The sequence below is a fragment of the Rutidosis leptorrhynchoides genome, chromosome 4, assembly GCF_046630445.1.
Source record: "Rutidosis leptorrhynchoides isolate AG116_Rl617_1_P2 chromosome 4, CSIRO_AGI_Rlap_v1, whole genome shotgun sequence".
NCBI lineage: Eukaryota > Viridiplantae > Streptophyta > Magnoliopsida > Asterales > Asteraceae > Rutidosis > Rutidosis leptorrhynchoides.
Window position 1 is genome coordinate 569,367,250 of NC_092336.1, and position 72,089 is coordinate 569,439,338.

Here is a 72,089-nt window from a genome sequence, read left to right on the forward strand (position 1 = left end):
TTACCAGACTTAATAAAAAGGGGCATATTCGATTTTGATAATTCAACCATAGAATGTAGTTTCACGTACTTGTGTCTATTTTGTAAATTATTTATAAAACCTGCATGTATTCTCATCCCAAAAATATTAGATTTTAAAAGTGGGACTATAACTCACTTTCACAGATTTTTACTTCGTCGGGAAGTAAGACTTGGCCACTGGTTGATTCACTAACCTATAACAATATATACATATATATCAAAGTATGTTTAAAATATATTTACAACACTTTTAATATATTTTGATGTTTTAAGTTTATTAAGTCAGCTGTCCTCGTTAGTAACCTACAACTAGTTGTCCACAGTTAGATGTACAGAAATAAATCAATAAATATTATCTTGAATCAATCCACGACCCAGTGTATACGTATCTCAGTATTGATCACAACTCAAACTATATATATTTTGGAATCAACCTCAACCCTGTATAGCTAACTCCAACATTCACATATAGAGTGTCTATGGTTGTTCCGAAATATATATAGATGTGTCGACATGATAAGTCGAAACATTGTATACGTGTCTATGGTATCTCAAGATTACATAATATACAATACAAGTTGATTAAGTTATGGTTGGAATAGATTTGTTACCAATTTTCACGTAGCTAAAATGAGAAAAATTATCCAATATTGTTTTACCCATAACTTCTTCATTTTAAATCCGTTTTGAGTGAATAAAATTGCTATGGTTTCATATTGAACTCTATTTTATGAATCTAAACAGAAAAAGTATAGGTTTATAGTCGGAAAAATAAGTTACAAGTCGTTTTTGTAAAGGTAGTCATTTCAGTCGAAAGAACGACGTCTAGATGACCATTTTAGAAAACATACTTCCACTTTGAGTTTAACCATAATTTTTGGATATAGTTTCATGTTCATAATAAAAATCATTTTCTCAGAATAACAAATTTTAAATCAAAGTTTATCATAGTTTTTAATTAACTAACCCAAAACAGCCCGCGGTGTTACTACGACGGCGTAAATTCGGTTTTACGGTGTTTTTCGTGTTTCCAGGTTTTAAATCATTAAGTTAGCATATCATATAGATATAGAACATGTGTTTAGTTGATTTTAAAAGTCAAGTTAGAAGGATTAACTTTTGTTTGCGAACAAGTTTAGAATTAACTAAACTATGTTCTAGTGATTACAAGTTTAAACCTTCGAATAAGATAGCTTTATATGTATGAATCGAATGATGTTATGAACATCATTACTACCTTAAGTTCCTTGGATAAACCTACTGGAAAAGAGAAAAATGGATCTAGCTTCAACGGATCCTTGGATGGCTCAAAGTTCTTGAAGCAGAATCATGACACGAAAACAAGTTCAAGTAAGATCATCACTCGAAATAAGATTGTTATAGTTATAGAAATTGAACCAAAGTTTGAATATAATTATTACCTTGTATTAGAATGATAACCTACTGTAAGAAACAAAGATTTCTTGAGGTTGGATGATCACCTTACAAGATTGGAAGTGAGCTAGCAAACTTGAAAGTATTCTTGATTTTATGTAACTAGAACTTGTAGAATATATGAAGAACACTTAGAACTTGAAGATAGAACTTGAGAGAGATCAATTAGATGAAGATAATTGAAGAATGAAAGTGTTTGTAGGTGTTTTTGGTCGTTGGTTTATGGATTAGATATAAAGGATATGTAATTTTGTTTTCATGTAAATAAGTCATGAATGATTACTCATATTTTTGTAATTTTATGTGATATATCATGCTAGTTGCCAAATGATGGTTCCCACATGTGTTAGGTGACTCACATGGGCTGCTAAGAGCTGATCATTGGAGTGTATATACCAATAGTACATACATCTAAAAGCTGTGTATTGTACGAGTACGAATACGGGTGCATACGAGTAGAATTGTTGATGAAACTGAACGAGGATGTAATTGTAAGCATTTTTGTTAAGTAGAAGTATTTTGATAAGTGTATTGAAGTCTTTCAAAAGTGTATTAATACATATTAAAACACTACATGTATATACATTTTAACTGAGTCGTTAAGTCATCGTTAGTCGTTACATGTAAGTGTTGTTTTGAAACCTTTAGGTTAACGATCTTGTTAAATGTTGTTAACCCAATGTTTATAATATCAAATGAGATTTTAAATTATTATATTATCATGATATTATCATGTATGAATATCTCTTAATATGATATATATACATTAAATGTCTTTACAACGATAATCGTTACATATATGTCTCGTTTAAAAATCATTAAGTTAGTAGTCTTGTTTTTACATATGTAGTTCATTGTTAATATACTTAATGATATGTTTACTTATCATAGTATCATGTTAACTATATATATATCCATATATATGTCATCATATAGTTTTTACAAGTTTTAACGTTCGTGAATCACCGGTCAACTTGGGTGGTCAATTGTCTATATGAAACATATTTCAATTAATCAAGTCTTAACAAGTTTGATTGCTTAACATGTTGGAAACATTTAATCATGTAAATATCAATCTCAATTAATATATATAAACATGGAAAAGTTTGGGTCACTACAGTACCTACCCGTTAAATAAATTTCGTCCCGAAATTTTAAGCTGTTGAAGGTGTTGACGAATCTTCTGGAAATAGATGCGGGTATTTCTTCTTCATCTGATCTTCATGCTCCCAGGTGAACTCGAGTCCTCTACGAGCATTCCATCAAACCTTAACAATTGGTATCTTGTTTTGCTTAAGTCTTTTAACCTCACGATCCATTATTTCGACGGGTTCTTCGATGAATTGAAGTTTTTCGTTGATTTGGATTTCATCTAACGGAATAGTGAGATCTTCTTTAGCAAAACATTTCTTCAAATTCGAGACGTGGAAAGTGTTATGTACAGCCGCGAGTTGTTGAGGTAACTCAAGTCGGTAAGCTACTGGTCCGACATGATCAATAATCTTGAATGGTCCAATATACCTTGGATTTAATTTCCCTCGTTTACCAAATCGAACAACGCCTTTCCAAGGTGCAACTTTAAGCATGACCATCTCTCCAATTTCAAATTCTATATCTTTTCTTTTAATGTCAGCGTAGCTCTTTTGTCGACTTTGGGCGGTTTTCAACCGTTGTTGAATTTGGATGATCTTCTCGGTAGTTTCTTGTATAATCTCCGGACCCGTAATCTGTCTATCCCCCACTTCACTCCAACAAATCGGAGACCTGCACTTTCTACCATAAAGTGCTTCAAACGGCGCCATCTCAATGCTTGAATGGTAGCTGTTGTTGTAGGAAAATTCTGCTAACGGTAGATGTCGATCCCAACTGTTTCTGAAATCAATAACACATGCTCGTAGCATGTCTTCAAGCGTTTGTATCGTCCTTTCGCTCTGCCCATCAATTTGTGGATGATAGGCAGTACTCATGTCTAGACGAGTTCCTAATGCTTGCTGTAATGTCTGCCAGAATCTTGAAATAAATCTGCCATCCCTATCAGAGATAATAGAGATTGGTATTCCATGTCTGGAGACGACTTCCTTCAAATACAGTCGTGCTAACTTCTCCATCTTGTCATCTTCTCTTATTGGCAGGAAGTGTGCTGATTTGGTGAGACGATCAACTATTACCCAAATAGTATCAAAACCACTTGCAGTCCTTGGCAATTTAGTGATGAAATCCATGGTAATGTTTTCCCATTTCCATTCCGGGATTTCGGGTTGTTGAAGTAGACCTGATGGTTTCTGATGCTCAGCTTTAACCTTAGAACACGTCAAACATTCTCCTACGTATTTAGCAACATCAACTTTCATACCCGGCCACCAAAAATGTTTCTTGAGATCCTTGTACATCTTCCCCGTTCCAGGATGTATTGAGTATCTGGTTTTATGAGCTTCTCTAAGTACCATTTCTCTCATTTCTCCAAATTTTGGTACCCAAATCCTTTCAGCCCTATACCGGGTTCCGTCTTCCCGAATATTAAGATGCTTCTCCGATCCTTTGGGTATTTCATCCTTTAAATTTCCCTCTTTTAAAACTCCTTGTCGCGCCTCCTTTATTTGAGTAGTAAGGTTATTATGAATCATTATATTCATAGATTTTACTCGAATGGGTTCTCTGTCCTTCCTGCTCAAGGCATCGGCTACCACATTTGCCTTCCCCGGGTGGTAACGAATCGCAAAGTCGTAATCATTCAATAATTCAATCCACCTACGCTGCCTCATATTCAGTTGTTTCTGATTAAATATGTATTGAAGACTTTTGTGGTCGGTATATATAATACTTTTGACCCCATATAAGTAGTGCCTCCAAGTCTTTAATGCAAAAACAACCGCTCCTAATTCCAAATCATGCGTCGTATAATTTTGTTCGTGAATCTTCAATTGTCTAGACGCATAAGCAATCACCTTCGTTCGTTGCATTAATACACAACCGAGACCTTGCTTTGATGCGTCACAATAAATCACAAAATCATCATTCCCTTCAGGCAATGACAATATAGGTGCCGTAGTTAGCTTTTTCTTCAATAACTGAAACGCTTTCTCTTGTTCATCATTCCATTCAAATTTCTTCCCTTTATGCGTTAATGCAGTCAAGGGTTTTGTTATTCTGGAAAAGTCTTGGATGAACCTTCTGTAGTAACCAGCTAGTCCTAAAAACTGGCGTATGTGTTTCGGAGTTTTAGGGGTTTCCCACTTTTCAACAGTTTCTATCTTTGCCGGATCCACCTTAATACCTTCTGTGTTCACTATGTGACCGAGGAATTGAACTTCTTCCAACCAAAATGCACACTTTGAAAACTTAGCGTACAATTCTTCCTTCCTCAATACTTCTAATACCTTTCTCAAATGTTCGCCGTGTTCTTGGTCATTCTTTGAGTAAATAAGTATGTCATCAATGAAAACAATGACAAACTTGTCATGGTATGGTCCACACACTCGGTTCATAAGGTCCATGAACACAGCTGGTGCATTAGTTAAACCAAACGGCATGACCATAAACTCGTAATGACCGTAACGTGTTCTGAAAGCAGTCTTTGGAATATCATCTTCTTTCACCCGCATTTGATGATACCCGGAACGTAAGTCAATCTTTGAATAAACAGACGAGCCTTGTAGTTGATCAAATAAGTTGTCGATTCTCGGTAGTGGGTAGCGGTTCTTGATGGTAAGTTTGTTCAACTCTCGGTAGTCGATACACAACCTGAATGTACCATCTTTCTTCTTGACAAACAAAACAGGAGCTCCCCACGGTGATGTGCTTGGTCGAATGAAACCACGCTCTAAAAGTTCTTGTAATTGGCTTTGCAGTTCTTTCATCTCGCTGGGTGCGAGTCTGTAAGGAGCACGAGCTATTGGTGCAGCTCCTGGTACAAGATCTATTTGAAATTCAACGGATCGATGTGGGGGTAATCCCGGTAATTCTTTCAGAAATACATCGGGAAATTCTTTTGCAATGGGAACATCATTGATGCTCTTTTCTTCAGTTTGTACTTTCTCGACGTGTGCTAGAACAGCATAGCAACCTTTTCTTATTAGTTTTTGTGCCTTCAAATTACTAATAAGATGTAGCTTCGTGTTGCCCTTTTCTCCGTACACCATTAAGGGTTTTCCTTTTTCTCGTATAATGCGAATTGCATTTTTGTAACAAACGATCTCTGCTTTCACTTCTTTCAACCAGTCCATACCGATTATCACATCAAAACTCCCTAACTCTACTGGTATCAAATCAATCTTAAATATTTCGCTAACCAGTTTAATTTCTCGATTCTGACATATATTATCTGCTGAAATTAATTTACCATTTGCTAATTCGAGTAAAAATTTACTATCCAAAGGCGTCAATGGACAACTTAATTTAGCACAAAAATCTCTACTCATATAGCTTCTATCCGCACCCGAATCAAATAAAACGTAAGCAGATTTATTGTCAATAAGAAACGTACCCGTAACAAGCTCCGGGTCTTCCTGTGCCTCTGCCGCATTAATATTGAAAACTCTTCCGCGGCCTTGTCCATTCGTATTCTCCTGGTTCGGGCAATTTCTAATAATGTGGCCCGGTTTTCCACATTTATAACAAACTACATTGGCATAACTTGCTCCGACACTACTTGCTCTGCCATTACTCGTTCCGACACCATTTGTTCCTTTCGTTCTATTAACCCCTGGTCCGTAGACCTCACACTTCGCCGCGCTATGACCATTTCTTTTACACTTGTTGCAAAATTTGGTGCAGAACCCCGAGTGATACTTTTCACACCTTTGGCATAGCTGCTTCTGATTGTTGTTGTTGTTGCGGTTATTTGGGATGAGTGTTGTAGTTGCTGTTGTTGTTGTTGTTATTGTTGTTGTTGTTGGGCCGTTTGTTGTAGTTGCGATTGATGTTGCGATTGTTGGGATAATTGTTGCGATTATTGTTGTAATTGCTGTTGTTGTTGTATTGGTGATTCTTATCACCGTTTTCCTCCCACTTTCTTTTTACTTGCTTCACATTGGCCTCTTCAGCAGTCTGTTCTTTAATTCTTTCTTCAATCTGGTTCACTAGTTTGTGAGCCATTCTACATGCCTGTTGTATGGAGGCGGGCTGATGTGAACTTATATCTTCTTGGATTCTTTCCGGTAATCCTTTCACAAACGCGTCGATCTTCTCTTCCTCATCTTCGAATGCTCCCGGACACAATAGGCACAATTCTGTGAATCGTCTTTCGTACATGGTAATATCAAATCCTTGGGTTCGTAACCCTCTAAGTTCTGTCTTGAGCTTATTGACCTCGGTTCTGGGACGGTACTTCTCGTTCATCAAGTGCTTGAATGCTGACCACGGTAGTGCGTACGCATCGTCTTGTCCCACTTGCTCTAGATAGGTATTCCACCATGTTAATGCAGAACCTGTGAAGGTATGCGTAGCGTACTTCACTTTGTCCTCTTCAGTACACTTACTTATGGCAAACACCGATTCGACCTTCTCGGTCCACCTTTTCAATCCGATCGGTCCTTCGGTTCCATCAAATTCCAAAGATTTGCAGGCAGTGAATTCTTTGTAGGTGCATCCTACACAATTTCCTGTACTGCTAGATCCAAGGTTATTGTTGGTATGTAGCGCAGCCTGTACTGCGGCTATGTTTGAAGCTAGAAAAGTACGGAATTCCTCTTCATTCATATTCACGGTGTGTCGAGTAGTCGGTGCCATTTCCTTCAAAATAGTCAAATGGAACAAGTTAATCATACATAATATTAAGAGTAGTTAATAGTATTTCATAGCATAATATGAACTCATTTATAAAAGCTTTTTCTTCATATTAGCGTTTTATAAGTTTAAATTCGGGTAGTACCTACCCGTTAAGTTCATACTTAGTAGCTAATATACAATTCAACTACTACAATTCTATATGAAAAACTGATTATAATAATATTTCGCGTTCAAACTTTTACACAATATTTTACAAACTTACAATACTGCTTATTTTACATACAGCATGAAATATAGCACACAATAAATTTGATACAAGATGGTTGTGAAGATAATTCTAGCTAGTACACAAGTCGTTCAGCAAAGGCAATAAAGACACGTAATTCATACGTCCAGAAACAAGTCATGCATTCTGGTTTTACTAGGATTACTTCCCATCCTTGGTCTTGTGGAACATAACCGTTATGGCCGTTGATAAGACAGCGTGTTGTAACGTCGTCAAAGGGACGAGGGTTACGTAATGTCCAACAGTCCCGTAACAATCTAAAAACCTCATTTCTTACCCCAATTACCGACTCTGTCACTTGTGGGAACGTTTTGTTTAATAGTTGTAGCCCGATGTTCTTGTTCTCACTTTGGTGAGAAGCGAACATTACTAATCCGTAAGCATAACATGCTTCTTTATGTTGCATGTTAGCCGCTTTTTCTAAATCACTAAGTCCAATATTCGGATATATTGAGTCAAAATAATTTCTTAACCCATTGCGTAAAATAGCATTTGGGTTCCCCGCAATATATGCGTCAAAGTAAACACATCGTAACTTATGGATTTCCCAATGTGATATCCCCCATCTTTCAAACGAAAGCCTTTTATAAACCAAGGCATTCTTGGAACATTCTTCGAATGTCTTACAAACTGATCTCGCCTTAAATAGTTGTGCCGAAGAATTCTGACCGACTCTAGACAAGATTTCATCAATCATGTCTCCGGGTAGGTCTCTTAAAATATTGGGTTGTCTATCCATTTTGTGTTTTTATACTGTAAAATAGACAAGAGTTAGATTCATAAAAAAATACTTATTAATACAAGCAATTTTTACATATATCATAAAGCATAAGTACACTATATTACATATATTACACCACACGAATACAACTATCTTATTCCGACTCGCTTGTTTCTTCTTCTACGGTTTTGGTTCGTTTTGCCAAGTTTCTAGGGATATATGATGTTCCCCTAATACGAGCTCATTTTCCACATTGGTTTAGAAAAACCTGGTAGTTTAGAGGTTCCCGGGTCATTGTTACAACTTAAGGACTTCGGGGGTTGACGATACATATAAAGTTCATCGGGGTTGGAATTAGATTTCACTATTTTTATGCCCTTTCCCTTATTATTTTCTTTTGTCTTTTTAAATTCAGTTGGGGTAATTTCTATAACATCATCGGAATTCTCGTCGGAATCCGATTCATCGGAGAATTGGTAATCCTCCCAATATTTTGCTTCCTTGGTGGAAACACCATTGACCATAATTAACCTTGGTCGGTTGGTTGAGGATTTTCTTTTACTTAACCGTTTTATTATTTCCCCCACCGGTTCTATTTCTTCATCCGGTTCTGATTCTTCTTCCGGTTCCAATTCTTCTTCCGGTTCCGACTCTTCTTCCGGTTCCTCTTCGGGAACTTGTGAATCAGTCAACGAATCATTCCAATTTACATTTGACTCTTCATTATTATTAGGTGAGTCAATGGGACTTGTTCTAGAGGTAGACATCTATCACATAATATCAAACGCGTTAAGAGATTAATATATCACATAATATTCACTTGTTAAAAATATATAGTTTCCAACAAAATTTGTTAAGCAATCATTTTTCAAGTAAACACGGTCGAAGTCCAGACTCACTAATGCATCCTAACAAACTCGATAAGACACACTAATGCAAAATTCTGGTTCTCTAAGACCAACGCTCGGATACCAACTGAAATGTCCCGTTCTTATTGATTAAAAACATTCCATATTAATTGATTTCGTTGCGAGGTTTTGACCTCTATATGAGACGTTTTTCAAAGACTGCATTCATTTTAAAACAAACCATAATCTTTATTTCATCAATAAAGGTTTAAAAAGCTTTACGTAGATTATCAAATAATGATAATCTAAAATATCCTGTTTACACACGACCATTACATAATGGTTTACAATACAAATATGTTACAACAAAATAAGTTTCTTGAATGCAGTTTTTACACAATATCATACAAGCATGGACTTCAAATATCGTCCTTATTTAAGTATGCTACAGCGGAAGCTCTTAATAATCACCTGAGAATAAACATGCTTAAAACGTCAACAAAAATGTTGGTGAGTTATAGGTTTAACCTATATATATCAAATCATAATAATAGACCACAAGATTTCATATTTCAATACACATCCCATACATAGAGATAAAAATCATTCATATGGTGAACACCTGGTAACCGACTATAACAAGATGCATATATAAGAATATCCCCATCATTCCGGGACACCCTTCGGATATGATATAAATTTCGAAGTACTAAAGCATCCGGTACTTTGGATGGGGTTTGTTAGGCCCAATAGATCTATCTTTAGGATTCGCGTCAATTAGGGTGTCTGTTCCCTAATTCTTAGATTACCAGACTTAATAAAAAGGGGCATATTCGATTTCGATAATTCAACCATAGAATGTAGTTTCACGTACTTGTGTCTATTTTGTAAATCATTTATAAAACCTGCATGTATTCTCATCCCAAAAATATTAGATTTTAAAAGTGGGACTATAACTCACTTTCACAGATTTTTACTTCGTCGGGAAGTAAGACTTGGCCACTGGTTGATTCACTAACCTATAACAATATATACATATATATCAAAGTATGTTTAAAATATATTTACAACACTTTTAATATATTTTGATGTTTTAAGTTTATTAAGTCAGCTGTCCTCGTTAGTAACCTACAACTAGTTGTCCACAGTTAGATGTACAGAAATAAATCGATAAATATTATCTTGAATCAATCCACGACCCAGTGTATACGTATCTCAGTATTGATCACAACTCAAACTATATATATTTTGGAATCAACCTCAACCCTGTATAGCTAACTCCAACATTCACATATAGAGTGTCTATGGTTGTTCCGAAATATATATATAGATGTGTCGACATGATAAGTCGAAACATTGTATACGTGTCTATGGTATCTCAAGATTACATAATATACAATACAAGTTGATTAAGTTATGGTTGGAATAGATTTGTTACCAATTTTTACGTAGCTAAAATGAGAAAAATTATCCAATCTTGTTTTACCCATAACTTCTTCATTTTAAATCCGTTTTGAGTGAATAAAATTGCTATGGTTTCATATTGAACTCTATTTTATGAATCTAAACAGAAAAAGTATAGGTTTATAGTCAGAAAAATAAGTTACAAGTCATTTTTGTAAAGGTAGTCATTTCAGTCGAAAGAACGACGTCTAGATGACCATTTTAGAAAACATACTTCCACTTTGAGTTTAACCATAATTTTTGGATATAGTTTCATGTTCATAATAAAAATCATTTTCCCAGAATAACAACTTTTAAATCAAAGTTTATCATAGTTTTTAATTAACTAACCCAAAACAGCCCGCGGTGTTACTACGACGGCGTAAATCCGGTTTTACGGTGTTTTTCGTGTTTCCAGGTTTTAAATCATTAAGTTAGCATATCATATAGATATAGAACATGTGTTTAGTTGATTTTAAAAGTCAATTTAGAAGGATTAACTTTTGTTTGCGAACAAGTTTAGAATTAACTAAACTATGTTCTAGTGATTACAAGTTTAAACCTTCAAATAAGATAGCTTTATATGTATGAATCGAATGATTTTATGAACATCATTACTACCTTAAGTTCCTTGGATAAACCTAATGGAAAAGATAAAAATGTATCTAGCTTCAACGGATCCTTGGATGGCTCAAAGTTCTTAAAGCAGAATCATGACACGAAAACAAGTTCAAGTAAGATCATCACTTGAAATAAGATTGTTATAGTTATAGAAATTGAACCAAAGTTTGAATATAATTATTACCTTGTATTAGAATGATAACCTACTGTAAGAAACAAAGATTTCTTGAGGTTGGATGATCACCTTACAAGATTGGAAGTGAGCTAGCAAACTTGAAAGTATTCTTGATTTTATGTAACTAGAACTTGTAGAATATATGAAGAACACTTAGAACTTGAAGATAGAACTTGAGAGAGATCAATTAGATGAAGAAAATTGAAGAATGAAAGTGTTTGTAGGTGTTTTTGGTCGTTGGTGTATGGATTAGATATAAAGGATATGTAATTTTGTTTTCATGTAAATAAGTCATGAATGATTACTCATATTTTTGTAATTTTATGAGATATTTCATGCTAGTTGCCAAATGATGGTTCCCACATGTGTTAGGTGACTCACATGGGCTACTAAGAGCTGATCATTGGAGTGTATATACCAATAGTACATACATCTAAAAGCTGTGTATTGTACGAGTACGAATACGGGTGCATACGAGTAGAATTGTTGATGAAACTGAACGAGGATGTAATTGTAAGCATTTTTGTTAAGTAGAAGTATTTTGATAAGTGTATTGAAGTCTTTCAAAAATGTATTAATACATATTAAAACACTACATGTATATACATTTTAACTGAGTCGTTAAGTCATCGTTAGTCGTTACATGTAAGTGTTGTTTTGAAACCTTTAGGTTAACGATCTTGTTAAATGTTGTTAACCCAATGTTTATAATATCAAATGAGATTTTAAATTATTATATTATCATGATATTATCATGTATGAATATCTCTTAATATGATATATATACATTAAATGTCTTTACAACGATAATCGTTACATATATGTCTCGTTTAAAAATCATTAAGTTAGTAGTCTTGTTTTTACATATGTAGTTCATTGTTAATATACTTAATGATATGTTTACTTATCATAGTATCATGTTAACTATATATATATCCATATATATGTCATCATATAGTTTTTACAAGTTTTAACGTTCGTGAATCACCGGTCAACTTGGGTGGTCAATTGTCTATATGAAACATATTTCAATTAATCAAGTCTTAACAAGTTTGATTGCTTAACATGTTGGAAACATTTAATCATGTAAATATCAATCTCAATTAATATATATAAACATGGAAAAATTCGGGTCACTACATCTTAATATGATAAATATACATTAAATGTCGTTACAACGATAATCGTTACATATATGTCTCGTTTCAAAATCATTAAGTTAGTAGTCTTGCTTTTACATATGTAGTTCATTGTTAATATACTTAATGATATGTTTACTTATCATAATATCATGTTAACTATATATATATATCCATATATATGTCATCATATAGTTTTTACAAGTTTTAACGTTCGTGAATCACCAGTCAACTTGGGTGGTCAATTGTCTATATGAAACCTATTTCAATTAATCAAGTCTTAACAAGTTTGATTGCTTAACATATTGGAAATACTTAATCATGTAAATAACAATTTCATTTAATATATATATAAACATGGAAAAGTTCAGGTCACTACAGTACCTACCCGTTAAATAAATTTCGTCCCGAAATTTTAAGCAGTTGGAGGTGTTGACGTATCTTCTGGAAATAAATGCGGGTATTTCTTCTTCATCTGATCTTCACGCTCCCAGGTGAACTCAGGTCCTCTACGAGCATTCCATCGAACCTTAACAATCGGTATCTTGTTTTGTTTAAGTCTCTTAACATCACGATCCATTATTTCGACGGGTTCTTCAATGAATTGAAGTTTTTCATTGATTTGGATTTCGTCCAACGGAATAGTGAGATCTTCTTTAGCAAAACATTTCTTCAAATTCGAGACGTGGAAAGTGTTATGTACATTCGCAAGTTTTTGAGGTAACTCAAGTCGGTAAGCTACTGGTCCGACACGATCAATAATCTTGAATGGTCCAATATACCTTGGATTTAATTTTCCTCGTTTACCAAATCGAACAACACCTTTCCAAGGTGCAACCTTAAGCATGACCATCTCTCCAATTTCAAATTCTATGTCTTTTCTTTTAATGTCGGCGTAGCTCTTTTGTCGACTTTGGGCGATTTTCAACCGTTGTTGAATTTGGATGATCTTCTCGGTAGTTTCTTGTATTATCTCCGGACCCGTAATCTGTCTATCCCCCACTTCACTCCAAAAAATCGGAGACCTGCACTTTCTACCATAAAGTGCTTCAAACGGTGCCATCTCAATGCTTGAATGATAGCTGTTGTTGTAGGAAAATTCTGCTAACGGTAGATGTCGATCCCAACTGTTTCCGAAATCAATAACACGTGCTCGTAGCATGTCTTAAAGCGTTTGTATCATCCTTTCGCTCTGCCCATCAGTTTGTGGATGATAGGCAGTACTCATGTCTAGACGAGTTCCTAATGCTTGCTGTAATGTCTGCCAGAATCTTGAAATAAATCTGCCATCCCTATCTGAGATAATAGAGATTGGTATTCCATGTCTGGATACGACTTTCTTCAAATACAGTCGTGCTAGCTTCTCCATCTTGTCATCTTCTCTTATTGGCAGGAAGTGTGCTGACTTGGTGAGACGATCAACTATTACCCAAATAGTATCATAACCACTTGCAGTCCTTGGCAATTTAGTAATGAAATCCATGGTAATGTTTTCCCATTTCCATTCCGGGATTTCAGGTTGTTGTAGTAGACCTGATGGTTTTTGATGTTCAGCTTTGACCTTAGAACACGTCAAACATTCTCCTACAAATTTAGCAATATCGGCTTTCATACCTGGCCACCAAAAATATTTCTTAAGATCCTTGTACATCTTCCCCGTTCCAGGATGTATTGAGTATCTGGTTTTATGAGCTTCTCTAAGTACCATTTCTCTCATATCTCTAAATTTTGGTACCCAAATTCTTTCAGCCCTATACCGGGTTCCGTCTTCCCGAATATTAAGATGCTTCTTCGATCCTTTGGATATTTCATCCTTTAAATTTTCCTCTTTTAAAACTCCTTGTTGCGCCTCCTTTATTTGAGTAGTAAGGTTAGTGTGAATCATTATATTCATAGATTTTACTCGAATGGGTTCTCTGTCCTTTCAGCTCAAGGCGTCGGCTACCACATTTGCCTTCCCCAGGTGGTAACGAATCTCAAAGTCATAATCATTCAACAATTCAATCCACCTACGCTTCCTCATATTCAGTTGTTTCTGATTAAATATATGTTGGAGACTTTTGTGGTCGGTATATATAATACTTTTGACCCCATATAAGTAGTGCCTCCAAGTCTTTAATGCAAAAACAACCGCGCCTAATTCCAAATCATGTGTCGTATAATTTTGCTCGTGAATCTTCAATTGTCTAGATGCATAAGCAATCACCTTCGTTCGTTGCATTAATACACAACCGAGACCTTACTTTGATGCGTCACAATAAATCACAAAATCATCATTCCCTCAGGCAATGACAATATAGGTGCTGTAGTTAGCTTTTTCTTCAATAATTGAAACACCTTCTCTTGTTCATCCTTCCATTCAAATTTCTTCCCTTTATGCGTTAATGCAGTCAAGGGTTTTGCTATTTTGGAGAAATCTTGGATGAATCTTCTGTAGTAACCAGCCAATCCTAAAAATTAACGTATATGCTTCGGAGTTTTTGGGGTTTTCCACTGTTCAACGGTTTCGATCTTTGCCAGGTCCACCTGGATACCTTCTTTGTTCACTATGTGACCGAGGAATTGAACTTCTTCCAACCAAAATGCATACTTTGAAAATTTAGCGTACAGTTTTTCTTTCCTCAATACTTCTAGCACTTTTCTCAAATGTTCTTCGTGCTCTTGATCATTCTTTGAGTAAATAAGTATGTCATCGATGAAAACAATGACAAACTTGTCAAGATATGGCCCACACACTCGGTTCATAAGGTCCATGAACACAGCTGGTGCGTTAGTCAATCCAAACGGCATAACCATAAACTCGTAATGACCATAACGCGTCCTAAAAGCAGTTTTTGGAATATCATCCTCCTTTACTCGCATTTGATGATATCCAGAACGTAAATCGATCTTCGAATAAATCGACGAGCCTTGTAGTTGATCAAATAAGTCGTCAATTCTCGGTAGTGGATAACGGTTTTTGATGGTAAGTTTGTTCAATCTCTGTAGTCAATACACAACCTAAATGTACCATCCTTCTTCTTGACAAACAAAACAGGAGCTCCCCATGGTGATGTGCTTGGTCGAATGAAATCACGTTCTAATAGTTCTTGCAGTTGGCTTTGCAGTTCTTTCATCTCGCTGGGTGCGAGTCTATAAGGAGCACGAGCTATTGGTGCAGCTCCTGGTACAAGATCTATTTGAAATTCAACAGATCGATGTGGAGGTAGTCCCGGTAATTCTTTCGGAAATACATCGGGAAATTCTTTTGCCACGGGAACATCATTGATGCTCTTTTTTTAGTTTGTACTTTCTCGACGTGTGCTAGAACAGTATAGCAACCTTTTCTTATTAGTTTTTGTGTCTTCAAATTACTAATAAGATGTAGCTTCGTGTTTCCCTTTTCTCCGTACACCATTAAGGGTTCTCCTTCTTCTCGTACAATGCGAATTGCATTTTTATAACATACGATCTCTGCTTTCACCTTCTTCGGCCAGTCCTTGCCAACTATTACATCAAAACTCCCTAACTCTACTGGTATCAAATCAATCTTAAATATTTCACTACCCAGTTTAATTTCTCGATTCCGGCATATATAATCTGCTGAAATTAATTTACCGGTTGCTAATTCGAGTAAAAATTTACTATCCAATGGCGTCAATGGACAACTTAATTTAGCACAAAAATCTCTACTCATATAGCTTCTATCCGCACCCGAATCAAATAAAACGTAAGCAGATTTATTGTCAATAAGAAACGTACCCGTAACAAGCTCCGGGTCTTCATGTACCTCTGCCGCATTAATATTGAAAACTCTTCCGCGGCCTTGTCCATTCGTGTTCTCCTGGTTCGGGAAATTTCTAATAATGTGGCCCGGTTTTCCACATTTATAATAAACTACATTGGCATAACTTGCTCCGACACTACTTGCTCTGCCATTACTCATTCCGACACCATTTGTTCCTTTCGTTCTGTTAACCCCTGGTCCGTAGACCTTACACTTCGCCGCGCTATGACCATTTCTTTTACACTTGTTGTAAAATTTGGTGCAGAACCCCGAGTGATACTTTTCACACCTTTGGCATAGCTGCTTTTGATTGTTGTTGTTGTTGTGGTTGTAATTGTTGGTGGGATGATTGTTGTGGTTGCTGCTGTTGTTGTTGTTGTTGTTGTTGTTGTTGTAGTTGCTGTTTTTGTTGGGCCGTTTGTTGTAGTTGCGATTGATGTTGCGATTATTGGGATAGTTGTTGCGATTATTGTTGTAATTGCTGTTGTTTTTGTATTGGTGATTCTTATCACCGTTTTCCTCCCACTTTCTTTTGACTTGCTTCACATTGGCCTCTTCAGCCGCCTGTTCTTTAATTCTTTCCTCAATCTGGTTCACTAGTTTGTGAGCCATTCTACATGCATGTTGTATGGAGGCGGGCTCGTGTGAACTTATATCTTCTTGGATTCTTTCCAGTAATCCTTTCACAAACGCGTCGATCTTCTCTTCCTCATCTTCGAACGCACTCGGACACAATAGGCACAATTCTGTGAATCGTCTTTCGTACGCGGTAATATCAAATCCTTGGGTTCGTAACCCTCTAAGTTCTGTCTTGAGCTTATTGACCTCGGTTCTGGGACGGTACTTCTCGTTCATCAAGTGCTTGAATGCTGACCACGGTAGTGCGTAAGCATCATCTTGTCCCACTTGCTCTAGATAGGTATTCCACCATGTTAACGCAGTACCTGTGAAGGTATGCGTAGCGTACTTCACTTTGTCCTCTTCAGTACACTTACTTATGGCAAACACCGATTCAACCTTCTCGGTCCACCGTTTCAATCCGATCGGTCCTTCGGTTCCATCAAATTCCAAATGTTTGCAGGCAGTGAATTCTTCGTAGGTGCATCCTACACGATTTCTTGCGCCGTTAGCTGCATTGCTAGATTCGGAGTTATTGTTGGTATATAGCGCAGCCTGTACTGCGGCTATGTTTACAGCAAGAAAGGTACGAAATTCCTCTTCGCTCATATTCATGGTTTGTCGAGTAGTCGGTGCCATTTCCTTCAAATAGTCAAATGAAACAAGTTAATCATACAGAATATTAAGAGTAGTCAATAGTATCTCGTAGCATAATATGAACTCATTTATAAAAGCTTTTTCTTCATATTAGCGTTTTATAAGTTTAAATTCGGGTAGTACCTACCCGTTAAGTTCATACTTAGTAGCTAATATACAATTCAACTACTACAATTCTATATGAAAAACTGATTATAATAATATTTCGCGTTCAAACTTTTTCACAATATTTTACAAACTTACAATACCGCTTATTTTACATATAACATGAAATATAGCACACAATAACTTTGATACAAGATAGTTGTGAAGATAATTCTAGCTAGTACACAAGTCGTTCAGCAAAGGCAATAAAGACACGTAATTCATACGTCAGGAAACAAGTCATGCATTCGGGTTTTACTAGGACTACTTCCCATCCTTGGTCTTGTGGAACATAACCGTTATGGCCGTTGATAAGACAGCGTGTTGTAACGTCGTCAAAGGGACGAGGGTTACGTAATGTCCAACAGTCCCGTAACAATCTAAAAACCTTGTTTCTCACCCCAACTACTGAGTCCGTCACTTGTGGGAACGTTTTGTTTAATAGTTGTAGCCCGATGTTCTTGTTCTCACTTTGGTGAGAAGCAAACATTACTAACCCGTAAGCATAACATGCTTCTTTATGTTGCATGTTAGCCGCTTTTTCTAAATCACGAAGTCTTATATTCTGATATATTGAGTCAAAATAATTTCTTAACCCGTTGCGTAAAATAGCATTTGGGTTCCCCGCAATATATGCGTCAAAGTAAACACATCGTAACTTATGGATTTCCCAATGTGATATCCCCCATCTTTCGAACGAAAGCCTTTTATAAACCAAGGCATTCTTGGAACGTTCTTCGAATGTCTTACAAACTGATCTCACCTTAAATAGTTGTGCCGAGGAATTCTGACCGACTCTAGACAAGATTTCATCAATCATGTCTCCGGGTAGGTCTCTTAAAATATTGGGTTGTCTATCCATTTTGTGTTTTTATACTGTAAAATAGACAAGAGTTAGATTCATAAAAAAAATACTTATTAATACAAGCAATTTTTACATATATCATAAAGCATAAGCACACTATATTACATATATTACACCACACGAATACAACTATCTTATTCCGACTCGCTCGTTTCTTCTTCTTCGGTTTTGGTTCGTTTTGCCAAGTTTCTAGGGATATATGATATTCCCCTAATACGAGCCGTCGTTTTCCACATTGGTTTAGAAAAACCTGGTGGTTTAGAGGTTCCCGACTTATTGTCACAACTTAAGAAATACGGGTGTTGACGATACATATAAAGTTCATCGGGTTTGGAATCAAATTTTTCTATTTTTATGCCCTTTCCCTTATTGTTCTCTTTTGCCTTATTAAATTGTGTTGGGGTAATTTCTATAACATCATCGAAATCCTTGTCGGGATCCGATTCATCTGAGAATTGGTAATCCTCCCAATACTTTGCTTCCTTGGCGGAAACACCATTGACTATAATTAACTTTGGTCGGTTGGTTGAGGATTTTCTTCTACTTAACCATTTTATTATTTCCCCCACTGGTTCTATTTCTTCTTCCGGTTCCGATTCTTCTTCCAGTTCCGACTCTTCTTCCGGTTCCTCTTCGGGAACTTGTGAATCAGTCCACGAATCATTCCAATTTACATTTGACTATTCATTATTATTAGGTGAGTCAATGGGACTTGTTCTAGAGGTAGACATCTATCACATAATATCAAACACGTTAAGAGATTAATATATCACATAATATTCACATGTTAAAAATATATAGTTTCCAACAAAATTTGTTAAGCAATCATTTTTCAAGTAAACAAGGTCGAAGTCCAGACTCACTAATGCATCCTAACAAACTCGATAAGACACACTAATGCAAAATTCTGGTTCTCTAAGACCAACGCTCGGATACCAACTGAAATGTCCCGTTCATATTGATTATAAACGTTCCATATTAATTGATTTCGTTGCGAGGTTTTGACCTCTATATGAGACGTTTTTCAAAGACTGCATTCATTTTTAAAACAACCATAACCTTTATTTTATTAATAAAGGTTTCAAAAGCATTACGTAGATTATCAAATAATGATAATCTAAAATATACTGTTTACACACGACCATTACATAATGGTTTACAATAGAAATATATTACATCGACATATGTTTCTTGAATGCAGTTTTTACACAATATCATACAAACATGGACTCCAAATCTTATCCTTATTTTAGTATGCAACAGCGGAAGCTCTTAGTATTCACCTGAGAATAAACATGCTTTAAACGTCAAAAAAAATGTTGGTGAGTTATAGGTTTAACCTATATATATATATATATATATATATATATATATATATATATATATATATATATATATATATATATATATATATATATATATATATATATATATATATCAAATCGTAACAATAGACCACAAGATTTTATATTTCAATACGCATCCCATACATAGAGATAAAAATCATTCATATGGTGAACACCTGGTAACCGACATTAACAAGATGCATATATAAGAATATCCCCATCATTCTGGGACACCCTTCGTATATGATATAAATTTCGAAGTACTAAAGCATCCGGTACTTTGGATGGGGTTTGTTAGGTCCAATAGATCTATCTTTAGGATTCGCGTCAATTAGGGTGTCTGTTCCCTAATTCTTAGATTACCAGACTTAATAAAAAGGGGTATATTCAATTTCGATAATTCAACCATAGAATGTAGTTTCACGTACTTATGTCTATTTTGTAAATCATTTATAAAACCTGCATGTATTCTCATCCCAAAAATATTAGATTTTAAAAGTGGGACTATAACTCACTTTCACATATTTTTACTTCGTCAGAAAGTAAGACTTGGCCACTGGTCGATTCACGAAGCTATAACAAATATGTACATATATATCAAAGTATATTCAAAATATATTTACAACACTTTTAATACATTTTGATGTTTTAAGTTTATTAAGTCAGCTGTCCTCGTTAGTAACCTACAACTATTTATCCAACGTTAGATGTACAGAAAAAAAATTGATATATATTATCTTGAATCAATCCACGACCCAGTGTATACACGTCTCAGGCTAGATCACAACTCAAAGTATATATATTTTTGGAATCAACCTCAACCCTGTATAGCTAACTCCCTCATTACTGCTATAAAGAGTGTCTATGGTTGTTCCAAATAATATATACACATGGGTCGATATGATATGTTAAAACATTTGCATACGTGTCTATGGTATCCCAAGATTACATAATATATTAGAATACATGTATAATACAATATAAGTTAGCTAGGATATGATTAATATAGATTTGTTACCAATTTTTACGTTGCTGCAACAAGAAAAATTATCCAATCTTGTTTTACCCATAACTTCTTCATTTTAAATCCGTTTTGAGTGAATCAAATTGCTATGGTTTTATATTGAACTCTATTTTATGAATCTAAACAGAAAAAGTATAGGTTTTGTGATGACCCGAAAAATTTCGACTAATTTAAACCAATTCTCTTTATGATTTAATATTATGTAAATATACATATATGTATGTATATATATATATATATATATATATATATATATATATATATATATATATATATATATATTATAAGATGTACAAGTAAAAACGACTTTCCTATAGTAAAACATTAATTGCTACAGTAAAAATGACTTTGCTACAGTAAAACACTATTTGCTACAGTGAAACCGTATTTTGCTACAGCGCTACAGTGAAAACGACTTTGCTACAGTGATTTGCTACAGTAAACACTATTTGCTACAGTAAAATACTATTTGATGTCGACGAACTAGCAAACAAAAACAGAAAAGGCGGCCATGCGATCGCATGGCAAAAACACTGAAAACTCATGCGATCGCATGAGCTACAGTAAATCGAAAAGTACTATAAAAAGGCCAGTTTGTTCGACGAAATACTTCACAATATATTTTCTTATGTAATATAAATTTTAATTTATAATTATAATTATAATTTTAATTTAAGTTAATAATAATAAAGTATATTCGAGGGTGTTTTAATTCGGGTTTCAAACCGCTTTAAGCTAAGGAAATATTGGGTATTGTTTGGGGTATTGTTCTTGAATCCAAGGCCAACCATACAGTCATCTACCGTCATTACGTCTACGCAATTTGCCTACAATATTGAGTCTCAATATTGAACTGTGAGTTTATAGTCTCCCTTTTTAAATACTTTAAATATTTTTGGGCTGAGAATGCATGCAATTTATTTTAAACGCGATAAGACACAAGTACATACTAAATTCTACACTGAGTTAAACCGGAAATCCCTTAGCTTTGGTAACTAGTAGCTGCCAGTACATAGGATATGGACTGGTGGGCGCGAATAATTGTATATGGATCCATAGGGCTTGACATCCCCGTCCGAGCTAGAGCGCTAGCCTTTTAACGGACGTATGTTATTTGAGTTTAAGACACGTTGGTTTGCGTGTATTAAAACGAATGGGGTAATTATCACTATAGCGTTAAGTTTAGTTACCAGGGTGCTCTGTTACGTAGAATCTATTGATAAACTTTTGATGAAATCTTGTGGTCTATCTTTATACATGTTTATGACTCGAGCAATTAAACCTATAACTCACCAACATTCGTGTTGACTTTTTTAGCATGTTTTATTCTCAGGTCCTTAGAATGCTTCCGCTGTGATGTGCTTGTTACCTGCATGGAGTCTCTCATGCTTTGTACAAAGTTTATTGCATTCAAAATAAAACTGCGTTGTGTAATAAATAATTGGACTGTGATGTCAACCTGTAAATTAAAGACTTATGTATTTCGGGGTTTTGCTTATACCTAAGCACTCACCCACATGTTTATAACTTTCTATGTTTAGAAAGTCACTTATTTTAATGAATGCAATATTTTATCAAAACGTATCATATAGAGGTCGAAACCTCACTGTGGAATCAATGATTAACGTGCCGCGTCAATAGCGATTTTGACGGGTCGTTACAGTTGGTATCAGAGCTTGAGGTCATAGGGAACCAGAAATTACGTTAGTGTATTTAACTGGTAATTGTTAGGATGCATTAGTGAGTCTGGACTATGACCATATTTGTTTTTACTGATTTTTGCTTATCATTTGGTCAAAAACATTATATGTAATATATTTATATGCTAACGTAATTGTTGTTTCAATTATGTGATAGATGACTTCTTCTAATCCTATCATTTTGTACGACTCGGAATCGGACACTGAATCTATTCTATCCACAACTGAAAAGGGCGTTCAAATACCTATTAAAGAAGAAATTGTGTTAGCAGGGGAATCTCAACTCCCGGTAAACCCAGAGGAGGTTCCAGCTCCACCCAGCTTTAGTTTTCCGGAGCCACAGTATCGTTGGCATGGACCCATGATCCCTGGAGTAAAAGAGGATCGTCCATTTTTAAACAAATATGGACATTGGTCCAGATATACCGCCGACGGGCGGGTTGTGCCGATTACGCCTGGCAGATTTCGGTTCATGACCACCGGTACATATTCTTGCAGTTCGTCGTCATATTCTCCTACACATGACTCAGACAGTTCGTCATCAGACGAGATCAGTAAGGAGGAGGATTTCGCTAATGAAATAAAAGAGATCACTAAGGAGAAATTCCAACTTGCAATAGATAATAAAAACAACCACAATAATAAAATGTCCTTAATTATTAAAAAAGAACAGGACCATTCGATCCGTAACCACCCTTATTGTATTAAACCCACTGAGGCAACGGGTACCTCAAAACCCCAACTAAAAATAAAATACACTGCCAGAATGTCTGTCGGACCATGTGCACACAAACAATTGGCAGAGAGAACCAAATGGGAAGAAGTTTCTGATAGTTCTGAATAAACGACCTCGCAACCATAAATCTTCCATGCGCTATTTTATTGCTTATGTGTGCTACTCTATCTTGTTATGTAAAATAAGCATATGTAAAATATCAGTATTGTATGGTATTGTATTATTTTGGTTTATTAATAATAAATGCATGGAATGATTATTTGTATTATTACTACTTCTTATTATTATCATTACATAATAATGTAGTAACTCGCTATAATTTTTCATAGTGGAATATTATTAGGATTTTAGTAGTTAATTCCTTGTACTAGCTATTATGTATGAACTTAACGGGTAGGTAATACCCTAGAAATAATTATAAAATGCTAATAAGAAGAAAAGGCTTTTATAATAATCGGTTCATATTATTAATATGCTACGATTAACTATTGACAACTCATTTTACCTATAATATTCTATATGATTAAATTATATCTGTTGTGTTTATTGAAGAAACATGTCTCAAATGTCGGATGCTGAGTTTGAGCAACTAGTCGAGAAACGTGTGAATGAAAGAATTGCTGCAGCCGAGGCAGCAAAAGCAACAGCCGAAGCAGCAGCCAAAGCAGCAGCCGTAAACACAAACTCACGAAACGGATGCTCATACAAAACTTTTCAAGGATGCAAACCACAGACGTTTAGTGGAACCGAGGGACCAGTCGGTCTAACCCGATGGTTTGAAAAGATGGAGTCCGTTTTCAAAATCAGTAATTGTGCGAACGGAGACAAGTCAAAGTATGCTTCGTGCACATTGCAAGATGATGCACTTACTTGGTGGAACAATTATGCTAAAGCAGAAGGAATAGATACGGCATATGATATCTCTTGGGAAGAACTGAAAAAGATGCTAATCGAGGAGTACTGTCCTCGAAACGAGATCAGAAAAATGGAATCTGAGTTACGTAATCTGAAGGTTATCGGCGCGAATCTCAATAACTATGAAAAGCGTTTCATGGAACTAGCCTTGTTGTGTCCCGAATTGGTGCCAAACGAGAAGCGAAAGATAGAAATGTATATTGACGGTTTATCGATCAATATCAAAGGAAATGTTACATCGTCCAAACCAAATACGATGCAGGAAGCCATGACAATGGCACACCAACTCATGGACCAGATCACAGAGAGTTCGATTAAGGCACCAATTACCGAAGTCAAGACAACTGAAGGAAAGAGGAAATGGGAAGACTATAAGGGCAAAAGTACTCATCTGAAGAAACAAGAAACTTTTAAAGGTAAACAAGATGGGGCAACTGCAAGTCCAAACTATAAGGGACCTCATCTGTTCTGCAAAAGATGTTACACACATCATGCAGGCTATTGCCAAGTGGTCTGTGATAAGTGCAACAAGAAAGGACATGTGGCGAAAGATTGTTATGCCACCGTTTCTGAAGTAAAGACAACATCGACCGATGTCAAGAAATGTTATGGATGCGGGAAGTCTGGTCACTTTATAAATCAATGCCCTGATAAGGAGAAGAACAAAGAACCCGCACGTGGGAGGGCATTTAATGTTAGTGCCAGTAAAGCACGTGAGGATCCTAATCTTGTCACGGGTACGTTTACCGTTAATAATCAACTAGCTTCTATTATGTTTGATACGGGTGCTGATAGAAGTTATATGTGTAAAGACTTTAGTTTTAAACTAAAATGTGCATCATTACCTCTAGACGATAAATATACTATTGAATTAGCTAATGGTAAACTGATAAAAGCCGATAAAATTTGCCATGGTTGCGAAATGAATCTCGCTGGTGAAACCTTCAAAATTGATTTGATACCCGTAGAATTAGGAAGTTTTGATGTAATCGTTGGCATGGACTGGATGTACAAAACAAGAGCGGAAGTTGTTTGCGCTGAGAAAGCAATCCGCATCCCTCGTAAGGATGAAACGTCATTAATGATTTATGGGGAGAAGAACAACTCAAAACTGAACTTTATCAGCTGCATGAAGGCCCAGAAACTTATAAGAAAAGGTTGTTATGCTATTCCGGCACACGTAAAGAAGATCGATACTGAAGAAAGAAGCATTGATGACATGCCGGTTGTAAGAGAATATCCCGGAGTATTTCCAAAAGAATTACCGGGGCTACCTCCACTCAGATGTGTAGAATTCCAGATTGATCTCATACCAGGAGCTGCACCTGTAGCCCAATCTCCATATAGACTTGCACCTTCAGAAATGCAAGAATTACAAGACCAGTTGCAAGAATTATCGGACCGTGGATTTATTCGTCCTAGTTTTTCACCTTGGGGTGCTCCTATTCTGTTCGTCAAGAAGAAGGATGGATCTATGAGAATGTGCATAGATTACAGAGAATTAAACAAATTAACGATCAAGAATCGGTACCCATTACCGAGGATTGATGATTTGTTTGATCAATTGCAAGGATCAAGTGTTTATTCTAAGATTGATCTACGCTCCGGATATCATCAACTGAGAGTGAAGGAAGAAGATGTTCCTAAAACCGCGTTCAGAACCCGTTACGGTCACTATGAGTTTCTAGTCATGCCTTTTGGATTAACTAATGCTCCAGCAGTATTCATGGATCTAATGAATCGCATCTGTAGACCGTATTTAGACAAATTTGTCATTGTTTTTATCGACGACATATTGATTTACTCTAAGAACAAGGAAGAACATGAGCAACACTTAAGACTGGTACTAGAGATACTCAAGAAAGAAGAATTGTACGCAAAATTTTCGAAGTGTGATTTCTGGTTACAAGAAGTACAATTTTTGGGCCATGTTGTCAGTAAACATGGAATTAAAGTTGACCCCGCCAAGATCGAAGCCATTAGTAAATGGGAAACCCCGAAGACTCCAACACAAATTCGCCAATTCTTAGGTCTTGCTGGTTACTACCGAAGATTCATTCAAGATTTCTCTAGAATCGCCAAACCCTTAACTGCATTGACTCAAAAGGGAAAGAAGTATGATTGGTCCACGGAACAGGAATCCTCATTCCAGTTATTAAAGAAGAAGTTAACGTCTGCACCCATTTTGTCATTACCAGAAGGAAATGATGATTTCGTGATCTATTGTGACGCTTCGCGCCAAGGTTTAGGATGTGTATTAATGCAACGCACAAAAGTTATCGCATATGCCTCACGACAACTAAAAATTCATGAAAAGAACTATACGACACACGATTTGGAACTTGGAGCTGTAGTTTTTGCACTCAAAATATGGAGACACTATCTATATGGCACCAAGTGTACAGTGTACACCGACCATAAGAGTCTTCAGCATATTTTTGATCAAAAACAACTCAATATGAGACAACGTCGCTGGGTAGAGTTGTTAAACGATTACGATTGTGAAATCCGTTACCACCCCGGAAAGGCTAATGTTGTAGCTGATGCCCTAAGTTGAAAAGAAAGAGTAAAACCTCTTAGGGTCCGAGCTTTGAATATTACAATTCGTACTGATCTCACAAAGCAAATTCAAGCAGCACAGTTAGAGGCTTTAAAAGAAGAAAACGAAAAAGGCGAAATAAGCAAAGGGTTAGAAAAACAACTTGAAGAAAAAGCCGATGGAACCCTGTATTTTGCTGGTAGGATATGGGTACCAAAACATGGTAACCTAAGGCAACTAGTACTGGATGAAGCACACAAAACGAGGTACTCAATTCACCCAGGAAACGGAAAAATGTACCACGATCTCAAGAAGTTTTATTGGTGGCCTAATATGAAAACAGAAATTGCTACTTATGTAAGCAAATGTTTAACGTGTGCAAAGGTCAAAGCTGAGCACCAAAAGCCGTCAGGATTACTGCAACAACCAGAAATTCCGCAGTGGAAATGGGAAAGAATAACCATGGATTTCATTACGAAATTGCCAAGGACTGCAAGTAGTCATGATACTATTTGGGTGATAGTTGATCGTCTAACTAAATCAGCTCACTTTCTACCAATAAAGGAGACAGACAGTATGGAGAAATTAGCACGCCTATATTTGAAGGAAGTAGTTTCCAGGCATGGTGTACCCATCTCTATCATATCTGATCGCGACACCCGATTCACATCACGTTTCTGGCAGTCATTACAAAAAGCATTGGGAACTCGATTAGATATGAGCACCGCTTATCACCCACAGACAGATGGTCAAAGTGAAAGAACAATACAAACATTGGAAGACATGTTACGGGCATGCGTGATTGACTTTGGAACCAGTTGGGATCGACACTTACCGTTGGCAGAATTTTCATACAATAACAGCTATCATACGAGCATCAACGCAGCGCCATTTGAAGCACTTTACGGTAGAAAGTGCAGATCTCCTATATGTTGGAGTGAAGTAGGAGAAAGACAACTTACTGGACCAGAAATTATTCACGAAACCACCGAAAAGATCATTCAAATACAACAGCGATTGAAAACGGCCATGAGTCGCCAAAAGAGTTATGCTGATGTAAGAAGAAAACCGCTAGAATTTCAAGTGGGCGACAAAGTCATGTTGAAAGTGTCACCCTGGAAAGGCGTTGTACGATTCGGTAAACGAGGAAAGCTAAGTCCTAGGTACGTAGGGCCCTTTGAAATCACCGAAAGAATTGGAACAGTTGCTTATCGATTAAAGCTACCGCAAGAACTTAGTAGTGTTCACAACACATTTCACGTGTCAAATTTGAAGAAATGTTTAGCTGAAGAGGATGTCGTAATTCCTCTTAACGAAATACGAATCAATGATAAACTCCATTTTATCGAAGAACCTGTTGAAATCATGGACCGTGAGGTCAAACAATTAAAACAAAGCAAAATACCGATAGTTAGAGTTCGTTGGAACGCAAGACGAGGACCCGAGTTTACTTGGGAACGTGAAGATCAAATGAAGCAAAAGTATCCACATTTGTTCACTGATATCGCTCATGAAACAGGTACTACTCAAAATTTCGGGACGAAATTTTCTTTAACGGGGAGGTACTGTGATGACCCGAAAAATTTCGACTAATTTAAACCAATTCTCTTTATGATTTAATATTATGTAAATATACATATATGTATGTATATATATATATATATATATATATATATATATATATTATAAGATGTACAAGTAAAAACGACTTTCCTACAGTAAAACATTAATTGCTACAGTAAAAATGACTTTGCTACAGTAAAACACTATTTGCTACAGTAAAACCGTATTTTGCTACAGTGCTACAGTGAAAACGACTTTGCTACAGTGATTTGCTACAGTAAACACTATTTGCTACAATAAAATACTATTTGATGTCGACGAACTAGCAAACAAAAACAGAAAAGGCGGCCATGCGATCGCATGGCAAAAACACTGAAAACTCATGCGATCGCATGAGCTACAGTAAATCGAAAAGTACTATAAAAAGGCCAGTTTGTTCGACGAAATACTTCACAATATATTTTCTTATGTAATATAAATTTTAATTTATAATTATAATTATAATTTTAATTTAAGTTAATAATAATAAAGTATATTCGAGGGTGTTTTAATTCGGGTTTCAAACCGCTTTAAGCTAAGGAAATATTGGGTATTGTTTGGGGTATTGTTCTTGAATCCAAGGCCAACCATACAGTCATCTATCGTCATTACGTCTACGCAATTTGCCTACAATATTGAGTCTCAATATTGAACTGTGAGTTTATAGTCTCCCTTTTTAAATACTTTAAATATTTTTGGGCTGAGAATGCATGCAATTTATTTTAAACGCGATAAGACACAAGTACATACTAAATTCTACACTGAGTTAAACCGGAAATCCCTTAGCTTTGGTAACTAGTAGCTGCCAGTACATAGGATATGGACTGGTGGGCGCGAATAATTGTATATGGATCCATAGGGCTTGACATCCCCGTCCGAGCTAGAGCGCTAGCCTTTTAACGGACGTATGTTATTTGAGTTTAAGACACGTTGGTTTGCGTGTATTAAAACGAATGGGGTAATTATCACTATAGCGTTAAGTTTAGTTACCAGGGTGCTCTGTTACGTAGAATCTATTGATAAACTTTTGATGAAATCTTGTGGTCTATCTTTATACATGTTTATGACTCGAGCAATTAAACCTATAACTCACCAACATTCGTGTTGACTTTTTTAGCATGTTTTATTCTCAGGTCCTTAGAATGCTTCCGCTGTGATGTGCTTGTTACCTGCATGGAGTCTCTCATACTTTGTACAAAGTTTATTGCATTCAAAATAAAACTGCGTTGTGTAATAAATAATTGGACTGTGATGTCAACCTGTAAATTAAAGACTTATGTATTTCGGGGTTTTGCTTATACCTAAGCACTCGCCCACATGTTTATAACTTTCTATGTTTAGAAAGTCACTTATTTTAATGAATGCAATATTTTATCAAAACGTATCATATAGAGGTCGAAACCTCACTGTGGAATCAATGATTAACGTGCCGCGTCAATAGCGATTTTGACGGGTCGTTACAGGTTTATAGTCGGAAATATAAGTTACAAGTCATTTTTGTAAAGGTAGTCATTTCAGTCGAAAGAACGACGTCTAGATGACCATTTTAGAAAACATACTTCCACTTTGAGTTTAACCATGATTTTTGGATATAGTTTCATGTTCATAAGAAAAATCATTTTCCCATAAGAACAACTTTTAAATCAAAGTTTATCATAGTTTTTAATTAACTAACCCAAAACAGCCCGCGGTGTTCGTATGTCCGGTTTTACAGTGTTCTTCGTGTTTCCAGGTTTTAAATCATTAAGTTAGCATATCCTATAGATATAGAAAATGTGTTTAGTTGATTTTAAAAGTCAAGTTATAAGGATTAACTTTTGTTTGCGAACAAGTTTAGAATTAACTAAACTATGTTCTAGTGATTACAAGTTTAAACCTTCGAATAAGATAGCTTTATATGTATGAATCGAATGATGTTATGAACATCATTACTACCTCAAGTTTTCTGGATAAAGCTACTAGAAATGAGAAAAATGGATCTAGCCTCAAAGGATCCTTGGATGGCTTGAAAGTTCTTGAAGCAGAATCATGACACGAAAAAACAAGTTCAAGTAAGATTTCCACTCGAAATAAGATTGTTATAGTTATAGAAATTGAATCAAAGTTTTAATATGAGTATTATCTTGTATTAGAAAGATATCTTACTGTAAATAAGAAAGATTTCTTGAGGTTGAATGATCACTCTACAAGATTGGAAGTAAGCTAGCAAACTTGGAAGTATTCTTGATTTTATGAAACTAGAACTTGTAGAATTTATGAAGAACACTTAGAACTTGAAGATAGAACTTGAGAGAGATCAATTAGATGAATAAAATTGAAGAATAAAAGTGTTTGAAGGTGTTTTTGGTCGTTGGTGTATGGATTAGATATAAAGGATATGTAATTTTGTTTTCATGTAAATAAGTCATGAATGATTACTCATATTTTTGTAATTTTATGAGATATTTCATGCTAGTTGCCAAATGATGGTTCCCACATGTGTTAGGTGACTCACATGGGCTGCTAAGAGCTGATCATTGGAGTGTATATACCAATAGTACATACATCTAAAAGCTATGTATTGTACGAGTACGAATACGGGTGCATACGAGTAGAATTGTTGATGAAACTGAACGAGGATGTAATTGTAAGCATTTTTGTTAAGTAGAAGTATTTTGATAAGTGTCTTGAAGTCTTTCAAAAGTGTATGAATACATATTAAAACACTACATGTATATACATTTTAACTGAGTCGTTAAGTCATCGTTAGTCGTTACATGTAAGTGTTGTTTTGAAACCTTTAGGTTAATGATGTGTCAAGACGTAACCTTTAAAATGTAGACAATATGCTTAATAATTAACACATAATACAGGCAACTAAAACCCGATCATGTAGTAACTAGCAAGTAAATTGACCAGTTCGATCCACAGGGAGAAGTTTGTTTAAATGATTTTACTACGATTAATTATTCTAAAAAGGGGGTTTGTATTTGAAGATGTATTTTTGTTTAACGAAATAGTAAATAAAAATAATAATTAACAAGAATGAGAATGCGGTGTTTACTTCTTTGCTTGATAGATGACAGGGATTGTTCTTTTATAATTGAAACCGTTATGCTTTAGTTACAATAGAGTAGTTTATATCAATTTCACAATATCTATAAACTTAAGAACTATGTTTAATCAACAGGATTCTTTCTTGGTTAAATTCACATAAAATCTAGTTTACTAAGATCACTCTAAGTAAACTACATGATTGTAAAACCTAAATATCATCCAATTACCATCCTATATTCACATATAGGTGTCTAGATCACTAGGTGTTGAAGTACAAATTATAGCCTTTGATAAATTCACATAAATCAAGTCATAACTCGTATAATTGAACTAGAATATAAAGATAATTACAACAATGGATTTCTTGAAAGAACATGGTGATTTAGATTGATTTAACTAACTAGACCCAACCCGGTTAAACTCACGTAAAACCTAAATTACAACAATCACTTGAGGTAATTTCATAACTATATTGCTTTGGAACTTATTCAATTATCGAATTAAACACATAACAAAATCACTTAAGCTATGTATCTAATCGTCTAGATTACTAGGTGTATTGAAGTATAGATTGTTTTTCTAATTAACTCACATTAATAGATTAACAATCTATATAATTGAAGTAATGAACTAAGCAAGCATAACAATGGTTCTGATGGTTGAACTAGATTAATAAATCAATCAAAGCATACTTGTAACTATTATAACATCAAAATATAGAACAATCCCAAGCCATAAATCTTACATTGAAGTAAACACACAAGGTTTTTAGCTAGACATGATTAAAACAAGAACAATAACACAATACATACAATTGAAATTCATAATTTGAATGAAAACAAGAGTACCAATTGAAATGGTTGATCTAAATTCAATCTTGGTGTTGAAATAATGAAGATTCCTTCAAAACAAGCTCTTGAACCCTTCCTTCAGTCTTTTATTACGTATATATCTTACTGGTCTCAGTTCTCTACTGATTATGAATGTTAACCATCAATAAATAGGCTTAAAAGTTAGGTAAAATAGTGATTCAAGGGCTGATGCGCCGCATCTGAAAGGGATGCGCCGCATCTCTTTAAGTTCTATGGATTCCAGCTCGTTTAGCACTCAAAACCGTCGGCAGGCAATGGATGTGCCGCATCACCCCTCAGATGCACCGCATCTCTTTAGTAAAATGAGAAAATGTCTAAATGAAAGTTGTAGTGCTCTGAGTTACGGACGTCTGGGCTCCGGATTCACCCTTTTTCGAGTTCGTATGACCGAGTTATGGCCAAAACCGTGCAGGTGCGCATAATCTTCTAAAATCAGCACTCTTTTCCATAAATCTTAGCTTCAACACTCGCAACGGATTATACACACATTTTAACTTATTACAATACACAAGTACAACAATTACATACAAAATTATACAAAATCAGATCGAAATAACGACAACAAATATGTATGATTTTGGCGTTATCAGTTAACGATCTTGTTAAATGTTATTAACCCAATGTTTATAATATCAAATAAGATTTTAAATTATTATATTTTCATGATAATATGATGTATGAATATCTCTTAATATGATATATATACTTTAAATGTCGTTACAACGATAATCGTTACATATATGTCTCGTTTCAAAATCATTAAGTTAGTAGTCTTGCTTTTACATATGTAGTTCATTATTAATATACTTAATGATATGTTTACTTATCATAATATTATGTTAACTATATATATATCCATATATATGTCATCATATAGTTTTTACAAGTTTTAACGTTCGTGAATCACCGGTCAACTTGGGTGGTCAATTGTCTATATGAAACCTATTTCAATTAATCAAGTCTTAACAAGTTTGATTGCTTAACATGTTGGAAATACTTAATCATGTAAATAACAATTTCATTTAATATATATATATATAAACATGGAAAAGTTCGGGTCACTACAACCTGAGCTCTGAAAACAGTATAACCGGAATGGATCAACCAATCAGCCATCATCAATTCATCTGATGGGTTCGTAGTCAACTTAATCAATGGAGACGCGAAGAAGGCGATCCTTTTCACCAACCGAATTTACCTATTGGCGATGAACCTGAAGCACTTACCGGCGAACCAGTCTGAAACACCATTTTCACTCCTATTTCCTGAATATCTCACCACAATTATATTCTATCTACAATTCTAAACCTTATTCATCTACTCGTTCCGACCGACAATCATCCCGGAATAATGAAAGAAGTCAACGAGCTTCGCGCCCGAGTTGTAGCCTTGGAAAATATAGTGCAAAACATACCAGCTTAGGCAACATCATCGGCACCAACAGTACCATCAGTAACAGCACCCGTACCATCAGCAATCCATGCATCAACATCTCATTCTGTACCTCAAGTATAATCATCGTTCTACATGACGTTCTTGATGTCAAAGCAGAGGGGTATAAAATACTATTAATTTTTACAAGGAAAAACTATTAAATACGATACAATTTTACACAAGATATTTATTTATTTATAGAATGGATATACTTAAACCTTGCTACAACACTTATAGGCAGTGTACCTAATCGTACAGTAGTGTAGTTTTTAGTAAGTCCGGTTCGTTCCACAGGGAAATCTTTAAACAAAGCTCAACGCTATATTAGTTTACTTTTATAAAAATACAAATATATATATATAAGTAATATTATTATTATAAAGGGGGGTTTTTACCGTTTAATGACCGGTTTGTCGATTTTAAGACTTTAGTCGCAGTTAAAACCTAATGTAAAATATTAAAAATAAATACAAGACTTAAATTAAAGCGTAAAGTAAATAACGATAATGAAATTTCGAATAATAAAAGTGCGATAAAATAAACTTGCGATAATTAAAGAGTACGATAATTAAAAGTGCAATTAAATAAAATAACAATAAAAATGCGATAATTAGAAGTGCAATTAAATATAAAATAAAAGAAATTAAATATGAAATAAAAGAATTATGCTTATTTAAACTTCCGTAATCATGATGTTTGACGTGTTGATTTTAGTTTTATGCCCATGGGTTAATTGTCCTTTGTCCTGGATTATTTAATATGTCCGTCTGGTTTTTGTCCATAACAGTCCATCAGTCATAAATATAAAGTGCGAGTGTCCTCGTCAAATTATTATTATACCCGAAGTTAAATATTCCAACTAATTGGGGATTCGAATTGTAACAAGGTTTTAATACTTTGTTTAATGAATACACCAGGTTATCGACTGCGTGTAAACCAAGGTTTTACTACTTTGTTAACAATTACACCAATTACCCTTGAATGTAATTTCACCCCTGTTTTAATTATTCTAGTGGCTATTAATCCATTCACGTGTCCGGTTAAATGAACGATTATTCGTACATATAAATACCCCGCCCATCGTGTCCGATCGAGTGTATATGGTAATTTATAGGGACGCCTAATTGTAAATCTTTATATTAACATTAACAAACTTTCATTTAGTTAAACAAATATAAAGCCCATTAATAGCCCATAGTCTAATTTCCACAAGTGTCGTTCTTTTGTCCAAACCCCAATTATGGTACAAAGCCCAATTACCCAATTTTAGTAATTAGCCCAACATCATGATTACTTCGTTTTAAATAAGCATAATAATAACTTAGCTACGAGACATTAATATAAAAAGGTTGAACATAACTTACAATGATTAAAAATAGCGTAGCGTTACACGGACAGAATTTCGACTTACACCCTTACAATATTCGCTAACATACCCTTATTATTAGAATTATAATTAAAATTAAAATATAAATTATAAATATATATATATTACGATATAGATAGAGAGATGGATATATTTGGTTTATTTTGCTATCAGAATTCGTTTGCTTTTATAGGGATTTTTGACTTTTGGGGCTCCGCGACTCGCGGCCATTTTGGCCTTCAAACTCCGCGAGTCGCGGAGGATGAATTTACAGCTCACACCCTTGGAGTCTTTCTCTGCCGACGGTTTTTAATATATATATATATAATATATATATAATTAATATAATTAATTATATATTATATTATATTTATATACATAGTTAACTTGTAATTTTTAGTCCGTTGCGTCGAGCGTTAAGAGTTGACTCTGGTCCCGGTTCCGGATTTTCGAACGTCCTTGCGTACAATTTAATATCTTGTACTTTGCGTTTTGAATCTTGTACTCTTGTAATTTCGAGACGTTTCTTATCAATAATTGGAACCTTTTTTATTGTCTTTTGTACTTTTGAGCTTTTTGGTCGTTTGCGTCTTCAATTCGTCGAATCTGTCTTTTGTCTTCACCTTTTATTATTTAAACGAATATCACTTGTAAATAGAACAATTGCAACTAAAAGCTTGTCTTTCTTGAGGAATAATGCTATGAAATATATGTTCGTTTTTAGCATTATCAAATATTCCCACACTTGAGCGTTGCTTGTCCTCAAGCAATATCGTCTTGAAATACTAGAATCACTTCTTTATTCTTCACACTTTGTACATCAGTGATTTTTATATGGCGGTATAAACAATGGTAGTAACGATATGGTTTACAGTCCCACATGACTATAAAAATTTAGATCCATTAAGGAAATTGGATCTTTATGAAAACATTTGATCTTTTGAAAATTAAATCTAGTTTTTACCCTAGATAAGTTTTCCGGAATAACCCTTTACCGGTGTTTGCAAAATATTTTTGTGGGTTTGGTGGGTTTTAGATTTGAAAATTTTAGCTCAAAACTTGCGGTTTTGTGTCACCCACTTGCTAACCTTGTATTTGGAAAGCAACACGTCCAGTTTACTTGTTCCGTATATTACCTTTCGGCAAACTACCGTCCGGTTGTAAAGGAAAGCGTTGAACAAGCAACTGTTAAGGCAATGTCCCCTGACATGCTTTTAATTATGGTCTATAACGTGTCGGACGCAATTACTATCCTTGGTAGGAGCAATAGTAAAGCTCACCCTTATAATTTTTCGGTCTGGCACAAGGTCCTGTCTTTGACCATGCTATGCAACCACCGTTCTTACGGTTGACACCCGATTTGGTTCAGGTGACCTAATGAATTCCAGGTGAATTCCTAGGATTTTACGTTCAATGGTAATGAACGCATTGAAAATGGGTTTTCAGAAAACAAATCGGTTTGTAATTTTGATCAAAATATTTTCTCGTTCAAGCTCGAGTTTAGATATCATTGAATTCCATGAGTTTGTAATTCTCAATCTTTAAGGTCAATCTCTAGGATTGAGTAATATCAGTCTTAAAAGCTGATTTTTAATCTTTAAGGAGATTATCCTTTCTGGGGATCTGATTCATTAGTCTTATCCAGCTAATTTGCATGGTGCCCCCCATTGTACGAGATAAATCCTTCTCATGGTTAGGATAAATCCGACCACTTGGCGACCCTGTTTAATGCTGAGGTCCGTGGATTTCCTGCTGATTTTAGTGATGACTTTTCTAGATTTTTCGTCAACCTACAGCTGGTCTGGACGACAACTTCATGACCTAAATCAAGAAGCGCGTGTCTTTTTCGGAAGACTTTACTTCCTTTTAATGATGGAATTGATTCATCATGTAGATCCATCTCTTCTTTTCTTTCATCGGGTAAAAACAGTTTAGTTTAGTCCAAAGCAAAAGTATTTTCAGTTATTTGTTACAGATATATGTGACATATGTTTAAGATAACTTGGTAAATTTTCCCACACTTGGCTTTTATTTTCCTTTTTATCGTCCTCTATTCCATTTTAAATGAATTTTAACATTTTAGTTTGTTTCTTAATTTATGTCCTTTCCGAGGTAACAATAATTTCGGTGTTAAAACCTAGTTTTATCGTTCATAAATATGTATAAACATGATTTTGAATTCATTTAATTGAAAATTTTGAAAAATTTTACTAGAATTGGGTAGTCAGTATATAAGACTAGGGCTGTTCTTTTTTTATCAGAGAGCACTAGATTCTAATACAACTACTGCTTTACTAGTATTTTTAATGGTAACCAAGTGTATAAAATAAAAATTTTAAAATCCGAAAGAATTTAACCCCTTCCCACACTTAAGATCTTGCAATGCCCTCATTTGCAAGAAATCAGTAACAATTTAAATTATTGAGGGTGATTTGTGTGAAAATGATTAAATTTTACCAAAGTTTCCAAATATATTGGTGTTTGTTTGCTGAATGATAAATGGTGCACGTCATTTGTTCATTCCGTCTTGTTGTTATTTCACATATATTTTGCATCTTGTCGTCAAAATTAGTTGCTTTTGCTGAACTTAATGCCAGTCTTTGAAAATGCGTTGTTTTACCCTGTTGTGTACATAAGATAAACTGCAAACATATATACATATTTTTGAAGTTTGGTATATTACCCCACATTCAAAAATTATTAAAATCTAAGAATAAAAGTTAGATAATTATAAAAATGATTACAATATTAACAAAAGTATTAAACGTATCAATAATTACAAATTACAAAATAAAAATAAAAATAAGTAAACTAAGGATGATATTGGTACCAATAGGGGTTCCAGGCATAACCATAAGTGCTATAGAATGCTTCGGCAGGGTCATACGTAGGATATGGTGGCTGCATCTCTATAGACCAAGGAGGGAAGATGGGTTTCGGTGTAGGAATATAGTTTCTACCTATATGTTGGCAATGAGATATGATTTGGTTCTGATGAACTTGCCAATCTTCAAATGCTCTCTGTCTAGCATTTTCATATTCCTGAGAAGCTATAAACCTATGCATTTCTTGCATCTCATTCCCCCCTCCTACATTACCTTGCTGCTGGTTTCTCTCCACCTGTGGATGTCTACCATGGTATCGTACTGCGGCGTTATTTCGCCTCTTCAAAACTTTCGCACCATGGTATACATTTAAACCTATAGTATCGCGGGGTTCCGGCTCTTCTAGTAATAATCCGCCCCGACTTATATCCACACCGAGATATTTACCAATCAAAGTAATAAAAATACCACCTCCTATTATGCTATGTGTTCGCATCCCCCGAACCATAGCTGATAAATAATAACCCACACAATATGGTATACTTACAGCGCTTTGTGGGTCTCGAATACACATATGGTAAAACAAATCTTGTTCATTTACCTTTTCTTTGTTTTTACCCCTTTGTGTAATCGAATTAGCTAAAAACCTATGTATTACTCTTAATTCGGCTCTATCTATATCCAAATAAGAGTAATTTCCCCCTTTGAAACGGTGATGGCTTGTCATTTGACTCCACACACCGTGTGTATCAAAATTTTCATCTATCTTTCTACCGTTTAGTATCAATCCTCTACAATCGGCAGACGCTAACTCCTCAGGCGTATATATACGTAAAGCCTGAGCCATGTCCAGTAAAGACATGTGGCGCATCGAACCGCCTAACAAAAATCTAATAAAAGAACGATCGGTTAAACTAGCTACCCGATCATTCAACTCTATACTACATAACAATTCTTCACACCATACTTTATATACAGGTCTACGTATGGTGAATAAATGCACCCAGTCATTAAAAGAAGAATTACCATACCTCTGTACAAGTAATTCCCTAATTGGCCCGGCCAATTCTACAGCTTCTAAGGGTCCCCATTCTATGACCCTCGGTACCTCAACAACCTTAGAATGAAGAGTATGCAAACCCCTTTGATATTTTGGATAATCTATCCAAAGTCTGTCAAATCTCAGGTTCGGGTGCAACTCTTCCAAGTGCATATCGGAAAAGGTCATGACTGGATGAGGTATCTCCTGCTTGTAGTAGTTATCCACCTCCTGTTGTTCCAAATTCTCAGCAGGAGCATTGCGGGCTTGGGATGAAGATTCACCCCTTTCATTCTGCAAAACACATCAAACACAATTTTTGTGCATCCAAATATGCATTAGTGTCAGCAAAATCATCAATCAAAATAATTATAATGACATTATCAATTTATATCAAACTTAAGCTCATTTTCACATTTTTATCAAATCTACACTTTTTCAAATAAGCATATACGAAAATGTTCGCCAAGTTCATAAGCATTCAACTCAAATAACATGTCAAAATAATCATTACTAGCAATTAAACAAGTCTCAAATGGCATTATCTTTCAAAAATCAAGTTCATGAATTTTAGACTTGAAAAAGTCCACTTTAATTCTCAAAATCATGTTTAGGCTCAAAGTTTGGATCATTTAACTACCTAGACATGTTACACTACTCAATTTAGCAACAATTCATGACAAAAATCGGCCATAACCTGTTTATATCAAAAAGCCCCAAATTTGCTCAAGAACACAAACCCTAGATTATTCAAAATTTGAAGTTTAAGGCTTCTAATCATGTTAAACAGCATCAATCTAGGTTATACAAGCATAATACATAAACAATTTAAGCCTAATTACACTAAAAACATCAAAATCAAATTGGGAAAAAAAATAGCTCAAGAACACCAAATTTCGGATTAAATGGTGTTTAGGTGTAGAAATTTACCGTTTTTCTTGAGTAATTCTTAGATAGCATCCTTCTCAACATGATTTTAGCAAAAAATTTGGTGATTAACGGTTAAAAATTGGGATTTTTGGGGTGTTTTTGGGTGTATTTTCGGAGTGTTTTTCGCAGTTTGTTTGGGTGGGGGAGTGAAACTGATCAGTTTGCAGCTCTTTATTTTTTTTCTGTAATCCGGTCTTCCCGCGAGTCGCGGGGATTTACCCTCCAAACTCCGCGAGTCGCGGAGCTTTTTTTTTTTTTTTTTTTTTTATATAATCATTAACTTTTGAAACAATTAAGTACTTAATTTTAAAATTTTGTTTCCCTTGTTATTTAGGACGAGGTCGTTTCGGATCGATGTCCTAGTCCGTCCCTCGACAAAATTTTAAAATTTGTCTTTTTGTAGCGATTGTTTTAAAAGCTAAGATTTTTGGGTTTTTTCAATGTTTTTGGCATACTCTAATTCAATAAGGTTAAAAATAATGATAATAAAAATTCTCGTCCCTCCCTCGGGTAAAGCAATTTCGGTTCAAAGACCTAGTCTTCAACTTACGACGAATTTTAAAAATCATATTCTTAACTTAATGAGATAAAGTAAATTTTTGTTTTTAAATTCACACAACTTAAATATAAAATTCAAAATTATTATTAAAAATTCACACCAAACTTAAAATTTGAAATGCATAAAATTAAAAATTTATATTTTAAAAATTCACACCAAACTTAATTTAAAAATTCATATTATAAATTCATACCAAACTTTTATTAATTTTTCAAATATTTACAATTTTAAATATATTGTTTTTTACAAAGTTTACAATATTAATTTAAGATTTAAATATTAATTTTAAAAACATGGTAAAAATAAAATTAAAAATCTTTTTGTCTTTTTATCCCACTTTAATCAATCAAATATTATCAAAAATATACGCCCCTCTTTTCGGTAAAGTAATTTCGGTTCCAAGACCTAATTTAACTCATGACGAATTTTTGAAATATTTTTGGTTGATTGATTAAAGATATTTATACCTTAAGAATAAACGTTAAATTTCGCAGTGATGTAATAAATTTTTGAATGATATCAATAATTTCGGTTGCCAAACCTAATTTTATTCAATACCAATTTAATACTTTTTAGCGAACAAATTAGCGTTTATTATCAAAAGGTTAAAAATAAAAATAAAAATAAAAACTGTACAGACAAACCTGTGAAATAGATTTCTTAGTTATATGATCTATCCCATTCATAAGATAGTCGGTTTAATTGGTTTTCCATGGCTACATAGGCGTAACCTCGAGCATTCAGTGTCTTTTCTTCTAAACATATGAACGGTCCGTCTCTGCATAAAGTAACAAATTCGGTATTTGAATAGGTTTGATTATTTGAACATTTACCTCCATGTGACCATTTTCCGCATTTGTGACATCGTTCTAGGTGTCGTGCTCTTCTTTTCGCTGCGGATTTTGATTTTCCTTTACCAAATTGTAACTTATTATCTTCGCATCTAGATTCTTTTCTAACTCCGTCCATTCTTTCTCTGATTACTGATACTAATTCACTCGGTAGTATGTCATTATTTCTTTTAGTGATCAAAGCGTGTAGCATTAGACCATGGTTTAGTTCACAGGCAGTCTTCATTTTGTAAAAACCTAAAAAAAATAAAAATTCAGAATGGGGGGAGAAGACTAGTTCTTTAGGGTCTGCTAGGGAAAGACCATTCGGGTTCCATTTTCGAGAACTACACGAAAACAGACAATCTAACTCTAACAGAAATACATATTATACTTTAAAGACTTGATTCTCCCCACACTTAGTTAGCTGTGGTGTCGAAATTGTGATTAACTTCGTTGTCGACTTCCATCGGACCATGTATGTAATGTTTAACTCTGTGACCATTAACTTTAAATTCAATCCCATGTGAATTTATTAATTCTATCGTTCCGTATGGGAAAACTCTTTTGACTATGAATGGTCCAGACCATCTTGATTTCAATTTTCCAGGAAATAGCTTGAATCGTGAATTGAAAAGAAGAACTCTGTCTCCTTCTTTAAATTCTTTTGAACTTCTGATTCTTTTATCATGCCATTTCTTCGTTCTTTCTTTATAGATTAACGAATTTTCGTATGCTTCATGTCTTAATTCTTCTAATTCATTTAGTTGACTTAATCGTAGACGTCCGGCTTCATGTAAATCAAGATTACATGTCTTCAAAGCCCAAAATGCTTTGTGTTCAATTTCTACTGGAAGATGACATGCTTTTCCATAAACAAGTCTAAAAGGTGTGGTTCCAATTGGAGTTTTGTAGGCTGTTCTAAAAGCCCAGAGTGCATCCTCCAATTTAATGGACCATTCCTTCGGATTTGATCCTACGGTTTTCTCTAGAATACGTTTTAAAGCTCGGTTGGTATTTTCAACTTGTCCACTTTTTTGTGGATGATATGCGGTGGAGATTTTATGAGTTACTCCATATCTTTTAAGAACTTTCTCAAGTTGATTATTACAGAAATGAGTACCCCGATCACTTATTAAAGCTTTCGGTGTTCCAAACCTTGCAAAAAGACGTTTTAAAAAGTTGACTACAACTCGTGCATCGTTAGTTGGGAGAGCTTGTGCTTCCGCCCATTTAGATACATAATCAATGGCTACGAGTATATATAGATTATTATGAGATTTTGGAAATGGACCCATAAAGTCAATACCCCAAATGTCAAATACTTCACATACTTGGATGATATTTTGTGGCATTTCATCACGTTGACTTATTTTTCCGGCCCTTTGACATGCATCACAGGATTTGCAAAGAAGGTGTGCGTCTTTGTAAATTGTAGGCCAATAGAATCCAGCTTCATAAACTTTTCTTGCTGTTAGTTGAGGCCCATAATGCCCTCCTGTTGGTCCTGTATGACAATGGTTTAAAATTTTACTAGCTTCATCTCCAAATACACATCGGCGTATTATTCCATCGGGACAACTTTTAAACAGATGTGGATCTTCCCAGAAATAGTGTTTTATATCACTGAAGAATTTCTTTCGTCTTTGGTACGATAATCCTTTTTCAAGGAATCCACAAACTAAGTAATTTGCATAGTCTGCAAACCATGGGATTTCTTTATAATCTATCTTCAATAGATATTCATCAGGAAAGTTGTCTTGTATGGCCGATTCATTTAGAACTTCTAATTCGAGATTTTCAAGACGAGAAAGATGATCAGCGGCGAGATTTTCTGCTCCTCTTTTATCTCGGATTTCAATATCAAACTCTTGTAAGAGTAAGATCCAACGGATTAATCTTGGTTTAGCATCTTGTTTTGAAAATAGGTATCTAAGAGCAGAATGGTCGGTATAGACCACCGTTTTTGCTAGAACGAGATATGATCGAAATTTGTCAAAAGCAAAGACAATAGCAAGGAGTTCTTTTTCAGTAGTTGTATAGTTTGTTTGTGCTCCTTGTAATGTCTTACTAGCATAATATATAGGTTGAAATCGTTTTTCAATCCTTTGTCCTAAAACGGCTCCCATTGCAAAATCACTTGCATCGCACATTAGTTCAAATGGTAGATTCCAATTTGGTGTTATCATGATTGGTGCATTAGTGAGTTTCTCTTTAAGAATATTAAAAGATTTGATACACTCATCTGAAAAGATGAATGGCGCATCCTTTTCTAGGAGTTTATTCATAGGAGTGGCAATTTTAGAAAAATCTTTTATGAAACGTCGGTAAAAACCGGCATGCCCTAGAAAACTCCTAACTCCTCTAACATTTGTGGGATGTGGAAGTTTAGCAATTACATCTACTTTAGCTCTATCCACTTCAATTCCTTCTTTTGAAATTTTATGTCCAAGAACGATGCCTTCTTTAACCATGAAATGGCATTTCTCCCAATTAAGTACTAGATTTGATTGTTCGCATCTAATTAGCATTCGTTCCAGATTAACTAGACATGATTTAAATGTATCACCGAAGACTGAAAAGTCATCCATGAATACTTCCATGCATTCTTCTATCATGTCGTGAAAAATCGCCATCATGCACCTTTGAAAGGTTGCAGGGGCGTTGCAAAGTCCAAATGGCATACGTTTGTAAGCAAAAGTACCATAAGGGCACGTGAATGTTGTGACAACCCGGAAATTTCCAACCAAATTTAAACTTTAATCTTTATATATTTCCGACACGATAAGCAATAATTGTTAAGTTAAATTTCAAGAATTTTAAACTATGTTCATACATTCATTCAACCTCGACCAAGTTCCAACGATTCACGAACCATTAAACGAATATGATTATATATGTATATGTGTATATATATTATAACTTGAAACGTAAACAAAATATTAGATTAAATACTTTATATGATTGTATCTGTTTCAAAATATTTATCAATGGAATTAGAAGATAAGATCAAATGATTGAATTATCAGATATATTGAATTATGATTACAAGTCTCTGTTGAAAGGCCCACGTTGATTTGAGAAATCTTTTTATTTTAACAATATTCGAAAAATGGTAAAGTGATTTATAAATATGAACAAATTGTCAATCATTGAGAACTAGACAAAGGATAGTGGAAGATTGAATCTCATAAAGACTCGATTGATCTATTTAGTTTCAAACGTACAAAAAAGTTTTCAGTTTAAAAAGAACTTTATTATTAAAACGTATATAACTTTTATAAATATCTAGAACCACTTTTGACAACTCATTACTTAACTAGTATGATAAAGATAACGATATTTATATTTTATTTTATTAAATATATATAACGATTTAAATTAATATTATATATATTTATACGCGTATTATACGTACATAGTTTTATACTTTTACTATACTTAAACTTTACCTTTACTTTATTTTTACTTTACTTTAACTTTAATAATTCATTCTTTAATAATTCACTTTAATAATTCATATTTTAATAATTCACTTTAATAATTCATACTTTAATAATTCACTTTAATAATTCATACTTTAATAATTCACTCTAATAATTCATACTTTAATAATTCACTTTAATAATTCAAAAATCTATTATAAATAGAATTCAATAGGTTTCATTATTTCATAGAAACTTGAAAACAGTTTTCTCTAAACTCTCTCAATCGATTTACATATATATATTTACTCCGTATTATCTCAAGATATTATTAGTATACATAAAATATTACGACGGAGTGCTGTCCGAGTGATTTCGAAGTTGTTTTTTCGAGTGGGATAGGATTAAGGAAATTATGGGTTATAGCTATGGAGGTGATTGAGTATGGTTCATGGGTATGCTCGTGAGGTCAATATAGTGTTTATCATCTCCGTTGCGTTTACGTACCTTTCCTGCAATATTGAATCTCAATATTGATATGTTCGTGAATCCGAGGCCAACCTTGCACTTGTTCAATGACGTTATATGTATTTTTACTACGAAATACAGTATGGTGAGTTTCATTTGCCTTTTTACCCTTTATATTTTTGGGACTGAGAATACATGCGCTTTTATAAATGTTTGACGAAATAGACACAAGTAATTGAAACTACATTCTATGGTTGAATTATCGAAATCGAATATGCCCCTTTTTATTAAAGTCTGGTAATCTAAGAATTAGGGAACAGACACCCTAATTGACGCGAATCCTAAAGATAGATCTATTGGGCCTAACAAACCCCATCCAAAGTACCGGATGCTTTAGTACTTCGAAATTTATATCATGTCCGAAGGAGGATCCCGGAATGATAGGGGATATTCTTATATGCATATTGTTAATGTCGGTTACCAGGTGTTCACCATATGAATGATTATTTTTGTCTCTATGCATGGGACGTATATTTATGAGAACTGGAAATGAAATTCTTGTGGTCTATTAAAATGATGGAAATAAATGATTATGATAAACTAATGAACTCACCAACCTTTTGGTTGACACTTTAAAGCATGTTTATTCTCAGGTGTTAAAGAAATCTTCCGCTGTGCATTTGCTCATTTTAAAGATATTACTTGGAGTCTTTCATAGCATATTTCGAAGAACGTTGCATTCGAGTCATTGAGTTCATTAAAGATTATTATTAAATCAATTTATAGTTGGATAGTGGATATTATGAAATGGTATGCATGCCTGTCAATTTTTGATGTAAAGAAAGATTGTCTTTTAAAAACGAATGCAATGTTTGTAAAATGTATAATATAGAGGTCAAATACCTCGCAATGTAATCAACTATTGTGAATCGTTTATAATGTATATGAACGGGTCCTTTCAGTTGGTATCAGAGCGGTGGTCTTAGCGAACCAGGTCTGCATTAGTGTGTCTAACAGATAAGTCGATAGGATGCATTAGTGAGTCTGGACTTCGACCGTGTCTGCATGTCAATAGTTTTGCTTATCATTTTGTGTCAAAAATTAACTACTTATCATCCTCAGGAAATTACCTGCTTATCATTTTTAGTCTAAGACACGTCTTGCTGCATTGATTGCATGAATAGTGTATAGACAAAAATTCATATCTTAGCGTATCTGCTAAATCATATCTTATCGTATCTATTACTGTAAACGTTGCCTGATATATCCCGTAAATTCCTCCGTAATTTACGAAATCTTTTGTTCTATATATATGGATATTCTATGTAATTAGAATACCATCCGATAACCGAAAATCATTTCATATCGGAAAAAAAAATCCTTATTCAATCGTACGAAATGGAATTCATCATTAATTCAAGTTCCTCGGATTTCGAAATGGAATCCCACTCCAGCTCTGAAAGCAGTGTGACCGGAATAGATCAACCAATCAGTCATCACCTATTCTGGATGAATTAGGGATGGGTTTGTAGCCTCCTCAATCTTTGGAGACAAGAAGAAGGTGATCCCTTTCATCCACCACATTGCCCTCTTGACGAAGAACCTGAAGCACTTACCGGCGAACCTGTCCGAAACACCATTTTCTCGCTCATTTCCAGAGTATCTCGTCACGATTATATATTACATCAAATTTTAGATTTTATTTATCCGCTCATCCGAACCGACAATCACCCCGGTGTAATAGAAGAAGTCAACGAGCTTCGCGCTCGGGTAGTGGCTTTGGAGAATATGGTGCAGAGATTACAAACACCAGCAGCAGCATCAGCAGCATAACCAGTAACACCATCATCAACGCCAATAGTACCATTACCACCCCAACCACAACCACGTCGTAAACCTCAACTTTACACTCTGTCCCACGAGCACCAATGTCATACGCCCTGTAGATACCAAGGAATACCAACAACAATAACCGACGAAGTATTAATTCATAACTTCATTGGAGAAACATTCCGCGCAGATTATGTAATCTCTAAAGTCTTAGAGATTATCTAATCTAGCCCTAACCATAAATCAGTTAAGCGAACCAAAATGATAGAAGGAAGAGTAGAAACCCTGACAAAAATGGGGTGTGATTAACAAGCTAAACTTGTTTTACCAACAGCATCAACAGTACCGTCAGCGTCACCAGCATCATCAGTACAGTCAACATCAGAATCAACAACACCTATAACATCACAAACTCCATCAGCTCAAGAATCACTATGGACATCATTACGAATCAATAACCCGTATATTGTATCAACGAGTTATGAAGAATTAACTCATTCCCTTTGAAGAAATTATATGTATATTTTATATATTTTGAAATAAAAAATAAATCTTTCCGTGCTAAGCTATTGTGTGTGAATCTTAACTACTCGGTTAATTCATATTACAAATATGCAATAATGTACGTCCTTCGGCCGCAACTTAACCAGCGTTCACTACAATCTCTGTCGCAATTCAACAAATTCCAATTCATAATAAATCAAGTATATATTTGATTTTACACTTTCATCATCGATGTACCCGAAACTTTTCAGATAACATCATTCGTACTTTGCGAAATTCACAAGAAATCCATGAACCGAACATCATACATCAACAAATAACGAAGTATTGATTCATAATTTCAATGTCATTAAAGAAATACTGCGTAAAAGTTATGTACTTTTTAAAGCCTTTAGGGATTACTCAATTCTAGTTTCAACCGTAAATTAAATGAGTTTAATTTAACATTAACTCATTAAATCTATGTTACATCTGAAGAAAATATACATATATATATTTTCATAAAGACTGTAATAAAATTCTTTTGTACAAAATATTAATTGTGAAATTTTTTTAACGGGTAGGTAATACCCGAGAGATATATAAATTCACAATTAATATATTACATTCTTCGAATCTGATTCAGCAAATTATCCATTATACTCCCTACTTTCACAACAATATACATTCTTTTATAGAAATCAAAACAACCATACTCATTCAAAATTTAATTACATATTCTGATTTTGAAATCTCAAAATTCAACTTGAGATATGACCAAAATCATCACTCTTAGATCCTTACATCTTTCACAAGCTATATTTTGACTTCAAAACTGTGTTAGAACATCAAATATATGTTAACGATTACAATCTGTGTTCAAACCCTTCGAAAATTTCTGAAGACACTTCGAATGATGAGCAATCGAGATGATGATCCAACCACATGTTACCCACAGTTATGTACCCGAAAAACTCTTGAAACCAAAGTAAAAGTTTAAACAACGTATCCGCGTCAGATTCTTTAGCATTTATTAGCAAAAATAACTTTGCGACTCCTATTCAAAGTAGCCAGTTTTGTCACAGCTCCAGCAAGTCAACTTCGACTTTTCAGTCAGACTAACCTTATTATAACCTTGAGATATACACCATCGTTACCAGGGAACCTTTTACATTCCACCACATTATTAACAGATGTATCAACAACTTCATTACCCTTTGACTTTAGCCTCTCCAAAAAGTCATTATAATTATTCATTGAAACCCCATCATTTACTCATTCGCATCTTGTAATGAGAATTTCCATACGAATCATTGGGAATTAGCAATCAGTATTTTGAAATCTCGCAGCATGTCTACGCCAACAGTTATATGTGTATATATAACGTCTATCTTCTGGACTTAATTTGAATGTGAAGATTCTGAAAAACACTTCGAACTACTAATTGGTTCTCCGAAAATGGAAAAATACTGATGAAGCAGCAAAAAAAAACTATAAACGACCTTAACAGTAAAAGTTTGATGATAATGAATAGGTGTGCTGGCAAAGCGCAGAAAAAGAGAAGTCTTGGAACTGGAAAACGGATTGAGCAAAGTAGGAAGGAGGCTGTGGACAAATTACAAAGACTGAACCTGACTTCAAAGGATCCAAATAATTCAGTATCTGCTGAAGTCATTAACGAATACCTTGCTCCTGACTCTAAACCCCTGCGGAGAATATTCTTCATCATCCTCTGATATTAGAAATTCTAAAATATCATCATATCTTTCATTATAAATATCCTCCATATTTCTGAAGATATTTTCTTAATTTTTCTTATTTGAAATCATTTACCTCTTCGCGCTATCTGTATTACATCATAAAAGAAACTATTTTAGTTTCTAAATTCTGAAACATTCAATTTTAAAATAGGAATATTTTGAAGTAGTGTTGGGAACTGAAGCATGAATTAGTATAATATAATGACACTTGATCAATGTGATTATATTACAGTAAGTCATGCTGAGTTTCTAAATGGAACGTGATGATTCACAGATCATAACATCATCATGTGCCATGTTATACGACTCTTGTATTATATTTAACCTCTAAAACATCAAGAAAATATTTCTTGATGATTCGGCTTTTTTCAAGGTATTTTAGTAATTTGACAAGTCAAGATCGTGCCATCACAATTTCCTTCCTAGAACATTAACAATGTTCATTTCGAAATTCATATCTGTGAATTCTGGACCATTACAAGCGGTGCTTAATCGCAAGAAGAAGAAACGAAAGGACAAAACTCCGAAATAGAAATTGGGGTATAAATTGCAGCAAATAAAAGAGAGCATTAACTGTGAATGATAATGATTATAAAAGACAAAAGCAGAGACTTTGAAATATAAGGTAACATATAAAGCCCAACGACAAACCAGAAATTATAAACCATATATATCGATGCATATAGCAATATAAAGATACGGGAGAACTAGGAACACTATAAACCCAAGAGTATAGTAGAAGTAAATAGATTCTTCCGGCGATAGATGAAAAAAAGAAGAATGACCGATATGAAAGTTAGAAGTATATCGAGAATCAGAACTGGATGGAGCATATTGATGAATACTTTAAAATATGAGTTGAGGGAGAAAGAATAGAAGGTGATGAAACATGACTAGGAACTTAGAAATCAACAGATTTAACTCACACAATGGCAGAATAAGTGAATCAACCCCTCTAGTGAATAGGTTAAGTTTTTTTTTTTTGATTAATTTAGTCAAACCACAACTAAATCAAGTGTGATTAGATCAACACCTAGAGCTATTATTCACCACCTGGGTGATTTGGACTGAGAGATAATCGAAGGAGCTCACTAGATCTGAGTGTGTGTAACAAATGAGAGGCTTAACCTAAAATGAAGAACATAAGACTTTATATACCCCTGCTGTTGACACACCCATACGATTCATTCATCACACGTACGAGTTAGCTTCATCAACTGTACGGGTGATCACTCACTCGTGTCTTATCATTTAGGTTGTAATTGTGACTTAGCTCAGGATCAACCATGCGTATGAGCCTGTCAGCCGTACTAGTGAGGCTTCACTCGTACGTCTGACTAAGTCTAACATAGTCAAACATCTAAATCTCGTTCCTGCAGTTCCTGTAACCACATACAAACACGGATAGGATAATAACGAACAATCATGGTGGCCTGTAAACTGTTGTACCTACAATGGACGTGGGTAGATGTCTAGGGACTTGCATAAAATGCATCAACAGATGGTGTGAGTTGTAAGGAAACGAAGGAGGTGAATTTATAAGAAAATCTCTGACAGAACAATTAAAATGGACGATCGCATTTAAAGCGGAACCTAATTCCCTTGATTACCGGAGAGTCAAATCTTATTAAGAAGATTTTCTTCAAATCCCTTAAAATCTGAGAATCAATCATATCTACGTCAAATGATAAGATGAATCTACACTTACTCATTTCACTCTTCTATGTTACCTTCATTCGTACTCTTCATATAAATGGATTGTTTATCCAAAGTATTTGCTGATGATAAAACTCTAATTTTCAGCCCGTATGCATCATGAAAACATACTTATTATCATTCACGACCTTTCCACTCAAATTTCGGGACGAAATTTCTTTAACGGGTAGGTACTGTGACAACCCGGAAATTTCCAACCAAATTTAAACTTTAATCTTTATATATTTCCGACACGATAAGCAATAATTGTTAAGTTAAATTTCAAGAATTTTAAACTATGTTCATACATTCATTCAACCTCGACCAAGTTCCAACGATTCACGAACCATTAAACGAATATGATTATATATGTATATGTGTATATATATTATAACTTGAAACGTAAACAAAATATTAGATTAAATACTTTATATGATTGTATCTGTTTCAAAATATTTATCAATGGAATTAGAAGATAAGATCAAATGATTGAATTATCAGATATATTGAATTATGATTACAAGTCTCTGTTGAAAGGCCCACGTTGATTTGAGAAATCTTTTTATTTTAACAATATTCGAAAAATGGTAAAGTGATTTATAAATATGAACAAATTGTCAATCATTGAGAACTAGACAAAGGATAGTGGAAGATTGAATCTCATAAAGACTCGATTGATCTATTTAGTTTCAAACGTACAAAAACGTTTTCAGTTTAAAAAGAACTTTATTATTAAAACGTATATAACTTTTATAAATATCTAGAACCACTTTTGACAACTCATTACTTAACTAGTATGATAAAGATAACGATATTTATATTTTATTTTATTAAATATATATAACGATTTAAATTAATATTATATATATTTATACGCGTATTATACGTACATAGTTTTATACTTTTACTATACTTAAACTTTACCTTTACTTTATTTTTACTTTACTTTAACTTTAATAATTCATTCTTTAATAATTCACTTTAATAATTCATATTTTAATAATTCACTTTAATAATTCATACTTTAATAATTCACTTTAATAATTCATACTTTAATAATTCACTCTAATAATTCATACTTTAATAATTCACTTTAATAATTCAAAAATCTATTATAAATAGAATTCAATAGGTTTCATTATTTCATAGAAACTTGAAAACAGTTTTCTCTAAACTCTCTCAATCGATTTACATATATATATTTACTCCGTATTATCTCAAGATATTATTAGTATACATAAAATATTACGACGGAGTGCTGTCCGAGTGATTTCGAAGTTGTTTTTTCGAGTGGGATAGGATTAAGGAAATTATGGGTTATAGCTATGGAGGTGATTGAGTATGGTTCATGGGTATGCTCGTGAGGTCAATATAGTGTTTATCATCTCCGTTGCGTTTACGTACCTTTCCTGCAATATTGAATCTCAATATTGATATGTTCGTGAATCCGAGGCCAACCTTGCACTTGTTCAATGACGTTATATGTATTTTTACTACGAAATACAGTATGGTGAGTTTCATTTGCCTTTTTACCCTTTATATTTTTGGGACTGAGAATACATGCGCTTTTATAAATGTTTGACGAAATAGACACAAGTAATTGAAACTACATTCTATGGTTGAATTATCGAAATCGAATATGCCCCTTTTTATTAAAGTCTGGTAATCTAAGAATTAGGGAACAGACACCCTAATTGACGCGAATCCTAAAGATAGATCTATTGGGCCTAACAAACCCCATCCAAAGTACCGGATGCTTTAGTACTTCGAAATTTATATCATGTCCGAAGGAGGATCCCGGAATGATAGGGGATATTCTTATATGCATATTGTTAATGTCGGTTACCAGGTGTTCACCATATGAATGATTATTTTTGTCTCTATGCATGGGACGTATATTTATGAGAACTGGAAATGAAATTCTTGTGGTCTATTAAAATGATGGAAATAAATGATTATGATAAACTAATGAACTCACCAACCTTTTGGTTGACACTTTAAAGCATGTTTATTCTCAGGTGTTAAAGAAATCTTCCGCTGTGCATTTGCTCATTTTAAATATATTACTTGGAGTCTTTCATAGCATATTTCGAAGAACGTTGCATTCGAGTCATTGAGTTCATTAAAGATTATTATTAAATCAATTTATAGTTGGATAGTGGATATTATGAAATGGTATGCATGCCTGTCAATTTTTGATGTAAAGAAAGATTGTCTTTTAAAAACGAATGCAATGTTTGTAAAATGTATAATATAGAGGTCAAATACCTCGCAATGTAATCAACTATTGTGAATCGTTTATAATGTATATGAACGGGTCCTTTCAAATGTGGTTTTCTCTTGGTCTTCGGGTGCTATTGGAATTTGAAAATATCCGGAAAATCCATCTAGAAAACAATAGTAACTATTTCCGGCTAATCTTTCCAACATTTGATCTATGAAAGGTAAGGGAAAGTGATCTTTTCTGGTGGCGTCATTTAATTTTCTATAATCAATACATACACGCCATCCTGTTACAGTCCTAGTAGGAATAAGCTCATTTTTCTCATTTGTAATGACAGTCATGCCACCCTTCTTAGGCACGCATTGAACTGGGCTTACCCATGGACTATCAGAAATTGGATATATCAAACCTGCATCTAGCAGTTTAATAATCTCTTTCTTAACTACATCTTGCATATTAGGATTTAGTCTTCGTTGGCGTTGCACATACGTTTTATGACCTTCTTCCATAAGGATTTTATGTGTGCAATACGAAGGACTTATTCCTTTAATATCATGAATCTTCCATGCAATGGCTGGTTTATGAGCTTTCAACACAGAAATGAGTTGTGATTTCTCATTTTTAGTAAGAGAAGACGATATTATTACAGGTAATTCAGATTCACCATGTAAATAAGCGTATTCCAAATGGTTTGGAAGTGGCTTTAACTCTAATTTCGGAGGTTCTTCTATCGATGATTTATATCGATATCTGTCTTCTTCTTTTAGCATTTGAATTTCTTTTGTTGTTGGTTCATATCCATTAGCTATAAGTGTAGCTAACATTTCAGCTTCATCAATTGGTTCATTACCTTCTCCTAAAGAACATTCTCCTGTTCCTTGTAATTCTGGAAATTCTTCTAATAATTCTGCATGTGCATCTATAGTTTGAATATAATAACATGTATCATCTGCAGATTGTGGTTGTTGCATTGCTCTATCAACTGAAAAGGTAACACTCTCATCCTCTATACTTAGGGTCAGTTTCTTACCGAACACGTCTATCATTGCTTTAGCCGTGTTTAAGAATGGTCTTCCTAATATGAGAGGAACTTGAGAATCTTCTTCCATGTCCAAAACAACAAAATCTACTGGAAATACTAAAGTACCAACTTTAACTAGCATGTTCTCCATTATCCCTCTAGGATATTTTATTGATCTATCGGCTAGTTGTATGCTTATTCTGGTTGGTTTCAATTCTCCAAGGTCTAGTTTAGCGTATAGTGAATACGGCATTAGATTTATACTAGCACCTAAGTCTGCCAATGCTTCTATTGAACTAAGACTACCCAGAAAACATGGAATTGTGAAACTTCCTGGATCAGATAGTTTTTCTGGTATCTTATTCAACAGCACTGCAATTAGCATTCATAGTAACAGCCGAGAGTTCTTCCATTTTCTTTCTATTTGAGATTAGATCTTTCAAGAATTTAGCATATCTTGGCATTCCTGAAATCACATCAATGAAAGGAAGATTTACATTTATCTGTTTAAACATATCCAAAAATTTTTATTACTCGGCTTCAAGTTTCTCTTTCTTCATTTTACTCGGGTAAGGAAGTGGTGGTTGGTATGGTTTAACATAAGGTTTATCCTTAACTGTGTTATCTTCATTAACCTTTTCAACTACCAGTTCTTTTTCCTTTTCTTGATCAGGTTGTGGTTCTTGTGGAGTAGGAATGGTTTCATCAGAAGTTACAGGTATTTCAGGTGGTTTAAGTGTTGTACCACTTCTTGTGGTAATGGCTTTAGCTGTTTCATTCCGGGGGTTAGCGTTTGTATCACTAGGTAGACTTCCCGGTTTTCTTTCACCTATTAACCTTGCTAGGTTACTTACTTCTTGTTCCAGATTTTGAATAGAAGCTTGTTGATTTCTAAATGCTTGAGCATTTTGTTCATTAGTTTGTTTTTGAGATGTGAAAAACTGCGTTTGAGTTTCAACTAGCTTTGTCATCATATCTTCTAAATTCGGCTTTTTATCATCGGTTTGTTGTGGTGGTTTGTTTTGAAAATTCGGTCTTTGCTGATTGTAAGTATTATTGGATACTTGTTGATTGCTAGGACCTTGTTGGTTGTTGTATGGAATATTTCGGTTATAATTCTGGTTTTGATTGTAAATCGGTCTTGGCGGTTGATAATTATTCTGATAATTATTTCCAGGCCTTTGGTTTATGTATGAAATATTCTCTCTTTGTTCCATTGTTAATTCAATACTGAGACAATCTTTTGTCAAATGTGGTCCTCCACACTGCTCACAACTAATTCGTATTGAGTGAATATCCTTAGTCATCTTTTCCATTCGTCTCTCCACAGCATCTATCTTTGCGGAAATGGAATCTAAGTCATGGCTAGAATCGGCTCTAGCTGCTTTAGATGATCTAATGATATCTTTTTCTTGGTGCCACTCATGTGAGTGGGAAGCAGTGTTATCAATAATTTTGTAAGCATCAGTTTCGGTTTTCTTCATAATAGAACCACCAGCTGCTATATCTATGTCTTTTCTTGTAGTGATGTCACATCCTTGGTAGAATATTTGTACTATTTGACAGGTGTCTAAACCATGTTGTGGACATCCTCTTAACAACTTTCCATATCTAGTCCATGCCTCATATAGAGTTTCATTTGGCTTCTGTGTGAACGTAACAATTTCTGCTTGAAGTCTTACGGCTTTAGATGCAGGAAAGAATTGTTTAAGAAATTTGTCAACTAAAACATCCCATGTATCAATCGCCCCTTCAGGTAACGATTCCAACCAATCTTTGGCTTCTCCCTTTAAAGTCCAGGGAAATAACATGAGATATATCTGTTCATCCTCCACTTCTCGGATTTTAAATAGTGTGCAGATCCTATTAAAGGTACGTAGATGTTCATTTGGATCTTCCTTCGGCGCACCACTAAATTGGCATTGATTAGTCACCATGTGTAGAATTTGTCCTTTGATTTCATAATCTGGCGCATTAATGTCTGGATGAGTAATTGCGTGACCTTGGCCAGTGCGTTTAGCTCTCATTCGGTCTTCCATACTTAAAGGTTCCAGATTCTCCATAATTGAATTTGTTGAATCAGTATCACTAGATGATTCTGATTTAATGGTTCGTTCCTCAACAATCTCTGTTTGAATGATTGGTGGTTCCGGAGAAAAGTTTAATGGTTCAGGATCTACGAACCGTTCCTGAATATTCTCTGGATTCTCAATTGTGAGGTCGGGTTCAAAAAATGGATTATCGGAAATTTGAACTGAAGTACTTGGTCTACTGGATGACGATTCTAAAGAAAAATCAAGGGTGGTTATATTTGCTAAATGTCTTGATCTAGTTACAGGTGGTGAACGTACAAAAGGTGGTGAACGTCTTGCTCGGTGCATTCACTGAATATCCTATTAGTTTTTAAAAGGAAAGAAAAATTATAATAAGTTATCCAATTAATAGACTTTTCTGATTTTGCCCACGTTTAGAATAGCCAAAAGATGCAGCAGAGGGGCAGGATTCGTTTGGTCTCAATATAATTGAGGACTGTTTGGCTCCAATAACCCGGTCCACGTACAAATCCAACTATTACTACGAATCAGAAAATTTTGATGTCTATTAATTTAACCACTTAAAATAAATTTTCGTAATTTTAAGAAATTTAGATAAGAAGTAGAAAAAATATCTATGTCCTAAAACTAGAATAGCGAGAAATAAGAAAGAAAAAGAATTCGTCGAAAAAGGTCGAAAAAGAAAAAATGGTTGAAAAATAAAAGGTGACGGAAAAATAAAAGAAACTTATAAAAACTTAAAAATACTTGACTAACCTAACCTTATTACTACAACTAACTTAAAATTATAATCGCAAATTGAAATTACTAATTGGAATGATAATTGATACATAGTAAAAGGTGTCTAAAAATATTAAAGCTTACAGGAAAAACTAAATCCCAAATGGAGATAACTAAAAAAAAAGAAACTAAAACTTAAAAAGGCGTCGCAAAATTCTAAAGCACCTAAATCTTAGTCTAAAGAAAAAGCACTTAAGGAATCCTACGGCAAAGCCTAAAAATCTAGGAGTAAAAATAACTATAGCAAAAACTAAGTTTAAAATTAAATATGAGCTAAAAATACAAAAGTTACGCTAAAACGATTAAAAAGGAACAAAATATAAAAATATACAAAAAGTTGTAAAAAGTACAATTTTTATAAAAATATTATTTTTATATTATTTATTTTTTATAAAACTACTAATTTTACAATTTAATAAAACTAATTTAAACAAAATAAAACAAATTAAATAAAAAGAAATTTTAAAATAAAACTTAATTATAATAATAATACATAATTAGGGTTTATATTAATAATAATTAATAATAATCCGTAATAAATGCTGAATTAGGGCTTCTGTCGGCGTGTCAGAAAGTCTCCGCGAGTCGCGGTAATTAATGAAGAAAATCCCGCGAGTCGCGGGGTTCAGAAATTCAATTCTGGCACAGTTTGAATCGACGCGTTTTTTTTCTTTATTTTTTTTTTTTTTATTTTCTGTTTTCTGTTTTTTTTTTGTTTATAAAAAAAAAAAAATATGTGTACAAATAAAACTTATATTTAAAACTTAAATAAAAATAGAATCACTTTATAATTTTATAAATAAAAATCTTAAAACTAGATTTATATATATTTTTTTATATATTTTTTTTTATGTTTTTAAATAAAAATAAAATACTTAAATAAAACTTATGTTTTTATAAACTAAAAATAAAGAAACTTTATAAAACTTAAATATTTAACAAAATCTTAAAAATACTTATATTTTTGTTTTTCTTTTTATATTTTTGAATAATTAAAACGTATTTTTACAAAAGCGACTTTTAATAGAAGTAAACTAAATTTTTTTTTTTTTATTAGCGTTGCGCTTCCGGCGTTTAGAAAGCTCCCCGGCAGCGGCGCCAAAAATACTTGATGTCAAAGCAGAGGGGTATAAAATACTATTAATTTTTACAAGGAAAAACTATTAAATACGATACAATTTTACACAAGATATTTATTTATTTATAGAATGGATATACTTAAACCTTGCTACAACACTTATAGGCAGTGTACCTAATCGTACAGTAGTGTAGTTTTTAGTAAGTCCGGTTCGTTCCACAGAGAAATCTTTAAACAAAGCTCAACGCTATATTAGTTTACTTTTATAAAAATACAAATATATATATATAAGTAATATTATTATTATAAAGGGGGGTTTTTACCGTTTAATGACCGGTTTGTCGATTTTAAGACTTTAGTCGCAGTTAAAACCTAATGTAAAATATTAAAAATAAATACAAGACTTAAATTAAAGCGTAAAGTAAATAACGATAATGAAATTTCGAATAATAAAAGTGCGATAAAATAAACTTGCGATAATTAAAGAGTACGATAATTAAAAGTGCAATTAAATAAAATAACAATAAAAATGCGATAATTAGAAGTGCAATTAAATATAAAATAAAAGAAATTAAATATGAAATAAAAGAATTATGCTTATTTAAACTTCCGTAATCATGATGTTTGACGTGTTGATTTTAGTTTTATGCCCATGGGTTAATTGTCCTTTGTCCTGGATTATTTAATATGTCCGTCTGGTTTTTGTCCATAACAGTCCATCAGTCATAAATATAAAGTGCGAGTGTCCTCGTCAAATTATTATTATACCCGAAGTTAAATATTCCAACTAATTGGGGATTCGAATTGTAACAAGGTTTTAATACTTTGTTTAATGAATACACCAGGTTATCGACTGCGTGTAAACCAAGGTTTTACTACTTTGTTAACAATTACACCAATTACCCTTGAATGTAATTTCACCCCTGTTTTAATTATTCTAGTGGCTATTAATCCATTCCCGTGTCCGGTTAAATGAACGATTATTCGTACATATAAATACCCCGCCCATCGTGTCCGATCGAGTGTATATGGTAATTTATAGGGACGCCCAATTGTAAATCTTTATATTAACATTAACAAACTTTCATTTAGTTAAACAAATATAAAGCCCATTAATAGCCCATAGTCTAATTTCCACAAGTGTCGTTCTTTTGTCCAAACCCCAATTATGGTACAAAGCTCAATTACCCAATTTTAGTAATTAGCCCAACATCATGATTACTTCGTTTTAAATAAGCATAATAATAACTTAGCTACGAGACATTAATATAAAAAGGTTGAACATAACTTACAATGATTAAAAATAGCGTAGCGTTACACGGACAGAATTTCGACTTACACCCTTACAATATTCGCTAACATACCCTTATTATTAGAATTATAATTAAAATTAAAATATAAATTATAAATATATATATATTACGATATAGATAGAGAGATGGATATATTTGGTTTATTTTGCGATCAGAATTCGTTTGCTTTTATAGGGATTTTTGACTTTTGGGGCTCCGCGACTCGCGGCCATTTTGGCCTTCAAACTCCGCGAGTCGCGGAGGATGAATTTACAGCTCACACCCTTGGAGTCTTTCTCTGCCGACGGTTTTTAATATATATATATAATATATATATAATTAATATAATTAATTATATATTATATTATATTTATATACATAGTTAACTTGTAATTTTTAGTCCGTTGCGTCGAGCGTTAAGAGTTGACTCTGGTCCCGGTTCCGGATTTTCGAACGTCCTTGCGTACAATTTAATATCTTGTACTTTGCGTTTTGAATCTTGTACTCTTGTAATTTCGAGACGTTTCTTATCAATAATTGGAACCTTTTTTATTGTCTTTTGTACTTTTGAGCTTTTTGGTCGTTTGCGTCTTCAATTCGTCGAATCTGTCTTTTGTCTTCACCTTTTATTATTTAAACGAATATCACTTGTAAATAGAACAATTGCAACTAAAAGCTTGTCTTTCTTGAGGAATAATGCTATGAAATATATGTTCGTTTTTAGCATTATCAGTTCTACATCATTTATCTTCGTTCGACATGGATATTATGTAATCTCTAATGTTTTAGAGATTATATATTCTTGTTCTAATGGTGAATCAAATGAGTCTAATATCATATTGACTCATAAAATTCATGATTACATCTGAAGAAAATATATATGTATATATATGTTTACATAAAGATTGTAATTAAAAGTTCTTGTGTACAAACTGATTATGGTGAAAATATTTTAACGGGTAGGTAATACCCGAGAAATATTTAGATTTCACATTAATAAGTTACACTGTACATTCTTCGAATCTTATTCAACGGTCATTTACTATCCTACTTACATCCGCAGATATACGAATCCGTTCACCACAGAATAACCATTTTCATTCAATTTCATATTTGAATTTTGACTTATCAGAATCCAACAAGTGGCATAATGAAGAAAACATTAGACAAAATAAAATTTGTTAGAAACAAACAAATTAACTATGAGAATCTTGTTAAGAATCCACGCTAACTGTTCCTAGCTAACTGTTCCTAGCTAACTGTTAATTCCGTATTACATTTTAATTATCGCAATTTATTTTATCGCAATTTAATTCTCGCAATTTTATTTATTGTCATTTAATTTCTGTTATTTATTTTACGCACTTTATTTATCGTCATTTAAATACTGATATTTACGCATTTTAAATATCGGGACACATATACAAGGTTTTGACATATCATATCGATGCATCTATATATATTATTTGGAATAGCCATAGACACTCTATATGCAGTAATGTTTGTGTTAGCTATACAGGGTTGAGGTTGATTCTAAATAATATATATACTTTGAGTTGTGATCGAGTCTGAGACATGTACACAAGTCACGATACGTATTAATTAATTCGAATATTATATATTAAACTATATATGAATTATTGGACTGTTAACTGTGGACTATCGACTGTGAACTAATAACATTGGACAATTAAAATGAATTAAAATATTGATTATAACATATGAAACTAAACATTATTCAAGTTTGCCACTTGATTTCATCTTAAACCTCATTTGTATCTTGACGATTACAATCTGCGTTCAAACCCTTCGTAATTCTTGAAAATACCTCAATCGAGAGGATGAACCAACTGCACTTCATCTACGTAAGAAGAAATTGATGCATATAGTTATGCACTTGAAAACTCTCGGAACCTGAGTTAACGTTTAACACGTATCTGTGCTAATTCCTTTAGTGTTATTATTACCCAAAATAACTTGGTAATTCCTTTCAAAGTAGCAAATTTTGTCACAGCTTCGGCAAGTCAACTTTGACTTTTCGTTCGAAACAACCTTATTATCACCTTGATTTATATGTATGCTCTTTTATTGTTACCGGAAAACCTTTTATATTCCACCATATTACCATCAGCGTTTAATCATTTAAAAACACAATTCACTTGAAACCACCTCGGATTGATAACCAACGATTTAGTTATGGTAACATTAAATATAGAGGAAAACAGCAAAATTGAAGATGGTCTAAACGGCCATAAGTTTGATAAAAAGGAATGGAAGGTTGGAAACGCTCAATAGAAAATTTAGTACCAAAAAGCAGATTATGTGAAACTATGAAGGAAGCCGTGGACAAATTACAAAGACTAAACTTGCTTTCAAAGAATCCAAATAATTCAATGCCCGATGAAATCTTTAGAGAATATCCTGGTCCGAAGTCATGTTAAAATCTTGCGGGAAATTTTTCCTTATCAACTTTCGAACCTAGAAATTCCAAAATATCATCATAAATATCTTCGATACTTCTGAAGATACTTTCATAAATATTCTCGTCCGAAATTATATACCTCTTCGTGCTATCTGCAATACATTATATTGGAAATTTTTGTAAAATCTAAGTATAAACTATGAATGAATTCTGAAGTAGTGTTGGGAACTGAAGCATGAGTTAGTATAATATAATGACACTTGATCAACGTGATTATATTACAGTAAGTCATGTTGAGTTTCTAATGGAACGTGATGATTCACAGATCTTAACGTCATCATGTGCCATGTTACATAACTCTTTCATTCTGCTTAACCTCTGAACATATCAAGAAAGTATATTCTTGATAGTTCTATTCTCAGTGATTCTGATAATTTGACAAATCAAATCGTGCTATTACGTTCTTTCTTGTTTAGAATATTAAATTCATTCGAAACTCCATACTTATGAATTTTGGACCATTACTCGTTTTACTAGAGGTCGAGAGAAGAATAAAAAGGCAAAGAGCTCCAAAATATAAGAGAAAATATAGAGCTCAATAGCAACAAGGAGGTTACAAACCGTGGATATTAATACGAATAGCAATATAAAGACACGGTATAATTAAGAATAGTATCACCCCAAGGGCGATGTTGAAGAAAACAGATTCCTCCGGTGGAAGTTGGAAAAGGAGAATGATTGTTGCGATAGTAAGGATAATGACAAGAATTAGAACTGGATTAAGCATTTTCACAATCTTTTGAATTTGGGAATTTAGTATAGGAGTAGTGAAAATAATGGAATGGAAGAAGTTCATTTATAGTGGAGATACCAGACAAAGCAATCGAGACAGATAATCGCATTAAATTAAAGAGATTTTAATTTCCTTAATCCCGAGGAAATCAGATCTTAATCAGATCACGAAGATTTTCTATAAATCCATTGAATTCCGGAATTCAACCATGACTAGTGAAAAGTCATGATGAAACTTATCTATCTCATTTCACTATTTAATGATAGCTTCATTCGTACTCTTCGAATAATCGAATTAATTTATCCTTACTACTCAATGGTAATAAAACTCTATTTATCAACTCATGTTCGTCATGAAAACATATTTATTGTTAGCCATGACCACCCCAATTAAATTTCGGGACGAAATTTCTTTAACGGGTAGGTATTGTGACAACCCGGAAATTTCCGACCAAATTTAAACTTACTCTTTATATGATTTCGATACGTTAAGCAAAGTCTGTAATGTTAAGCCTCAAAATTTTGGAACTGTATTCATGTAATCAATTATCCTATGACAGTGCTCGACGATTCACGAACAATTATTTGTAAATAAATATGTGAATATATATATATATATATATATATATATATATATATATATATATATATATATATATATATATATATATATATATACAAATATATATATACATATGTATATGAACTCCATACATAAATAATATTATATATAGTAATTAATAAATATTAAAGATTAAAGATTCAATATATTGTAATTAGTAAATATGATAAAATTTATAAGTTGTATTATATTAAATTAATTACAAGTTTGAATATAATTGTTATATTAATATTGTTATCATTACTTGTATTATTATTAAGTAATATTATTATTAATATTATTAGTAAGAGTGTTATCATTATCCTTGATATATATATTGTAATGTATAAATAATAAATATATGTTATTATATATGTATATACTATATAACTATTAAATATTACACAATTAATAAATTATAATATTAAATGTAATTACAAGTTACAGTATAAATACAACAACAACAACAACAACAACAACAACAACAACAACAACAAGACCCAATCCCGCGCCTGCGAGGTATGGGGGAGGTAAGATGTAGACAATCCTTCCTCTACCCTAGAATAGAAGAGAAGTCGTTTCTTTAACCACGAGTCGAGAAAAGATTCTCCACCCACAGGAAAGGAAATTCATCCCCCTCTCTACTTCGGGGTAGAGAGATTGCTTCCGCGGGGACCTCCGACTAGGAAAAAAATAAATAAAAAATAAAAAAATAAAATAAAATAAAAAGAAATGAGATAAAAAAGAAAGAAATAAATACATAAAAAATAAAAGATAGACGCCATGAAAATGGTAGAATCAAATTTTCATGGGTTTTAAAGTCTGCCTGGAAATCAATTTAGGCTCTAAGCGGCAGTCAAGGCGCCACTAAATCGACGCTTGTCATTGCCTCAATAAATAGAGCCAAAGGACCTTGTGGACAGCAACTCGAAGGGCATGAGTGGAAGTTGTTGCGCAAGCAAAGAGCCAACCACCCGTAGCAAACCAAAAAACCACTCATGCACCTTTACGGTAGACACCCCCGAAACCACCCAGCTAGAAGAAACCAACCAAGCTCAAGAGCAAGGAAGGTCGTCCTCAGCCATAATGATCCCAAGATGCACCGAAAGATGCCAAGATGCACCGAACCACCCAGCTAAAGTATAAATATTATACTAATAATGTTATTATTATTTTCATCAAAATAAATCATTATTATTATTATTAGAGAATAATACAATTATTATCATTAATAATATTATTATTATCATTTTTATTATTTTTAAATATCATTATCATTAGTATCATTCTCAAGTATTATTTTGGCATTATTATTACTATAAATATTATTATTTTATTTATTATCTATATTAACAAGAAATCATTTTCTTTATATAATTATATTATTATTAGTATTATTAATTATTATTATTAAAAGTATTATTATTATTTATATATAATAATTATTATTATTAATTTGATAAAAGCAGGAATGAATGGAATCCGTTTTACGTTTCCATCAATGCTGTACCAATTTTGTTGTTCTTGTCTACAAATTGTTCCTATCAATATCTTTAGTACGATTCAGTTTGATATTTAATATCAATCTTTATTTTTTTCTTCATCTTTTTATTTCCCTGTCTGATAATGATTAGATGTCCACTTCAATATCTGCTATAAAACAAATCTAAACGAATCTTAATGTTGTTGTACTCGTTCAATATCATATTATATAAGCACACTACTGCAAATGTGTGATGACCCGGAAATTTCTGACCAAATTTAAACTTAATCTTTGTATGATTAACATTTCCGACACGATAAGCAAAGTCTGTAAAACTGAATCTCAAAATTTTTGAACTATTTTTATATATTTAAATACCCTTCGGTTGTTTTCGACGATTCGCGAACAATTATATGTAAATAGATGCATATATACTATAACTTGAAAAGGTAACAATGTATTAATTGTTTGATACCGTACATTAAACTTATTGGTTTAAATATCTATTTGAATATATATGATAAGTTGAAATATTTATTATTAAAATTTATTTATATATAACTTTCAATGTGTATTTAAAAACTGATTTATATATTAAAAAGATATATACATATATATAATTTCAAGTTATTTAGTAAACGATAGTAACATTCGTTTATTGATTCGATTGATATTTCGATAAGTTAACTAAAGCATTTAAGATGAACCAGTAAAACACTAATTTGCTACAGTATTTTCAAATTGCTACAGTACCCAAAATGCTACAGTATTTTTGAAAATCACTATTTGCTACAGTGAAATTGACTTTGCTACAGTAACTTTGCTACAGTAAAACCATTTTTGATATGAAGTAAATGACCAAAACACTTAAATGTATAACTTATACCTTGAGTGGTATAGTTTATGGATGATTTAAGACTATATTTTGACAAAGGTACGATTCACGAAACGTAAAGTACAAGTTTTCTCAGTATACGATAGGACGTTCGAAAAACCAGAACCGGGACATAAGTCGAGTGATGACGTACGACTTATCGGAACTAAAATTACAAATCAACTATGCACGTAAATTTAATATAATATATAATTAATTATATAAATTATTATATATTATAAATATTATATTAAAATATGTCGACAAACTAGAGGCCAAAACATTGTGAGCTGTAAACCCATCCCATGCGATCGCATGGGAAATGGGCTGTAAAGCCATGCGATCGCATGGCAGTTATATCCAGGCCACATCTATAAATTCGAGCAATTTCATTTCATTTCAGCACACATATCTACTATCTATCTCTGTATTATTATTATTTATATTATTATTATTATTATTATTATTATTATTATTATTATTATTATTATTATTATTATTATTATTATTATTATTATTAATTATTATTATTATTTAGATTAATATTATTATTAATATTATTAATTAGTATTATACATAAAATACTACTACGAGGTTATGAGCGTGTCACTTTCAAAATGGTTTTCAAGCGGGATAGAGCTAAGGAAATTATGGGTTATTGCCAAGGAGGTTATGGGTAATGTTCGGGGGTATATTTGTGAGTCAAACCTAGTGTTTATCATCTCTGTTGCGTCTACGTACTTTTCAGAAATATTGAATCACAATATTGATACGTTGAGATCTACGATTATTTAGTAATCCGAGTTTCGGTCACATTACGATGAACAACTTTATGTGCTGCTAAGGTGAGTTTCATATGATCCCTTTTACTCTCTACATTTTTGGGCTGAGAATACATGCAAATGCTTTATTAACTAATTTACAATATTTATATGTGTGAGTTTCATTTGCTCCCTTTTTAAATGCTTTTACAATATATATTTTTGGGCTGAGAATACATGCACTTTATTTTAAAAACAATGGACACAAGTACATACTTAATTCTACACTGAGTTTGAACCGAAAATCCCTTAGCTTTGGTAACTAGTAACTGCCAGTTATAAGAACTGGTGGGCGCGAGTAGTAGTATGTGGATCCATAGGGCTTGATATCCCCGTCCGAGCTAGAGCACTAGCCTTTTAACGGACGTATACTATTTGAGAAGCGTACACGTTGGTTTGCGTGTATTTTTAAGATGATTATACAAAGGGTACAAATTATATATACGTTAAGTTTAGTTACCAGGGTGCTCAATTTCGTAGAATATTTTGATAAACGTTTCTGGATTGAACAACTGAAATCTTGTGATCCACCTTTATATACAGATTATGCGAAACACTAAAACTATGAACTCACCAACCTTTGTGTTGACATTTGTTAGCATGTTTATTCTCAGGTTCCCTAGAAGTCTTCCGCTGTTTGCTTATATGTTAGACAAGCTATGTGCATGGAGTCTTACATGGCATATTTATCAAGGAAACGTTGCATTCACCAAATCATCACCATGTATCTTATTTTGACTGCATTGTCAACGGAATTACTATTGTAAACTATTATTTACGGTGATTGTCTATATGTAGAAATCATCAGATGTCGAAAACCTTTGATTTAAATATTCATTTATGGTGTGCCTTTTCAAAAGAATGCAATGTTTACAAAACGTATCATATAGAGGTCAAATACCTCGCAATGAAATCGATGAATGACGTGTTCGTCCATATGGATTTGGAGCGATCGTCACAAAATGGGAATTAAAAACACAAAAATCAAGAACTCACAGCTCGACTGCCCTGTTCCTATGTCATTTAACCAATTCATCGAATTCGAATGTTATTTCAAAAAGTAACAATGTGGTTTTGTTAGGAATCTTCTAACGAAACTACCTGCAAATTTTAAATCACAATTTCTTATATTGAGTTCTAATTTCGAAGTCAAAGTTTTCAAATAAAAAGTCAAACGTTTGTTCTTCACAAAAATTCGAAATTGTTTTGATGTTTTAAGTTGAATTGATGAATTAGGAAGTTTCCATGAATGATTTACAACGTATTTCATGTTAATATCTTAAGCTAAAAACATCCAGAAGATTCAATTTGATAATCGAGCTCATATTGTTCATAGTCGAACTTCTGCTTCTGTATATATATTTTTTTATTTCTCTTTTCTGTTGAATAATCTAAACCACTTTCCAGTCGTTTATGTATCAATTTTAAACCTAAAAACTAGTTATCAAAATTGTTGCTGCTTGGTCTTGATTTTCTGGTCGACTTGTGTGATTAGAGAAGACATGAGATACCAATAAAAGGGTTTAAATAAATATTGTATGGTATGAAATCAGAAAAACGGACACGGTGGTATGGTATAGGATTGATTGGGTTAACCGTGAGGTCACGGGTTCGAGCCCGGGCGTGAGCATTTTTTTGGAACATTTTCTTTGTGAGGTAGTTTTCTCAATTTTATTTATTATTATTATTATTATTATTATTATTATTATTATTATTATTATTATTATTATTATTATTATTATTATTATTAATACTATGATTATTGTTATTATTGTTATGATTGTTATTATAAGTATTATAATTATTATTATTAGTATCATAATAAGTATTATTATTACTATAAGTATTATTAATGTTATTACCATTATTAATTTATCATTTTATTACTATTATTATTATGATGATTATGATTAGGATTAGGATTATTATTATTATTATTGTTATTATTATTATTGTTAAAATTAATTACTATTAATATCAAAACAAGCATTAAAACAAGCATTATTATTACTATAATTAAGGTTATTGATATTAGGAATATTATTATCATTCTAAAATTTGTAAGATCATTGTTATTATTAAAAAGTAATATAGGTATTATTATTATTATTAAAATTATTATCACTAGTATTAAAATAATTGATAAAAGTATAGATATTAACTATTGTAAAGACATATATATAAAATAAATATATATAACATATAAGTTAAGATATGATTTACATAAATAAAGAATATATTTTTAATGAAATTTAGAATAAATCCTAAATAACTACAAAGATATATAAAAAGGTTATAACTAATAAATTTATATATATATGTGTTCAATTACAATTATGTATATTAATAAATATACAAATGATATAGGTTCGTGAATCCAAGGCCAACCCTACATTTGTTCAATGAAGTCATATGTATTTTTTACTACAAAATACAGTACCGTGAGTTTCATTTGCTCCCTTTTTAATTGCTTTTGCAATATATATTTTTGGGCTGAGAATACATGCGCTGCTTTTATAAATGCTTTACGAAATAGAGACAAGTGATTAAAAATGATATTCTGCTGATTGATGTGCTAGGTAATTTAGTTACATGTTATAAGAGCATGTAAGCGCGAATCCTAAAGATAGATCTATCGGGCTTAACACCCCATCCTGTAGGCTGCACTAGACATAAGATCTAGTGGGCGGATGTTTAGTACTTCAAGGATTATTTATACACTTGCGAGTGCACATATCCATCTTTGCGAAGATGACTTATTATATTATTGTTAAGGTTGGTTACTGAGGCCTCAACATAAGCAGAACGGTTTTATACACTTGCGAGTGTACATATATTTATAAACGGAAATCTTGTGGTCTATTAATATATTGAAATGAGTGTTATGATAAACCTATGAACTCACCAACCTTTTAGTTGACACTTTTAAGCATGTTTATTCTCAGGTACGAATTAAGTCTTTCGCTGTGTATTTGCTCATTTTAAAGATATTACATGGAGTCGTTCAAGACATATAGAGGTCTGTACCTCGCAATGGAACCAGTTGTTGAAGACTTCATCCAGGTGGATTAGGACGGGTCATCACAGTTGGTATCAGAGCGGTGGTCTTAGCAAACCAGGTCTTGCATTAGTGTGTCTAACTAATAGTTATTTAGATACATTAGTGGGTCTGCACTTCGACCGTGTCTGCATGTCAAAAGTTTTGCTTATCATTTAGTGTCGAAAATTATTTACTTATCATCCTTAAAGTCTAGACACGTCTTACTGCCTCTATTGCATAGACAGTGTATAGATAAATTCATATCTTAGCGTATCTGTTATTGTTACCTTTGCCTGACATTTTTCGTAGATTCCTCCGTAACTTATGGGATTTTAGTATTATATATGCATATGTAAATTATGTATTGCAGGGTACTAATCTACATCCTATAATCTATTTCTTATCGAAAATCCTTCATCTGATCGTACGAGATGAATTCCTCGACCAGTTCGAATTTCTCGGATTCCGACAGCTATTCCGATATGGATATCCACCTGAGCTCTGAAAACAGGATAACCGGAATGGATCAACCAATCAGCCATCATCAATTCATCCGATGGGTTCGTAGTCGACTTAATCAATGGTGACGCGAAGAAGGCAATCCTTTTCACCAACCGAATGTACCTATTGGCGATGAACCTGAAGCTGGTAAAAATTTTACGTTCGAAAATATGTTGCGAGTTAATTTGTGTAGGTGGTGTCTTTTTAATTCGCTAGGAAAATGAAAGTATTTGCGTTCAAAGTTTGGGGTGGGTTTATGAGGTTTTTTAGGTCTAAAAGCTATGTGCGTAGGTTCTGAAAGCTGCATTGCCGGAAGTATGAAGGTTAGAGTTGTTGGAACAAAGACGAAAATAGTTTGGGATGAAAAAAAAAAGGACAAAGAAGTTACTATTGAGGAATAGTAACCATATTTGCTCAAATGTAATATTATTAATAGTAAATGAGCCCCAGCGCTTCGCAGCGGAATGCCAGAACGGACACTAAGGGAAAACATAATATATATATAAAAAAAAAAACAATGTGTATGAATAATAGTCCGAGATATTTAGCGTTTTTTGAAAAGCGTTAATTTTGCGTATAGGTAGTTGCGTTGTGTTCGTAAATTATTTCGAGTTGAACCGTGGTTTCGGAAAAATTTAACGTGTGTCGAGCGAGATGATGTGGTCCGTTGAAGATTTGGGGGAGTTTTCTTTAAGTTTTTTTATTTAGAAATATGTAACTTTCACTTTAGCCCTTGAAGTTTGGGTGTTTAACATTTGTTAGTTAAGGGTATTAGTGGGTACCACGATTTAAGCGAACGTATAACTCCTCTAAGCATAGAAGTGTGTTACTATTCATCAATAGTAACTCAGTGTTGGTCAAATGTATATATATACAATTTTTAATTCATTCTCACATTTTTTAAATAAAGTCGTTACTCGTTACTATATATGTATCTGTAATACACAAAACACTTTTACCATTATTAAAAAGGTCAGCCTAATTAATCTTTAAATATTTATTCCCTGTTGTTACATTCAAAATGTGTATTTGACATTTCGCATCAACAATTGTTTTTATTATGATGTGTTTGGATGAAACTAGTTTGTAACTGTAAGCTGGAGCTTATGTTTTATAAATGTTTGGTGAAGTAGCTGGAACTTATGTATGTAAAATGACATAAAAGGACAAAAAATAAATGATAAATAATGATTTAGGGGCTAATAATGTAATTTTACTTTCATAACATCTCTAGTTTATTTTCATAAGCTACTCCAAGGAGCTTCTTTTTCCAGAGCTTATTTTTTCATAAGCTCTGGAATATTAGTCTGCCAAACAATGCTAGAAGCTGGAGCTTATGAAAAAAATAAGTTTAAGCTCTCATAAGCTCTTAAAAGCTCGCGCGCCAGCACACCCTTAACTATTAAAATCTATATATTTAATAATGCAAGAGAGAGTAATAACACGGAAATTGGAGAAAAAAATGTGAGGTTGATCTTTAACATATATATATATATATATTTTTTTTTTTTTTTTTTGCAAAAAAAACGAAAACAATATTAAACGAGACCTTCATCGAAAAATGAAAATTCAAACGGAAACAAAGGAAGAATCGAACGGGCTCGAAACTAGAAAACGTCACATGTCGACGTTAACTCCAACCGAGCCACACCCTAAACGCCCACCAAATACACTTATAACAAAATAAAGCAACCGAGACCATAAATGATCCATACAAGCTACTAAAACTAACAAGGAACAATTAACTATATAAATAAACACTTTTGCGAACGCTTATTACCATTCCTTTCGTCCGGCCGGTTTGTGAACCCGTCAATTGTGTTGATGTGGACACCTTTACCACTCCGTGATTTGAAATTATATGATATAACATTAGACGAAGAGACACCTAAACGTTTTCCAGGAACCCAAAGCATTCCTTAGTCCACCAATTCTTGAAAGAAACCTCCAATCTCGTGACCCGACGTACACCCACCACTATAGTCTATGAACTTTTGTTGGATCGCATCTCCACATTCTAAATCGTCGGTGTTGTCTCTAAGCGAAAACGGACCCATATCGGAGACATCCTTCCCTTTTTGTCCCAAAACTTTTATAGCCGATCCAAAATCAACATTGGACCCGTTATCTTCACCTGGACAAACCGAACTCTCATCCTTCTTCTTCTTCTCCTTCATTAAATTATCAATCCTCTCAACGAAAGAGGGTTCAGACATGCTCTCATGTAA